This window comes from Poecilia reticulata, chromosome 16 (genome assembly GCF_904066995.2).
Source record: "Poecilia reticulata chromosome 16, P_reticulata-male-v2, whole genome shotgun sequence".
Classification (NCBI taxonomy): domain Eukaryota; kingdom Metazoa; phylum Chordata; class Actinopteri; order Cyprinodontiformes; family Poeciliidae; genus Poecilia; species Poecilia reticulata.
This window is the reverse complement of record NC_088845.1, coordinates 23242244-23314332: the sequence shown is the minus strand read 5'-3', so window position 1 is coordinate 23314332 and position 72089 is coordinate 23242244. Positions and strand designations below refer to the sequence as shown.

At 37.9% G+C, this 72089-nt stretch overlaps 1 protein-coding gene and 1 long non-coding RNA gene across 2 annotated transcripts; both read right to left on the bottom strand.

The window, feature by feature from the left end:
- Positions 1-45069: 45069 nt before the first annotated feature.
- Positions 45070-45832, bottom strand: LOC145547740 (uncharacterized). Its single transcript, XR_014084043.1, has 2 exons — positions 45506-45832; positions 45070-45432 (listed from the first exon to the last, which is right to left on the bottom strand). It is a non-coding gene; the product is annotated as an uncharacterized LOC145547740 (long non-coding RNA).
- An 11800-nt stretch (positions 45833-57632) lies between these two features.
- Positions 57633-62426, bottom strand: irx1a (iroquois homeobox 1a). The gene is made up of 4 exons (XM_008432175.3): positions 61636-62426; positions 59448-60552; positions 59079-59145; positions 57633-58188 (listed from the first exon to the last, which is right to left on the bottom strand). The coding sequence occupies exons 1-4, from the start codon at positions 61876-61878 to the stop codon at positions 58113-58115; spliced, it is 1491 nt and encodes a 496-aa protein (XP_008430397.1). The 5' UTR covers positions 61879-62426; the 3' UTR covers positions 57633-58112.
- Between the last annotated feature and the right edge of the window lie 9663 nt (positions 62427-72089).

Genomic DNA, 72089 nt, shown 5'->3' with positions numbered 1-72089 from the left:
TAGAGAACAATATGTAAGTCAGCCTTTTTTATATCACACAGACTCTTACTCCCAGTGTGACATTTGATCTACAGCGTATTATATCTCATACTCAGTAGCAAGCTATTTGCATAAGAATTGACTGTCTGCCTACTAAGCAATGTCCTGCTTAAAGACTCAGCTGAAAATGTGTGTGTGTTATGAATATGAACATCTAAATCAAGTCAGAGCCCGACCATCATGTGCTGCAACAATTATTTGACCAAACCACGATAGTCACTTTCAAACAAATCAAATTTCATTCTTATGAAACACATGTTAGTGAGGTGTACACTTTCAGTAATTATTCTGTAAACTCAACCCCATATTTTCATGCAAATGTGTTAGATAGTGACAAGTGAAATATGAAATCCAATTTGTTGGTTATGAAACACGTGTAGGGAAGAAATGTGTACACTAATTATTTCTGGGGCATCCTGCTCCCTGCCTCCCTCCCTCCTTCCCTCCGTCCCTCCGCGAGCTTCATGCACAAACTGAACTGGATATTACATTTGCTTAAAACTCAATCATGAAAAAATGAAGACTCGATTTGAGAAATTTTAATAAAGATAAGTTGCTTCTATCATTGAATCAGGGAATGCTAATCGCTGCTTTCATTCGGGTGGCGGCAGATAATGTCACTCTGGCTCGAGGCTCTTATTTTGCAATAAAGCATTTACATTCTAATGATTTTATTATAGCTTATACAGGCTGTCAGCGACAGACCAGCCGAGCCGCAGCCCCTTCCTCCCAGCTTCTCCCATTCAAATCGCTGGTAAATTGTATCAGCTATCAGCTCACAGTGCTTTTATCAAGCTGGCCCAGTGGCAAGCCAGGGCCCACCACAATGAGATGACTATTGCTTGAAGAGCCTGTATTTAATCATTTCTGCTCGCCGGTATTGTTCTGCTTACAGTGCATAAATAAGTGCTTCAAATAACCCCGGAGTGCCACTGACAATGAAACAAAGTATCTGTCTTATTTATCTGTCTTGCATTCTTTACTGCGCACCTTAAAATATAAATGTATATATATACATATATATATATATACAGTGGCCTCTTTTTTCTGTTTTCTCTTTCCCCTACTTTCTTTACTCGCTGCAGGCAATGTTTTTTTTTTTTATTTATTTAATTTTTTTTCATTCACCGAACTATCATCTTGAAACAGTTTGAAATTACTCGGTGATGACTGGGGAGCTTTTGAGATACAGATAACCAAAAAAGCCCTTTTCAATGGTAAAAAATCTCCAGTCTTTTGCAACTCTATTACAGTTACCAATCTAGGAATGAACTCCGGCCATTTTCACTGGAGCTTAGGTTTTATTTGCTTTGTCTAGGGAAAAAATAAAAAACAACTAAAATGATTGTATTTTAGCTTGGTTATCTGTCAATCAGGCTTTCATAGCTTAAATGGCATAACAGTTGACATAAAAAAAATAAAATCCTGAAGCGTTATTTTGAAAAACTGGATTGTAATGTAATTGAAAAACATATATAATTGCTATAAAGAAATCAAAGATCTATTTGGACTTGCTTTGTCTGTAATCTTCATTGAAGTGTGTTTTGTGGAATATGATGTTTATTTGTCCATGTGTTTGATATTTTGAGGAGCTACTGCAAAATCAATGAGTCATTGTAATCACCCCTAAACAGATAACCTCATAACAACTGGTTTTTGATTTGAACCATAAGGATACTTGCACCAGTTTGCACTGGAACTATGTCAGCTTTACCCTGAATAAGTCCTCTACTGTCTTAATTCATGTCCAGTTTATTGGAGCCTCCTGTTCGATGCTAAGAATAGGGACACTTGTATACTTTGAATAAAACTGCATTGCATTTTATCCCACCCCAGAATGTTAGATGATTTAAATCTATTTTGATTGGTAAAGTATACACAATAGTACGGACTGAATCATTCTGTATGTAACTAGATTCACTCTAAGGCTCTTTTGGAAATCATTGTGAATTAAAAGAAAAATAACATTATGGAATTTTTTTGTTGTTGAGAAGATTAAACATTTTAGGTTTCTTTCCTCCCAAACTAATGCTGGTTAAAAGTGCACCTTGTTTGAGCCCAATTCTGTTATTGTGTTGCCTTTTCAGTGCTAGAACATAAAACATACACCCCAAATATCTTTTGACTTTGAAATACCAAGTTTGGATTTTCTTCCTTGTGGTTTTTGTAGCTGTTCCATGCATAACAAAGCAGTTGTTTGAGGTTAGGCATTAAAACGTACCTGCTTAAGGTTAGGCATTAAAAGTACATGGCACAGGTTAGAAAAACACCACGGCTTGCATTAACTGCATAAATTATAATTTTCCTGTTATCACATGCCAGATCTGACTTCTTGCAAAAACACATGACTTTGGAGCGCAATGCTGTGAAGCACAAAATTCTTAGGATTCTGTGTTTGGACTTCTTTTAGTTTTGTCTAGTACACACATTTTCAGGACCATGCTAGATGATACCAGAGATTAATTTCTCAAATGGTACGTTGTTTAGACTCTAGCATCAGTTTAATTTAATTGCAAACTAAACAGCTAAAACATCACACACTGATAAAGATTTGTTAATCTCTGTCATGTACAAAATGTGTCATGTTGGATATTAACTGTTCAATTTTAGGACAGATTTGGAGCTTTTATTATGTATTTATATTTAATTTTAATACTACAGAGGTGTCTTAAGCTGATGTTGCCGTCGATGCTGGCATATTGAAAACGCATCTCATGAAGATCTAAATGCACGGAAGTTTAAAAAGTGTGTGCTACGCTGTCCAGTGTGTTGTAAAATACTAAGAGCGTGTTATTCTCCCATAGCATCAGCCCGTTTGCACTATTGAAGCAAAACATAGATTTTGATAGTAATATTTGAAAAAAATCCCTCATATTTATAGTTCATCCCATTATCATAATTACTCAACCAACACCATTTACACACTAAAAATATAGATTTTTGCAGTATCTTCATCTAGATTCTAATGCAATTCTCAGTCGCTCTTCGATTGCATCTGCTCACTGCTGCATGTTCTGGTCGTACCTGTTCCCTTAGCACTGCAGTATTGTGTTCTAAGTTTAACGAGAGTGCTTTGAACTCACTTTGGAGTTGTATCAGCTAACCCAGGGGCAGGTTTGTCACCACTGCCTCATGTATCAACACAAGATAGAGAGTGCCTCTGGGGGACTTTGACTAATTGGGGGGGTTAAATCTCGGCTCATGAATCTCTGGCCTGATCCCTTCAAAATATAATGAATCTGGCAGGGTTTCGAAAAGCCAGGAAACACTTCTTGTGACCTAAGTTGCCAGGCGTTATTCCAGGAGACTTGACCGTAAACTCATCCCTCTTCTCCTAGGGCAGTTAAATACCTGCCATTGTGCACCATTGTTCTGTTATTGCTGTTGTCCCTTTTTCTTTCAAGCTCAATTCTTTATTTTGCTGTATATTGTTACTCCAAAGGAGTTCTTTTTATCCCGAAGGCAAACATCAAACTAAGAGACGATATTGGCTCCACAAAGGACCTTTGAACGCACTCACTGTTTTGCTTTTTTTCCACATCTTTTCTTCTTTTGCTCATCTGTCTTGTCTATGTTTTAAAGAGTATCAAAAATTCTGTCTTAAATTAGCAAAAATATTTTATTCAAGATGTTTGTATGTTCGGGTTACAAGATCGCAATGATGTCATTCTTTTTTTGTGATGTTGGTGGAGACACCTTCCATTGCCTGAAGTGCATTGAAGTAACCAAATATGTCTTTTTTTTATGTAATTGTTTTTGTGTACGGGTTTTATTGTGGTTTTGAGCCATGGCAGATTTCAAATTCATAACTCATCTAGTCTTCGAAATGGATAATAAATTCTGCTTAAGCGTTTGTGTGGCAAGCTAACATTTTAGTGAAAGCTGAAAGTTTTTTATTCTTCTAAAAAAAAAAAACAAAAAAAAAAAGAAGTCATGAGGGGAAATTTACATTCGATGCATCAATAGACCAATCCCCTCTCCATTCAGTCATTGCATTATTCACCGTGTTTTCATTTCCTGTTGATCAGATTGACTGTTTGATGTATTCCCCTAACTTGACACATTGATGCTGATAAAACAGTGGCAAATTTACTTATGCTGGTGACAGACGGCAATTTATTGGGAAATGAAGTTGTCTCGACGACAATGCCGTCTTACATACGCGCCTTGGCAAATAGCCTAGTTTGAATAATTACCACAATTCCCTGTTTAAATGATTTTTATACCCATTTTGAAGGAAGCCTTTGATGTGATAATAATAATTCCCTGGAAGTGAGAGGGGAGGTGTTGAGAAAGTGGAAATTATTTTAGTATTAGGATGTCAGTCAATCCTCTACCTCACATAGCCACCTTATTAGCTGGTAACGACAGAGCTACTACATCTGCAACCTTGATTTCATTTCTTTAGTGTACAATATGCTTGATTTTTTTTTTTGTGGTATTTCTTTCACATCTATATAATTTTATTTAAGAATGAAATATATTACTCGAGATGAGACCATTGGTCAAAAAAATTACAATTAAACAATGTTGTGTATTAAAAATAGAATACCAATATTTGTAAAACTACAAGAAAAGCACAACTAAAAAACCCAGTTTTATATATATTTTTCCTCCCAAAACATGATACACATTCTTTCTTGGATGCTTTGACTCACGTAAAAAAGGCTAAGGCTAAATCGCTGTCTGTTTTACATAATACTATGCCCTAATACAGGATCTAAAAATCTTTCACATATCATATGCATTAGATTAATGAAAAAGAATGATGAAACATTCAGAAGTACCATCAGAAGATAAAATAGTGAAAGGAAACAAAGGTTTGAAAACTAAATTTAGTTCTGGGCATAATGAACAGGTCACAAAATGAAAAAGTCTCTGATTTTATTTTTTCATTTAATCAACACAACTTAGTTGCCTTTTATACATTTTACAATTTACGCAATGCCTTTCTCGTTGAATGTGGGGCTGAAAGTTTTTAATGTAGCTTTGAAACAACTGGGGATAAATATACAAATAAAAATGGCAATTGATTCAGTAATACCTCCTGTATTATCCGTTTCTCTGTAATACATCCCATAATTTAAATTTCTAATAGCCATCAACAATACTACATTTATTGATAATCTATCACACTAAAGGAAATTCATAATGTACACAGATAAAAAATTAAACTCCATTGCTAAGTCTTTTTTTTTTTTTCAGAATTGACTTTTAATCAGTATGTTTGACAAAAAATAGATGTTCTTTAACATTCTGATCAAATTTCTCCCAAATTTGAAAAACAAGCAACCTAATAAAAGTCCGTAGCCATTTTTGCAGACCTTAAAATAACAGAGAAAACATGCTAGATAAAGTTAAGAAATTAATATACGGTTTAGTAATCTTGATTTTTAATGTGTCTTGGCATGTATGTTCTCCACCAGTCTTTCTCTGGGTTAAGGTAATTGTATAATATGTTTCTACCTAATAAGAGTCATGTGCACTTGTGTACTTCATTAAGCACTGAAACTAAATGCTCATTCCAGTACAAGCTAATTCCAAAAAAAAAATGAATTGTAGTGGTGTCTTAATTTTTTATTTTTTATTTTCCAGAAATGTATATTTTAATGTTTGAATTACTACAACAATATTATTGCTTGCCTTTCTTCAGGACATGACTTTACTCAGTTGAAACGAGTTCTCATTTGATGTAATCCCTACAAGCATTAGTACTTCATTTAACGTAGTAGTTGTATCCTGATTATTGATCTGCTGTAGCTTCATTAGCTGGGAACTGACATCCCAGATTGATGTCTCCTTAAACTCGGTCCTGGTCAGGGATACCTGGGGAATCACACTATTGACTCTGGACTGTTTGTGTTACCATGCCTCTGGAGACATTTCGTTAGCTTTAATGGGATCTATCAATTCACCTTCCCCATTAATAATTATTGTTTTAGCATTCAAGCCATTTAAGCTTTCTGTCCTTTTGCATTTTCTCTGGATGTGCAATTTAGGACTTATATACAGGTCCATCTCAGTAAAGTAGAATATTATTGAATATTCAAATCACTGAATGTAAAACTATATAGATTAATTCTACAGGCAATTTTAAAGGCTTAATTTATGTTTATTTTAATTATGTTCCACTTAAAGCCAATGAGAACACAATATTAAATTCTTACAAGGTTAGACAATTGTGTCTAAGAAAAAAAGTGTATATATACTGGCAAATATGACATATATAGTATATATTGGATAGGTGAATGAGAGAACACCTTTATAAGTGATAGACAATTGATTCTCTTTCGACTCACGCTGGGATCCTGTACTTAGTGGCCTTAATATTGTCTTTGGTTGTTCTTTAGTTTGTCTCAGAATGACTAGAAGAAGGGTACCAGACATAAAAGCACAACCTTGCAAACCTTCAGTTTCACCTTGTCAGGCGGGGGAGGGGATGTGCACTGCCTCAGATCCTTCTCAAAAGGTATCCAGCAGGATGGAGAGAATGATAGAGTGATAGAACAAGAAGAAAAGCAGGGGGAATTAAGTGATCTTGGTACATGATGAAAAGGAATGCTAATGTTAAATACATTGATCAGGTTCTCTGCCACGGCCAAGCCACCCTTTGCCCCATGTCGTATCAATAAATTGAAAACATCATTTGTATCAGCAGCTGTTCCTTTAATTAAGATCTGGCTCAAATCTGTGCTATTGATCTGTGCCATTACCTTATCGACATTGTCTCGGCAAGCTGACTCAGTGGCTTTTTCTCTATTGGAATGACCTGGCTGTGGGGTACAAAGCACATCACTGTATTATGTCATATAAGCAGAGCTACGTCCTTGTTTGATGTCCGCACAAGTTATTCACAGTGAGTGGTGTAGACCAGTATTGACATCCTTTTTGAGCCACTTAACAAAATTAAAACGTGTGGGAAAATGTCCTGCAAGACTAGGATTCCCATGGGAGTCATGCATGTAGGTCCAGCAGATGTGCGTTTTAATGCTGATTGCTTCACAGTCCAGTTTTCTTTTTCCAACTGTCACACAAGGGACATGCTTGGAGGTACTTCAAATAGCAGCAAGGTGTTTGTACGTCCATTCTTCCATTGTTTTAATATCCATACCCCTTCAGCCTTTTGACATTGTCACTTTTCATCCTTCTGTCACACAAACATATGTGAGAGACCAATCCGAATTTGTGTCTGACTGTGATGTGGAAGAAGATTCTTGGTCTTTAAAATGTTTTACAAATAAAAAATGTGAAAATTTTGATGTGCATTTTTATTCAGCGCCCATGTCTCGCTGAAATGGTTTGGAACCAAGTATGAAGCCTTGCATCAAAGACTAGTTTACTTTTCTCTTCTGAATCATTCCCTTCCACTGTAAAATCTTCCAGAAGTCCACCAGGTATTTTCTTTGAAATAGCCTCCCTTCCTCCATCAAGTGTACAGTATTTACTTCATCATCATTAAGGGTCTATCTCACAGTTATTACAGTGATTGATACTGCCACTGAAACTTTGAAGACATCTTTTCTATATGTAATCTACTTCTACTTAGATGTCTTTGCTGTCTTAATTGAACAATGACATACTTTCTGGGGCTGTGCTATCTTGGTTTGAGAGGGAGAGAGAAAAAAATACCTCACACATTAACCGACTCGCTTTTTTTTTGCTTTTCTTCACCCACCTCCCCCCACTCCCTTTCTTTTTTTTTCTTCTGCCTTCCTCCAAGGCATCTTCAGAGCTGCCTGTTGTCTCCTCCCCAATCCAACCCTGCACATGGCATGCCTGGTACAGGAGACATTCCTGAATCCACAATACCTCGCTGTGCCTCAGGTAAGGTTTCTGAAGAGCCTTCCGCCACAGCATCTGCCTCGCAGGCAGCCATCAAGCAGCCCTGCTTTTTGCTGAATACCATCAGTCAATCCCACTTGTCTCACTGCGTGAAGCGGTCCAGCATCCACCCACCTGATAAAATACTAAACTGCCCCCTCCCTCTTCAAGCCCCTGAAGTGTTAAATTTGTTCTCTCTCCCCCCACCCAGCCCCCCCAACTCAGCCCCCACCTACCCCTGCAGGAGCACCCGACACAACACTCCTGAAAAGCCCCCGAGAGGAGTATTTATTTATTTTTTGTGGGTGAAAGGATCGGTGGAGGCTTTGCATCTCCATGGGCATTTTGAACAACGCCTGCTTCACTCCGATTGCAACCACCACAAACAAATCCAATAGCCACCGCTAATCTGATCATCTCATCCCCGGCACTTTTCATGCTGGGTTCCTCCCTCAGAACCCCTTGTACTAGTTCCAGTCTGGGAGTGTGTGATAAGACACTGGAAATTTAGTCATCATCTTCTGCGCAAAGGAGCTCAGAGGAGGGATTATGATATTCCTATAACCTTACATTGGATATGGACAGGGGCAGCTCCAAGTCTGGATACAATCCTGCACAGAGCTGTCCGTCCAGCTCCTTTTCTACCAGCCCCATCCTCCGACGGTTCCCTTTTAAAGGGTGACTTTACAAGATTAGTGCACGCTGCCGTCATCATGTTAGCAGATAGCAAGGAGAAAACATTGTGTTTGCCGTTGTTGAATACATTTCGCCACTCTGATAAGAAGGTTGATAAAACGTATTTTAATTCCACTTATTTTATTTTATTTTTTTGATGATTTGGTATGTAATACTAAGAAAATGGGCGTGAAAGTGTGTATGTTTACATTACTACTTAAGATGGCCATGCTAAGATGGAGAGGTAAATAAAACAATCTACGTTTTGTCCTTCCTTTCTTGCAGTTGATTCTCGCTGCTTACGACACACAAAACGATGGGTAAGGTAAAAGTCATTCTTGTTTCTTGGAGACCTGTTTTTGCTGGGGTCGGCAAATTTCTATCACACAGATAAGTGCTGAGATGGCTCTGTGGCATTTGAGAATGCCAAACAAATCAAAACACCATGTTCACATTTGCAAGCATGTGGGCTCATTTAGCTCTGGCAGATGCTTCTGCATACTTTGTAATTATTGTGGATATTATTCAGCATAGTTTTTGGCTGGCCGATAGCATCAAGTTTCATCAGTGTACCACTTTTTCTTTTTTTCCCCCACATTTCTCAATAAATTAAAATGTCTTTGTACACTTTGGTTGAACTCTCAGGAACAGCAGAATTACTATGAACTCTGTATAGCAACTTAAGCTATTGGCAGATTTGTTTAGGTACAGTGGAATCACAGATCTAAACAATGCAACATGTCAATCCAAAACAAGGAGAAGTTGTAAAATCAAATTTTTCAGTCAAGTTTAAATATGCAGGCCCATGGCTTGGATGTTTATTTGTAAACTGTTCCAAGATTTTCTATATTGTAGAGCCATTAAAAAGCATTAATACCGTGAACATTTTTTGTTCTTTTACCCCCAACCAAAAACTCAGATACACTGTATTTTAATTTTATGTGATACACTGATAGGTATTTGGAAATAGTTTTGGAGTGGAAGAACAAAAATGCATGGATATCATGTTTTGAACAAATTAAAATACAAAATGTGTGCAATTCTTGACATGGCTCTAAGTAAAACCACTTCTGATGGATCCACGTGTGTGTGTTACGTAATTTCAAAACAGAGTTGTAGAAAACTTTGAAGCTCTGAACAATCCATCGTCTGAAAAACAGCATTAAGTTTATCAGTATAAACGCCGGTGATAACTCTGGAGAAGCGGTAAACATCTGCAGCTCGGATGGAAGAGACTGTTGACAGAGTAACCATTATTCGTCTTCTTCACAAATCTAGCCTTTAAGAGCTGGAGCTTCTTAAAGAGACAGCAACAAATTTTAAGACGTCAAATTGTGAAATCAAATTTCTTTAATGTTCACATGTACATCATTTTTATAACATCTGAAGGTAACATAGATTTTTGATTGTGGTATGACATGGCATTTTATCCCTGGACAAAGTGCCATCACCCAGAAGGCACCATCCCCACTATAAACATGGTGGGAGGAAACTTTTTTCAGCTTTTTTTACAGAAAAAGATGGTTCTACAAAGAATAGACATGGCTTGACCAAATACATATTCACATTATATTTTAAAATATCTTACTTGCAGAATATTAGGGAACCACATATTATTTTCTGTCTGCATTACAGTTATTTGCCATCTGTTGTAAATTTCTAGGTGTGACACGACTAGATGTGGAAGAGTTCGAGGGGTGAGAAGACTTTTTGCCAGACTGATGTACTATCATAACTTTACTTAATAAAACAGCTGGAAATTTTGAAAAAAAGAAAATACGATGGTTTGTGTATTGACTCACGCCGGACACACAAGGATTTCAGATCCAAGTCTTGCGCTAAGATGGACATAGTAAACTGTGTCAGAAGCAGATAATTATGTAGCACCTGCTCCGTGAAGCAGCTCCGCGCTGTCACCCTGTTCACACTTTCTTCCTTTGCTTAAGAAAATGCTAAGCTGCATCTAATCATGAGAAGAATCCACAGATGTACCAGAGTCCATTATCAGTTCTTCTTGCAGCATAACATCAGTCAAACATTATAATAGCCACAGCACTGTTGTCTCCTTTGTTTTGTCACATTTCAAATGTATGCATTAGGCTGCTTTGACAGGCAATGTCAAATAGTCATTATAATCTGTTTGAAATGTTTTGGCTGCACATTTTAACACTGTCATTTTCTGTCCTCTTCTATTTCACTCCTCTTTCACTCTTTATTCCTCTATACTATTGCTATTCTCAGCAAGGTACGTTTTTACATTTTTCTTTCCCTTCAAATTCCTGTGATACAGACTATTCAAAGTCAGATTAAATTAGGGCAGGTCTGTCTCGCTGACATCCAGAGTGACAGAGATGTCCCAAGCTACAGGAAGCAGCAGTTACAGTTCCAACACCAGCAACCCCCAGCCAATCCAGCCCCCGCACTTCCCACATCTCCCATCAATATTTCATTAGGTAACCTTAGAAGCAAAGTGTAAGTCAACACGCACGTGTACGAGTGCCCATGTACACATACACAGGCTGTAATCCTCTTTCCTCCTTTTTTCTCCCCTATTCTTTTTCTCTCTCTCTTTTTTCTTCTTCTTCTTTTTCTCCTGTGGTGCAACTATATAGGTTTGCTGAGTTTCCCTTACCTTTCTGCAAAACCATCTCCCACCTCCCTCTTGTGGAAGATTTAGCTTTTATTCATTTATCCTCATTCAGGATTACGAAAATCAATCATTTCATTCTCTCTGGATGGCTACCCATTAAGAATGGGGACAGCAGCTGAAATGAAATACACATTTCCCTTAGCTGATCCCTTTTATGATAGATTTGTGTGGCTACAAATGGGCGGAGGTATGATTTCTGAAGTCAAAATGGAAGTGTTTGTACCATATGTCTTCTAATAACCCCCACAGCACAGACACCACAGTGCTGATAATGTTCTTATCTCAGGTAAAGCCATGGTGAGTTGTTGACTGTGGTGAGCCAACCATGTCGTATAAAAAGAGGCTATGACTCTTTTTTTGTTTTGTTTTTTTAACGGCATTTAACACCTTGTCAAAGGTTTATCGAGTCTTAGGGGAGCAGCATATGGGCCTGGTAAAATATGATATATTTGTAGGGATATCTGACTTTATTAGACATCCAGGAAATATGGAATTAACCTCCGGAAGTATAAGTTACAGCTGTTGGGGAGACCACGTGAATTTGAGCCTCTGAATTAGTTTGCAGGAAAATAAATTCAGACTACAAGCAGAACTTCCCTTCGGCTCTTCATTCAATCTGCATCCAAAAGTTATTATCAGCTATAAAAGTCAAAAATATATATTAATCTCTACATTAGTTTCTGATAAATGTAATTATATCTAAATTCAAATAATAATAAATGGGGAAAACATCTTGTCACTGAACAACAGTGATTAAAAAAACTATAATTAGTGATTTAGGATGCCCCAGATAATATTTCCTGCTTAAAGGTTTTAATTTTTCATCATCATAGTAAGTCAATGCATCCACATCAATAAAAAAAATGATTTCATGAGAGTTTCCAAATAGTTCAGTTAGAGTCCAGAACTAAATATGACAGACATTTTGTGAAGTCACCTGAAGAGGGATGTGAATAAGAGATGTCCTTAAAATTCTATAGATTTGGAGATACTTTGCAAGATAGCGATATCAAATATTGGTAAGTCAAGATGTGGGACGCTGATAAACTCCGACCAAAGAAAAGTAGATGCTGAAATGAAATCAAAACATTGATTCAACAATATTTCGGATCAGAGGTGTAATCACATGCCACCAGGTTTTTGACCGTTTTAATTTTTTTAACAAAATATCAATATCAGTCTGACTGATATGTAAAAATCTGTCACATTCAAAGTTTTGACAGCATTTATGAAGGATTCATTTTTATTCCACCACATAAATCACAACACATTCTAAAGGGTGAAAACGTTTTAGTCTTCTTGCATATTTTCTTTTTTTATGGATGGTCACTCATTGCATACGCCTCACCCAACACATCAATATTCAATGAAGGTGACATTTTAATTTGAATAAAAACGAGGCCTCTCCATTTGAGAAAGCTTTGGCAAAAAAACAACAACATGCAGCATTGTTTATGGATTGAAAGTATGATAGGTTTGGGATGTATCACCGCAAATAATATATAAATGCATTATAGTTGTCAGTGAGCTACATGAACGATTTTTCAGGTACCGTATGCTTTGTCATATTATTTCTCCATCTTTACGTATTCATGGATTCTTGATCTTCTGAACCACTGATGCATGAATTGTCAAAAACATGGATTAGACGGAAAAGCGCTGCTGTCGAAATACTTGTATTGTGCAGCATCTTTGTATTGAAAATATTATTTTATGTCACGTATATGCATGTCATTTATTTGAAATTGTAAAAACGTCAGTAATCCTGTGCTCAAATTACTGTTCCTGTGCATTGTGCACTCCTTGTTTTAAAAACAATTGCTAAATCCTGTGGAATGTAATGTAACCTGTGCAGTGAGACTAAATGACAACAAAAGCTAGAACAAAATTGGCCCAGGCTCACACCTGCTTGGAATGATTAAGCTGTAGTTCCTCTTTTTTTCCTCTTCCAACAAATGAGTGCGGTAGCTGACAAAAGGTGTTGATTCGGAGGGCAAATTAAGCCTTGAACAGGCGAGATAATGTGCCTGTGATCAATTAACACAGACACAAGGTGTACCGGTTTCGCTTTGAAATTTTCAGGGCCAGCCAATGAGCCTCTTTGTGCCTTTCACTCGAACAGCGCTAATCATTTCCGTGGCTTGCTTCTAAAGGCGGCTCTCCACTTGCTCTATGGATTTTGCCTGGGGACCCTCCTCAGGCAATGAATAGCACAGTAAAACATGCTCACTTTTACTCCAGGACACTTACCAAGACAGACATTAACCAGCTGTTGTTTAATTCTTTTCTTTACAAGGTTAGAAGAAAAGTCTACATTTAACAACTCCAAAGCAGAAGTACTCATACCGCTTTAACATTTCCACTTTTTTTTTTCTGCCACTTTACAATGGTAAATTATTGTGATTTTTTTTTTTTTTGTCATGTACAAGTAAAATAAAATTCTAAAGTGGGAGAAAATGATGCATGATTTTCAAAATTATTTTTCTGGTGAAAAGTCTGAAAAGTATGACATGCAACTTCTCACAAATGTCTGTGCAAAATAGCTCAAACTCCTTCAGGTTGTATGGATAATATGATGAACATCAACCTTCCCAGTCTGAAGTTGTTGAAGTCATCTCTCATCATCTTCTGTCTCCCTATTTAAGAAAAGCATCATCTCAGCTTCCTCTTGCCTATGCCAGGTTTCATCCTCGACTTAATGTGTACAGTGGGAGTTAAAGTCACATTTTGCTTTTTTTTCCCTCCAAAAACACTTCACAATTAAGCATATCTCTTGTTGATACATTATTTAAAACCCCAATAAAAATACATCAACATGTGTTGTATCAAAATGTAAATGCAGGAATATGAATATATCACAAAGTCCTGCACAATGTTGACTTAATCACATTTTGGAAACCAATATTCCACTTAGGAGCTGAATACAGGCTGAGGTGCATCATAGCATGATCTCCACGGGCTCATACGTTTAACAAGATATTGGACTGAGTTTAAGTGTTACATACATAAGGCACTGTCAGCTTACTGTCACTGTGTTTCCTCACACACCCAGAGCGTACGTATTAATCTTGTTTGAGACAGAATTTGTTGGCATAACAGCCGGGCTTCAGTGTGAGGCAGATGATGATATATCTGTGAAAGTGTGAAGCTGAAGTAATATGATGTACCTCATAAAAGCAAGCTCCACAGTAAAAGGAGTGCCCTAATCCACCCCTCTAAAACCAGTGCTCTCCATCTCTGTGAGGAGCAGATTTTGCTTTGCTTTGAATCCCCCACCATCACCAACACCCACCTACCCTCGCTTCTGTCTCTCCTTCGGTTTGTCTCGAAGAGGAGGAGATATCTGCCGCTACTATTTTCTTTAAGATTACTTGACTGATGGGCCTCTTCAAAGCAAATCATCCTCACCATATGGATCACGGCAGAAACAAATCACATGGAGGCGTCGGGGCAGAAGATAGTACTCATAAAACATCGTTGTCTGACAATGTGTCAGCGTGGAGTCATTTGTGTTAAAAAGAACCTTATAAACTGTGGATTTGTATTCCCCCCCCACACACACACACGCGCACACGCATTTTATTTTGGAAATGCTTGATTTAAAAGTGGAAAAAGAAACATGCTACGTTCTGTGAGGGGGGAAAGAGAAGAAAATCAATCCTCTCTGTAACCATAGCACTAAGATCAACATAAGCATTTCAGTGCATGACATGTGTTCTCACAATGCTGAATGTGGTATTAGGCTTGGCTATAACAGCCTTTCCTGGAGAGGAGAGCAAGCAAACATTTGCTTCTTCCACACATTTTTCTGCTAATTGAAAGCTAATGGTATTACATGGAACCTATGGCCTTGGCTAAGTGCATTGGATATCTGTGATATAAAGTGACAACCACAAACCATATTAACTTGAATCACCAAGTTTGAACCTGAAGGACCACTGCAGGCTCACCTAATAGGGTTTTACCATTTCATGCATTATAATCCCTTACTCTCCAGTGTTAAGATCCTCTACACTGTCCTTCCCATGTTGAACAACCATGAGATTATTGAGAAATATACCACAGATGCTATCTTTAAGACAAATGTTTCATTTCTGATGTCCAGAGGAAAGGAATCTGAGCACAGCCTGAAAGATGGTAATCGGGAAACTGGGATGGAAATGGTCAGCTGTCAAAACACAGACAACACCTGATGACTTCTTGGATTCTCTCACCTTATTACTCAGGCAATTGCAAAACTTTGAATAGTTTGCGGACCCAAAAACAACTCGAGTTACTCCAGATGAAGATGAAACAGAAAGAGACAGAAAACATGCACACATAAAAATAACCTTCATTTTATCCTATGTTAGTCGACAACACCAACTGTTCTGTTATTGTGATTTTTTTGTTGAAACAGCAACAAATAAGGAGAATTTAACTGTTTGAATGCTATAAAACAATTAAATAGATATTATGCTTTTAAAACACTGGATCTCCATGAGCATCATTTTTAAGGTTTCACATGTTGGCCAGTCATTACAAAGTCCTAATAAAATATAGACTACAATGGAATTTAGGCTATTTTATTTTATTCCCCTCTTTTATTAGACTGTAGTCAATGACAAATAAATATGTTCTCATGAAATGCATGCAATACGGTTTGCCTAAAACAGGACTGCTGTGGGCCAGGAGATTGAATCTTGAACTGTTTGTCCTTTGGCCTAACCACATGAACATTTTACAACTCTCTCTCTCAATCTTTTAATGTTCCTCAGCAATTATCATTTAATCTTTTAGCAATTCACTCAGTATTTACAAACCTATTAAATTCTTCTTTTTGTTAGTTTTGAAAATAAGAGTGTTGTAACATTCCGCACAGATGTCAAATCTTGAGTCGGCAGCTTACATCCTGCTTTGTGTTCACTCCGGAGTGTATGAGGCGAAGGCTGTTAAAAAGACTTGAGTATCAGGTCAGGAGTCTAAGTCATAAGCCCGTAGAGCACACATCTTAGTCAAGTATGAAGTCTTTGTTTTTGCAACTGAACTGGGAATAGAATCCAAGACTCAAACTAAAGTCACCATCCTTGGTACGACTGATATCAAAAGGAATATCTGGGATGAAGGATGGGTTAGCCTGAGCTACACAGGACCTTATGTGATTCTTTTTAGTTTTGTACTTTTTATTTTTTTTTAACAACCAAATGCAAACTTCCCATCAGTTAGGATTCAACAGTTCAACTGGATGTTTTCTTATTGAACTGACAAAGTTCATTTAAGGTAATAAGTCATTTGTTCAAGAGCAGATGTTGTAAAACAAAAAAATATCCAACAATAAAAACCTCGTCAGAAATATTTTTTTTTCCTTACTTTTGCCTGTGTTTAATGTTTGCACGGATGAGTATGCATACATACAGCCTGGGCCTGTATCCGTGTTGCAGGAGCGCATGTGTGTTTGTGTGTCCGTCTTCTGTACCCAGAAGAGGTCAATCCCTCTGGGCTGTTTAACAGACATCAGTTGCCCTTTCTTCTGCAGGAAATGGATGCAGCTGATTACTATCAGAGGATTCATAAATTCTTTATGGGGAAGCTGAAGTTATAGGGGCTGATGAATTCAGTCTGTGGGATGGCTCATGCCAAACAGCCCCTCCACTTTCACCCTGCCATCACCCACAACAGCTGAGATAAAGAGATGAAGGGGGAGTCTCCTTCCTTTCCTTTACTTGTTGTATCTTCCTTCTTTTTACTTTTACTGGTCTGCCCTATTACCTTTTCCATACATACACTGTTTTTTATCTCTCCCTTTTTTAAATAAAGACCAAAACCATATCACAATACCCTCAAGAATGTGTTGCCTGTGCTTTTATCCAATCTTAGAGATAGATTTTTTTTTAGATAGAAAGTACTGTATATTCATAGTAAAATTGGTCTTTTTTTTTTGTCTCCCACTAGATCATATTTTAAAACTGATGCTGCAAACAGCAGCCTGTCTGTCCCTGGAGGCTGCCATCATTTTTTGGGCAAATTCACTTTGCATTAACATTACAGCTTATCTCCAAATTTGTGAACTTTTACCAAATGCAGTCTGTCCAACAGCTGACGTTGAACATCCTTTTCCACATCAATCACTGTTTTAGTTTCTCCTTTCAAAGCTCTTGGAGGCCTTGATGTTTTTTTTTTTCTTTTGCAAATAGATATCCAGAGGCAGCTTGGTTTCCTATCCTCTCTTTCTCCCCCTCATTTTCTAAGCACTTTTTTTTTGGGATGTCTTGTGTGGGGAGCTTACTAACTAAACCGGTCTGGCTACGCCCATGCATGCAGAGGAGTTATCCACTGGCCGGGGCTGTTTGTGTAAATGAGGACAGTGTGACACCCTGGGGTGTTTCACAGTGGGTACTATTCCTTCAAAAAAAAGGAAAGGCTGAATCTTTCTGTCGCTTGTTCCTCAAAGTCGCCTGCCTTGTAAATAGATTTTGGTTGGTAATGCTTTTCTCCAAGCCCTCACACTTCAAGTACAAATAAATCCACAACATGAAACCCACTTCCCACTTCAGTGCACGGCACATTGAAGTAGGAAGACGGACCTGGTTCTAGGTCAAATATTGACAGGCCAGGGTTATGAATTTGACCCAGAAGACTGAGTTAAGTTTGTGACTCCAGGAAATTGGTTGAAGTTCAAAATGAGTAACAATTAGGCAACCAAAGAGTTTGCATAAGAAAATAACCTAGAATGTGAATTTAATATGACCTCTTCAATCCATTCATTCATTCTCTATACCTAACTTGCTTTTGCACGTTCTCAACAGAGGGCCGTTGTCAGTCTCCCTTGGTCAATGGTCACACATTGACCACTGAATGCGGCAGAGTGAAGAAATCCACAGCATCCCTTACAGTTTCTCCTATAAACACAACACACTGACTTGCATTTTTTGTCTGTACTGGCTTTCTGTAGCCGCTTTCTCCTCGATGGAGGACTGATACCTATCTCCAAAAATCAATGAGCAACAAATCCTTTCGTCCAAATTAAATGTTTTCCATAGCTATCACTGACTTGAACTGACAAGTTAACATGCAAGAAGCTACATGTAAGAAGCTAATATTGAACCAAGTCATTCTCTAGAGTGAACTAAGTCCATTAACACAACCCACTGACAGTAACATTATTATACAGCATAATTATTATGCTCAGATGGTGGGTTGTGGTCTGCATCCCGACCCAAATGTGAACCCGAGCATTTAATTGCACACTGTTTTTACTGGATTTAAGGTAAAAAAAATAAATAAATGCAATGTGCTTGACTTTTATAGATTTTGTGGCACTCACAGTAACACAGCAGAATCTACTAGATTCGTGACAATGCAGAGGAATAAGTCAAGGGAGAAGTAGGAATCAGTAAACCTAAGAAAAATTATACCAGAGAAAGGAAAACCTCTCCCAACAGAGAGAAAAACTTAAACTGGACAGAAAGTTTTTCTTTATTATTATTATTATTATTATTATTATTATTATTATTATTATTATTATTATTATTATTATTATTATTATTATTATTATTTCCGGCACGATGGAGTCTGTGTTCTTTCTTCCTATGGAGAGTTTTAAACCTATTTATGCCCAGTTTGACAAACAACCAGTATACAGGCACAATCACTGACCGATTGTCAATGACTTTGAGTCAATGCGAAAATTTTACTTTTCCACTGGTGTTAAAGAAGGCATGACATTTTTCTTGCATTAGTTGTGATTATTAAAAAAAGAATAAAATAACACATTTTATTTTTATTTTCTTTTTTTTAAAGCACACATCTTTTCAAAAGGCTCATGTTTCACTTTTAATTTAAGATTATTTCAAAAATCTACTAAGATGTTTGAACATTTAAATGCAGCTTATTCCAAAAGCACGTTTAAGAAACTGTTTTTTCATACCAACTAAAATACACATGTTCATATTTGTCAGTCCCAACTCAGAACGTGGTGCAAGCTGCTTTCCGAAGTCACAAAGAAACTCCAGCTAGATCGTTTGTGTTGAATAAGAAATGCTCATTTTTATCACAGTTTTTAAAGGGCGACGAAGTGGAAAAACAGCATTTCTTTTAAAGGAAAACAGTGTTGAAATAACACCATTTACAGAGAGCCTCTTTGCACCCTCAGCCCAAATGCCAAACAAGGGAGAAGAACAAGCCACCTTAATCTGGCCATGTGTGATGACTGCTTGGAGGTCAGACAGGTTAAATGGTATTTGATTAAAATCAGTAGATGGTCAACTCTCTCCCTCCGCTCTTTCACACTTCTTCATATAGTGATACACACATGCACTACCGAACCCCTTTGGTCTGCCCTGTTGGGAATAATAAGAAGAAATCAGCTTTTATTTAGCTCTCCTTGTTGTGCTTACGAAGTGAATTTAAAAAAAAAAAAAAAAAGGAGAGGGGTGCGGGGAGGCTGAAGTGGGGTGGTGAAGTCGACCTGCGTGTTTGGCTGGCAAAAAAAGGCTTGCCACTGTTTATCAAGCCACGGCAAATCCAATTAGCCTGTGGCCTGCCTTCCAACCCTATTAACCTGCTCAGCTGTGAGAGCACTCAACAGCTCCTGCCAATATCTCATTTCTCTCAGCCGTTGATAAGATCGGCTCAAGATATTCAGTGGGGTTCACTCCAGCTCCATCTCTGATGCTCCAGCTGCCACAGAGGCTTTAAAACCACGGCATCTGTCCTGATCTCTCCCTCCCTGCGTCTCTCCCTTTTTTCCTGCTCGCTTACAATCTCTTTCTTTCATTTTCTTCTTTTCCTTTCTGTCTTTCACCCAGCTCCTCGACCATCTGGCTGTTATCCTTTTCCCTGTTTTTTTTTTTCCTGACTTTCTTTAAACAAAAGCGACTCCGCTCACACCGTCCTACTCGGCTCCCCGTTCTCTCTCCTTCTCAATCCTCCGTCATGTAGCTACACCAAGACAACAAAACAAGTAGGACAGTAACTTCCAGACCCATGGCTTGTTTCCTCCCAGACAGCGATCAGGGCGCATGCCCCACTGTCTGACAGGAGGGGAAACTGATTTTCCTTATCACGGCCTGCCCACAAAGGGCCAGGCCAGGCCCGCGTGATTAGCATTCCTTGGTGGAGATGTGTCAGCCCTATTTCTATCACAGAGACAGATTGAGGCTTTCACTCAGACTGGCGACTGAGTGACACATGGCCCTGACCGGGGGGACAACATTGTTATTTGAGTTAAGAAATCAATTTGTATCAAATGTACACTGTAATTTATTTGTTGCCTTTGAAGGGAACCTGGCTAAGATAAATGGGAATGGACTTTTTTTTTTACCCCTTTCCTCCTTCCCCCTTCTCCCTTACCTTGAGCCGGAGCAGATAAAGTTCTTGTGAAGCCCATGATAGTTCTCTGCGTCAGAGTAAAAAGTGACAAACATGTTTAAAGTTGGGCAATGATCTTTAAATCTCAAAAAGAACACCTTGTCGGACATGATAGAACATTTTTACCTCTTCCCTCCCGTCTGTCAGCTGCTCGGCTGACATGCCGCTTTAGTATTTTTGCTGACATTTCGCTTTATCACATACATCTCACAGGGGGAATGGAAAAACGATATTTGTCCTTTTTTTTTTTAAAGCTTGTTTTTCTTTTTTTTTTTCACTTGATTCACAGTGAGCGTCCAAGCTCTGAGATCAAGATGGTCTTTCAGGTTTAAGAAGATTAATCTTTTATTTTCTGCCATGTTTTGAAGATCGAGAAACAATATTAATACTCAGGAAAAAACGAGTGCAGTTACACAGTGTTTACACTCTTTGAACACCTAAGATTTCCCAATATTGTTTATCAGAAAAGCAATATTTTGATCATATTTTTATTATCTTCTTTTTATCCCTTCAAATTGGAAACCTGAATCACAATACAGCTATTAAGCTCGTGTGATATCAGTACTCAGAGCATCCAGTAGATTGCAGTGGAAAGCATTTTTCTTTTTTTTTTTATCATCAGGTATTTCCTAACTAAAGCAAATAAGATTGGAAATCTGGTTACATTTAGCCTGCTGCTTCCCCGCTGGCTCAGTTCAGGGAACAAATGTCTTCTGCATCATTGTGTCTTGAGGACTTAACACTCAATCCACTGGGGACCTCTTGGAATGGAAAGCCTCTCAGCACTTGGAAAATTATTTTACAGATCAGCGCACATTAGCTCTTGCAGGTAATTTCAGCCATGCTGGGTCTGTGAACACAAACCAAGGAGAAACATGAGTCGAGATTTATCTGGGATTTTTATTTTCCAATATAGATTTTGTTTCGTTGGGTGTAATAGAGAATTACACATGAAAATAATGCATGCATTACATACAAGACTGAAAAAAAAAAAGAAAAACTATGTTTTCACTAATGTTTTCATAACTGCATCTTATAACTGCAATTTAATTTATGGATGGATACTACAACTTGCTTTGTAATGCTAGTTTCTGAGCATGGAAGATGATGTGGTTTATAATGAAGAGTAAATTGACCTCTTAAATACAATACCTGGTTCTGTGTTTCTGTGATAACATACATTTACGGAGCCTTCGGGCTGACCTTGTATTGCTCCTAATTTTATTTATTTATTTATTTTTTTCAGTTGCGTGCAATGCGAAGCCTGTGCCCATGAGTTTTATTTTTTCAAAAAAGGGAAGAAAACAGATATGCAAATATAGTCAAAGGATGCCCAATTGAAAAAGGATGCCATACTGCCTCAAAGCTACGTACTCTAAAGCTAAACAAGATTAGCAAAATTGAATCATTTCGAAAGCTGTGGGCAGAATGTAAAGGGGTTGGCATTCTAATCCTCAGGGCCAGGTGACTTGCTCTGCATATGTACAAACACTCTGTACGGAGAACAAACAGCAGGAGAACTTGCTCGTGTAGATCAGCCCGTTGGATTGAAATGTTACCACCGTGGATTCCTACCTGACACATTAGTACATGTTCTAGTTTTACCTCAGAAGTTCTTACGGGGCTTCTGGCCACAGATGCTATTCATTGTTAATTTTACGTTCCTTATTCTTTACATTTAGTTCTGAACCAGTTAGAAATCATATCTGGAAGAAAGCGTTTTTGTTTTTAAATCTGTTTGATAAAATTAATATTCAGCATTCATTGAGATGATTTAAGTTTCTGATGTGAGATTCTATTAATTATCTTATTATTTGTCTACTGCAGCTAAGCTTGCCTGCAGTAGACAACTGTCTTGGCATCTTAATTTATTATAAATCCAGATTTGCTCTAAGCTTTAGATCAGGTCCACAAGGAGTCAATACCAAAGCAGACTTTCAACAGGTCTAATGATACATACCCCTAGTCAATATAATTGCATTTTTTTCCTATTGAATTAAAATGCTTGCTTCCACTATTAAATGAGTGAGTTATCTTTCAAAAGGCAAAGAAAGCTACATAAAAGGAGGAAAATAAAACTCTGTTTATTCACATTTGACTGAAGATGAACATTTCAAAAATGATTAACTGTCTCTTCTCTGCAAGTAACTGAAAAAAAAATCTTATTTGCATTTAAGCAATAAGATATTGCTTAAATGCAATATCCATCATATCGATGCCAACTTGAATTTTGCATTTTTTTCCACTGGTATTCTGGCCATTTCACCCTTTTTTTTTGCTCCCTCTATATATTCTCTTAGATTCTGACTTGAAACCTAAATCACTCAGTCCACTTCCATTCAGAAGAAACAAGTTTGTACAATTAAAAGATGACTTTTACACATACATTTAGTGTTTTGTTTTTGTTTTTTTTTAATATTGACACCGTGTAAACAATGTACCATGACTAAAACACTGTGAGCTGTTAAGATCATTTAAGAATGAGTGGAACTTTGACTCTTGAAAACCGATAAGCAGACAACTCAGATTTCAGCCGCTTATTTCCTCAGAGGGCACCGTCCTCCTCAAAAGGAGAGATCAGAATTAACTTAACAGTAGAATCAACAGCTTTGATAGAACGCTCCTATCCATACCACAGCTTTAAAGCTCTTAACGTATACTGTATAGTCTTATCGGCTGTATTCTGGCTGACCTTTACGCCGCGTTCTCAGGGCTCAGCTCTATATTTGTCATATCAACAGCATAGTGATAGTCTTTCCAGGCTGCTCTCAAATGACATCGTGGGAAAAATATCTTGGGTCAACACTGAAGGAAAGGTATATTTTGGACACAGATTTGCAGATTGATGCGCGCTTGAGAGAAGAGAAAAAAAGGGCTTAAATGACATTACTGCCCAGAAGGAGAAAGTCAGCAATGTTGATACTCTGCATTCATCGAGGGCAAAGATTTATTTCCTCTTGATTCCGTTAAAATTATATTCTGTTTCAGGAAGATTTACAGTGACATGGCCATGCTGGCTTTGGTTACCAAGCAGCATACGCTGACCAAATCTAACAGGTGTCTTCTCACCCTCTCAATATATATCTTGTTGGTACACTTGTTTTAGTCTTCTACTTGCACACATTGATAAATGTGTAAAGAGCAAGAGGGCACCTCAAGTAATTTCATTTTTAAATACTATCAAAATTTCAAAAGTGAAATTTTGTGCCAAATCCTTGACAATGTTTTCATTGGTTTTGAAGACATTTAGCATGCTGGTCAAATTTAGAATAAACAAGTGGTTCCCCATGGAACCACTTGTTTATTACTAACACTCCCACCAGTCATATAATGTACATTGTTTGTTACTAACACTTACACCAGTCATATAACGTACATCTAAAAAATATTTGTGACCATTCAGTAAAAAAATAAAATAAAACACTTTCTAATTGTGTAAGCTATTGACTAGTTCAATGTACTAGAGTCACAAAGCTCATAAAAAGAGGATTTAAATATTGGAGACCTAAATGTTCCGTTGTCTTGTTGCCTAATAAGAAATGAACATCATGCAAGTGTTTAAAACTTTCTTTGCATTTTAACCTGCTTTGTCTCAAAGTCTCAAGGCTATTTTACATTTGCTGTCACTGGCTTCTTGAAGGAGTGATGACAACAGACCAGAAATACCAGGCAATTGGTAAGTAATTAATAATTCTACATCTCTTCATCCAAATCTAATTTACACAGTTGAGTTATCCATACCAGACCAGTGTATTTAGATATTCCTCTATTCTACAATAGTTGTGTATTTTAAAATTCTCATTTACCTTGTAAATTGTTAACTTGCCTCTGGAAAATGTATCTATCAAACACTCAAATGTTGTTCAGGTTTTAGCACATAACCATAAGGAAACAACAGCTGTTGTTCTTCCATATGTTGCAAGTGACTGCATTGGCCACGTGTCTCTTGAAAAGCTTTACAGCTTCCTAACTGTTTCCCTTTTTTTTTTTTTTTTTTTTTGTGGAAACTTTTCAAGCCAATGACAGAGACAGGACATTCAGAATTAAATATTTTATTTTTCCTGACTTTATCTTAAGCCAATGCCTCATACCACTGAGTTTGCATGTACGAGAGGTTTTTCACAGTTTAAGGATCATATGTTCACAATCTGTTTCTAAGCCATACGTCTCCAGCCTGTTTCATAACTACTGGCTCAGCAATATTTCTAAACAACTGAAACCAGATTTGTCATAGAGAGTATAAAAATACACATGATCATTTTTTCCCCTCACCGTCTGATATTAAAATAGATAGATAGGATTAGTATTTACACTTGCTAAATTTCAGAACGATGATGTTTAATCATAGCTTTTAATAATTATTATAATTTACTTTCTTCAGAATTTGAAATGTATGTTTTCTCAGTATTTGGTAGAGTTGCACTGTGTAACTTGGTTCAAACATGTGGGTTCTCAAAATTGCATCGAATTTTAGTCTATTTTTCCTGAGATGGTTTTGTACGTCTTTTAGGCTGTCTTGCTCACACATTCCTTTTCAGCTCTGACTACAAAATTCTGGGACTGAAATAGGGACTTTGTGGCAATACTTTAAAAGAATGATTTTATTATCCTTAGGCCACTTTAACAATTTAACAATATGATTAGGGTCATTGTTCAATTGGAAGACCCTTTTTTCCCCAGGCCTTAACTTCATGCCTTCACTTGCCTGTCAAGTTTTCCACAAAACGTTCTGTCTTCATGTAAAGAGACCCTGACCCCTCTGCTTAGAAACCTCTTGAGAACGTGTCGCTGAATCTTTTGTTCTTCAGAGTTGCAATGGTGCTGCCAGATTTGCAACCTTTCCCCTTATTCTTTTCAAATGTAAAGATTGTTTTCGTGGCCAAACACTTGAACTGTAGCTGTATCAGACGACAGGACGTGTCCGAAAGTAGAGACTTTGTCACAGAATACATGAGTGAAGTGTAATCTGGTTTTTCGCTTTGATTTTAAAGTGGTGGTCATTGTGCGGTCACATGACTTGTAGTAGTACACCACCGTCAGTGTCTCATTAGGACAGCTGCTGTCACCAGGCTAGGTTTGGGAAATGCTGCCACAGGTAGGCGTTTTGTAAGCCCTCTATTAAATGCCTGCCTTGCCGTATCTGACTGATATTACTCTCAACTTTTAGACGTCTAGCAAGCTGGTTCTGTGGGCTCTGTTAGATCAATGATAATGCTAATCAATAATAATGCTAACAAACTGTTCAATATGCTTATAGAAAAAATAATTCCCTGCATGTCATTGATTTTATTGCTATAAGCATCTACGTTTTTACTAATACATTTGAAGCATTTAACTTGAAGGTACCTTATGTTTTTATGATGATTTTTGATATTGATAAAAACCCAGCATTATTTATTTTTATATCTGTTTTAAGCCAGATGCCAGGATTATAAGTAAAAACAACATAAATAGACTCCATCATATGTAATGAGCGGAATCTGTCAAGATAAATAGTACAATTTATTTTGCTTGAAATGTGTTGCATTCATATTGTATTTACCAGCAATGTTTTTATATTAGCATCCAAAATGCATTTTGAACGGCTGTAATAATGATCATTATTATATCATTCAGTTAACACACAGGACAAGCTTTAGTCTCAGCTGCAAGACATTTGGTGAACTTTTTTTTTGGTAAATTTTGGAAATATTTTTGAAACAAGCACATCTTACTTGTATCTTCACACAATCAGTCCCTGACAGACTGAAGTGAAATTTGGTTCACAGCTTGTATATTCACTGAGGAGCAATGAACGCGTATGATAAATCTTGCTCTACCCGATGCTAAGTGTCACATTGTGTTTATGGTGTACAGATTGCATACTGCATGTTTTCCCACAAGGCTCCGGCCAAAATTGGCTGCTTTGGCTGGAGGATAGACTTGCAGGCTGAAGAAATCCAAACACACGCTCGACCTTCACCATGTTGGGTTAAAAGATTGTCGTCTTTGACAACCTGACCATCTAGCTAGCTGAATGCGACTCGAGCAGTGGATTAAGTCACGGCCTTACAGCCTGATCAGTTGTTTTACTGCTGGTTGGCTTGTTGCCGCGGTGCCTGACTGGTTGACGGATTGGTTTGCCGGCTGGCTGTCTGAGTGAAGTCGTGTGATATATGATGTGGTTCAGAGTGGTTACGATTAACGGATTGGCAGAACAGTTGCTTTCATTAATAACTCCACCCAACGGGGCTGGAGGAGAGACACTGTTTGCAGACTGTATTTGTGACCACGTCACTGTTTTGGGAAAGATTAATAAAGTCTGCTTTATGATTTGTAGACTGTCATTTAGAAATGTGTTTACGCATCTATTTGAGACGTAAATATCAGCTGAGTACTATTTGTGTTTAAAAAAAAAAGAAATCACAGAGGTGTCATCATCTTAGCGCCTGCCTGTCAAAGCGCTTCCCTGTACTCCATATAGATCTCTTTTGAATCTCACCCACTCACTGCTGCAGGGTTTGAAGAATTTAAGTTAATAAACTGGCTCATAAGGCAAGATTAAAGATGCCGTGTAATTTGATTAGCTGAACGGGAATGAGAGAGGCCACAGATGGGAGAATAAGCTTTTCCAGGGCCTCATTAAAGGGAACAATCCTGTAAAACCTTCTGGGTAAAATTCTACTCAGAATAAACCTCTTTGAGTAAATAAAAAAAAATCTATTTAATTTTATTTCTTACTTAGATCCAGCATACAGTTTGAAAGTTGCTGGAGAAAAAAGATGGAAATACATTCTTTCAATAAAAAAAATAAATAAATCTAAACTGCTGTGGCCATTCTGGAGTGAAATATTATGTTCTAGGGGTGAAACAGGATCAAGTGGAACGAGAGCTTGGCGATATTTCTTGACAGAGTGGAAACTGGGATGAAGCACTATGCACTGTACTGTCTCAGCCTGGTATTGTCTGGTGAAGTGAGTGCAATTTGATTTATCAGCTAGTGTTTTTAGCTTGACACAATGTTGCATGTTTGCTTCAGAATCTTATTTTGAAGCATGAAAGGAAGTAGTTCTTCAGCTGTTCCCTTGTTGCAGTGATGGAGTGGCTTACAAGTCTCATGTGAAGAAGCCGTCCCTGGTTTTACAATTGTAAAGCTGCAGTACAAGCGTAGCTTTTACAAAAATTTTATTTTTTGTTTTTTTACTTATTTGATTACTGTCACTATGCTGTGACTTTATATAATATAATATGAGACAGATAATCTATGAAAAGATCAAGCTCCTCCCATAGCTCCCATTGCCGACTGAAGAACAACCAATCAAAGCCAGGAGGAAGGTCTTAGTGCTGTCAATCAACCTCATGTTTAGACTGTTAAATATGCTAATGGCGGAGAAAGGCCTTACCTTTCCAGGAAAACTGCTTCTATGTTGTCATCTGGCCATGCTAACAAGCCTAAACATTCATCGCAGGCTCCATTGTGGTAAACAAGCTTCAGTAGAGCCGAAATCAAATGGGAGGGTTGTGAGTACATGAGGGTGATTGATATCCTGGCTCTGATTGGTTGTTTCTGAACAAGTGGTATATTTTTTTTTACAGATTACAGAAAGACCACAGGGAGGCAGAATAATTTGATTGTTGTTTTTATTTTGTTTGTTTTTTCCCTACAGATTATCTGTCTCATATTATACATAGTGACAGTGTTAACAAATATGTTTAAAACTATTTTTTATTTTATTTTATTGAGGTTACACTGCAGTTTTAAGATACCAGTAGATGCTAAAGTTGTTGTACACTTTGGAGCGTTACATTGAAGGAAGCCAAAGGGCTAATGCAGAGTTTTCTTTGTGGAATTTGTGGAAATACATTTTTCTTCCTTCCTTCCGTTTCTTGTCATTTCATGAGTTAGAAGTGGCACCATATCTCCAAATCTGTTATGATTTGAATAACGCAGTTGTTTTAAGATCAAATTTTTTTGTCATCATCATCATCTTGGTCATACAAAAGCAAATCATATATGCATTGCATTTCCAAATGTGTGACTAGCTCTCTGATGACTGGCAATATTATGCTCTATTTCCCATTGTGTAGAAGGTCAAAACTGCTTAGCTGTTGCTAATAGGGTGACAATAAGAAATACAATGGAATCAATGTCTTAGGTTTCACATACTGCTCTTTGAGAAAACCAATTTTTAAAAAAGGTAATTGTGGACCATCTTAGCTGTATACTGTCTACATATTTTTATAAGTTTCTTAATGTCCGTCTGAGAACTTTCGAATGAAAAAGAAAACATGTGCCAAGTTCATTCTAATTCTTTCTCAATATGGGCACATTTTCTGTGCTGCCTGACTTCATTCCCTCATCCGCATGTGCAGGCAGATCAAGATTAGGTGTCTGCAGAATGAAAACCCAGGAAGCTCACCTGCTCGCCCTTGATATTACGCTGGAAATATAAAATCCATTCCCAGATTTAGACATCTCTCACCACTAAAAAAAAAAAAAAATGCTCTTTTCTGTCTGGAGCTACAGACTGCCTGTCTGTGGTATCGTTCCTTATTGGCTCAAACTAGATGTCTTAGTTATTGGGATGAAGAAATCCCTGTCAGTGGACATTCATGGCTGAATCCCCCACTTTTCTCACTCTCAGCGAGGTGAGGTTAATTTATATTTCTCAGAGCTGTTCCTTTCTCCTTAGAAATGGATTCAGTTGAAGTGTTGGCGCCGGATCGTTATCGCCGTGCTATCATTCCGCTGGGACAGCCTAGCCGTCATCACAAATGGCCGTTTTTCACCGGTATAAAACATATGAATTAAACTTCATAAGCTTATCTGGTCTTTGATATGTAGAAAGCCCAAGGTTTATTTCCACATTAATCCCCACACCCGTCTATTGCTTTGGCTCTTTGATGCATGAAGGTGGGTTTAGAAACTGGAATATGCCAGGTATATATAACGGCATGTTTTACCCATCGCTAGAGCTTCAGACCCGTTTTTTTTCCTCCTCTCCCTCTCTATTTCTCTCTCACTGACACACACACTGATTTTCCCTAAGAATTTCATTACAAAAGGTAGCCATATGCATTGAAATACTGCCGGCAAGCAGGGGTCATGTAGCCCGATACTGAATTTCCCTTGCCTTTGTGCAATCTTAATTGTCTGTCATTTCTGTCTGCAGTCCTGTCTATGCGTGCTCCAAATAAAACCTATGGAAACATGAAAGGCGGAGCAGTGCCCTCACTTTCATCAAGAGATCGCTTACCTGGCCTTGCTGTGGCTACCCCTGGCTTGTGTTACGTACCTCATAAAAGTAGCTCTTGTTTCATCAGTGCACTGCCCCATCTGAGCGCCGGGCTAATCTGTCAAGCCGAGCTCCCAGGCAAATTCTTCTGCAGCGTAACAGACACTCTTACGAACTCCGCTGCCTTTTTCCTCCCTTCATTTTGCCCCCTTGTTTTTTTGCAGCGGGATCCCCCCTGATGCTCTCTGATGTTGCTGACAGTTGAGGCTGTGGATGCCATTGCGAATTTATACTGCGCTACTGCATCTGTCATTGTTTTCACCGAGGTGTTGACCTCCACGTGTCCTCATCAGAACGTCGCCCCAGTTCTGCAGCTCCAAGCAAAACAGATACCTACGACTAGGGTGCCGGCATAAAGGGTATTCCCGCTGTAGAAATCTTCTCCCGTTCTTTGATGCCTGGTGCAAAAACTTTGACAGGCAGTTGGAAACCTCAGGGGAACTGGGTCACAGAGGGATGGGGGAGAGACAGAAGGCCCTGGAGAGTTGGGCAGTTTCACTGTACACTGCCAGCACAGCACATTTTCATAGGACTGAGATACTCTGTCAAACTGTAACCTATCTAGTGTCCTTCATGCTTCACCTCTGGCATCCTTTTGATCCTCTCAACTTTGATCTTGTTGTCGGTTTTAAGCTCTTGTTCCCATTTTTCTGAAAATTTCTCCTTTGTATAAATATGTATGGAAAGTTTTCATGAAGGACATTATCGCTTTGGAAAGCTGCAATGACTGTATGGCTCAAAAACACTCATTCAGCTGCTCTTTTCTTATTTTATTTTTTTATAGCAGCAGATATGAAACGTATTCTTCCTTTCTCAGTGTTGATGGCATCAAGGCAGATATATGTGGGCCATGGTGTGACAGAAACATTGACAACCTTTCTGCGTTTTGGTGGCTTGTGCCAGTTACTGGGCCACGAACAAAGCAAGACAGCCACAGCATTGAGTTGATTACCCTTAAACCAGGCTCGGATGATCGTACCCTCCATAGGCGAAATACAAGACAGTCATGGTATTTTAAGCAGATTTCCTCTTAAAGAGGAGGATAGGCGGGCTTTTCTCCTTTAAAGTGGTCTTATCACCGTGGCTGTCGACTCACTGGAAAGCCTGTCAGCTACAGCCTGCTGGGACACCGAGTGTCCGTGCTGTGTCTTCTGCTCCTAGCGATAGACAGGCAGGACAGCCATGCTTTGTGGCTATTCTTTCTCTCATAACATAGAAGAGGGAGGGGGATTCTTTGCTGTTTTATTTATAGAAATAATTCTTTTATATATATATATATATATATATATATATATATATATATATATATATATATATATATATATATATATATATATATATATATGCGTTTGTATAAATTTAAAAAAAAAAAATTTCAAGGTAATTTACCCAAGCCTCATTTTTATCACTGCACTGCTGTATCTAGTTTCAAAAAATTTATTTAAGCAAATAAGTAGAAGTATATATTCAGGGTTTTTTTAAGCTTCATGTTCAAATCTGTTTTCTAGACAAGCAATCGGTAAAGAGAACGTTTTTTTTTTATTTTTTATTAGCCCTACAACACTAAAGCCTAAAGAGGATTTTAAATGTATGAGAAATTCTAAACTTGCACGTCATCAGCTGGTTTCCTTTGTATGCCTCAACAAGCTGTCCCTTTCTTTACACATAAACCCAATAAACTGAACCTTACGTGCAGCAAAATACAGTAGCATCAAAATAATAGAGGTCATTTTTTTCCCTAACAAGACCATCTAAATACAAGACAATCAACTGTGGAAAAAGTGGCACCATTTGTCTTTAATGAGCATCCCAAATCCAGGGTACTATATTTGTTTTTTTTTTGTTTTTGCATTGTCCTAAATAATATTAATTTGTTTAAAACACTAACCAAAATGCGAAAATAATTTACACTACATTTCACCGATATTACAGACTCAGTAGATGGCATCTCAGTATGATTAGGAGCTTTGCTAAGTGAAATGCCTGCTGAGTTGCTAAGCTGTAGCATTAGCTTTCTGCTTCTTTGTTTTCAAATGACCTGAGAACTTGATTGGCTGTACAAATGTAATGAAAAGATCTGTTTGCCAGCTTTAACCATTTTGCTTTAGACGTCATAATTAGTAAGTCGTGTGCAGCGCTGAATCTCAGCTGACCAGGTTACATCAAAGACAAACAGGGAGAGAAAACAAACGCATGTGAACAACAGTGTAGAAGGTACACTGGCACTTAGATTATTGAAAAATTCAAAGTTGAATTAGATCAAATCAACTAATTATCAAATTCTACAATTTAAAATATTTTTAAAGTAAATCATTTCAGCAAGGACTGACGTGTTCTGTGTTGTGGGTCCAAATCTGTATTAGGACTCTGATCATTTGCAGGTATTCACCATATATAATAAGCTAAATACGTTTAATTTAATATATGTTCATATTTTCTCCACACCAACACTGGTACTTTGAAAGTGAGAAATCCTGCTTCTAAGTACTAATTCTAATATGTCCAAATTAATAATTTGTGTACTACTAATATCTCATGTCTTCTTCTAGACTTAATGTTCAGTCATAGACCACAGCCGTGTAAAGTAAGCATGCCCCTGACACTGTATACAGGGAGGCCTGTAATATTCATTATGCCTAACATCACAGAGCTGAGAATTGAGCTCTACTCGCATTCCAGCTAAGTTATTAGTCAGCGTTGCAGTTTATTTGTCCAGTGGTAAAATAAACCTGAGTCTTCTGCACTGGACCTGCAACACTGACTGATTTGTTTGAACAAAAGGGAATTGTTTTCTTATGACAAATAGCCCAATAACATAACACAGTTCATATAAAGCTTGCAAACAGATAATACCTTTGTCAAGCTGTGAAAGATACTTGAGGTGCCTAATATTTTGTTTTTCTAGGTGTGTTTAATATTGCTTGCTCATATCTAGTTGATCAGTCATTTTTGCCAGGGATAAACTACACAAAAAATAACCTCAGAAATAATCTCTAAACATCTGCTATATTTTTTGTCATTTTTTTTTTCCAAAGTCGAAAAATACATATGAATCTGAAAATTGTGGCATAAGTGTGAAACTCCCATGACTCAAACTGTTGTAGGACTACTACTTGTGGCAACAAAATCATCATGTTTTTGGGGGTATCAACCAGCAAAATCTGGAACGTTTTCCCTTTTCTTCTTAACAAAAATGTTCAGACTAAAAGTTTTAAATGAGCGCGGGTTGGGGTCACCCTGGAGAGGACACCAGTCTATCAAATGCACACCACAATTTTCAGGAGTTATGTGTTAAAATCAACAGTAATCACATTTTTAAAACGAGCATCAGCTGGTTCCCAATTCACCATTTGTATGAAATTAGAGAAGCCAACAAACAGAATAGTTTGGTTTGCTTTCAGAAATAGCTAAAATATAGTATTTGGGAAAAAAAGGGGAAAATATTAGATTAAAAATTGTTTTTATGAATTTTTTCTTTAACCTGTAATGTAAGAATTTTTTTTTTGCATGCAGTTGTTAAAAAATGGTTTAAAAATCAACATTATATGGTGGAGTGACTTGTATAGAGTTGTCTGCAAGTTTAAGGAACTTTTAAACAAACCAAAGATGATGGCAGTAAATAAAAAAAGCAAAATGTTAGGAGTGACACACACACACAAACAACCACATGCTTTGTCAAACAACCCAAACCACCCATGAATCCACCCATTTGCTGTCGAGTGTCTAAATGTTTTTAATTAGCTCAGAGTTGTGGTGTTCCCTTTGTGACTGCTCACTGCTGGCATATCCCACTCACTTCCTGATGTGTCCTGGAGATGAACTTAAAAAAGAAGAAGAAGAAAAAAAAAATGTCGTAATCAAAACCAGCCTAAACTGAGGTGGAGTATGGGTTGCCTACTGCGGCACTAACCATTCCCATTGCAGTCATGTTCAATTGTTCTGTAATTGTCCTTTTCTCTCTCTCCAGAAAAAAAAAAAAAAAGTTGCTGACATGAGAAATTAGGCAATCAGGACGGCATTAGTGCATGAGCAGACGACTGGGACATGGTTACAATATAACGTATGGCCCCACTGGGGGTGCAAATAAGCAGGAAAATGCTCACATCTCTCTTTGAAGTGATTGTTGCTCCCAAATTAAACTCTTAGTCACACTGCTATCAAAAGGATATGGCTGTTAGCTGTGGCCTGCTCTGATCTGAGCTCACTTCAGTCTCTTAAAATATTGACTTCCGATTGGTGCCGTTTTACAGATCATTTGGTGCGCACATGTACAGTAAAACGAGTCATAGAAATTTAGTTAATGTTTTCCACACTGGACAACACATAGGTTTATTTTTAATCGGAGAAAATTCATATTTGTGAATGTTTTTCTCCCTTTTTTTGCTGGCAATTTTTATGAAAGTTTCTGTTTGGTTTTTGCTTTTGCTAAGCAGGCAGAAACTTGCTTCAAAGAGTGAGATTGTAGTATTTAAGGGATCTTTGTAAAACTGACTGAAATGTAATTTTTATTCCTAAAGGTGTGTGGTCATCTCATAAGAGTTTTTAAAGTAACAGCTTAAAGAAAAAATGGGAATATAAAGAGTATTTATTGTATGTTAAAGGGATAAACATTTTATAGTGAGGTTCTTTGAAAAGATTATAAACCAATCAGTTTTTATGAACCTTCAAAATCCCTTGTCATGTTTACAGCAAGCAGCTGTTTTCAAAAGAAGCCAATCACAAGTGGATGTAGTAATATCAGACAGTTACACTGATCAGAAAGGCTCATATCTTCTGTTCTCAAAACATGTTTCACTCTGGGAGGTTATTGCTGGGAAACTATCACATCCTTATGTAAATAATCATTAGTTTCTGTCTAAATGTGTCTAGCTGCTAGCTTCAGCCTCCTAAAATGAAATGATCTGATTTATAACGTGCAAAAACGGCAAGAGAGTTATCATTTTTATATATGAAATAAAATGTGTACAACTCTTTATTACGAAAGGAGAAAAGTCAGAACTTCTACGAAAATAAAAAAATTAAAGAAATGTACTTTAAGTGAACTGGGTCACATATAGCCCTGTGTGGAAGGTTTTAAAAAAGAAGGCAAGAAATAAAGAAGAAAACTTTCTCCAAACCTCCTGAGGGATTCAATGAGATTACATCCCCCCTCCCCAAAACTACTGAATTAGTTTAGCCCAACAGAAGGAAGAAATGCTAGAAACTAATGGCAAATAACAAGCTTGTGACAATTCATCAGGCAACTTCACAGAGGGGAGGGCTCCAGTGGAATGCCTGAGACGGGACCTTTCCCCCGTTCTGTGTTATTCTAACAAACAATGTCAATGAGATGGCATCCTACCTCTCACCAATTTGCATGGTTGTCAGAGGAGTGAAAGCCAGTTTAAAGGTACATCCTTTATGTGCTGGAGAAAAGGATTAGGGCCAGCCACACAAAGACGCTTTGATTTTCTTGCAAATATGTATAAGAAGTTTGGCTGAGAAGAGTGAGTTTTCAAAGCCGCAACTTTTCCAAAGCGCATAATTTTCTCTTCCTTGCATGCTGGTGTGCCTTCAAAGAGGATGAAAAAAGTTCACTTTCAGAAATATGTATGTTCTATGACACTTAAATGTCAGATAAAAAAACATTTAAATTTAGGACTTCTGGGTAATATTAAATTAAAAATAAGTGTAATATGTAATTTATTACAGAAAAAACCTCATTATATTAGAAATACATTTAAATGCTTGTATCTCAGGTGTGCTGTGAGAAATGTTGAATGTTTTCTTCTTAACTTTACTTCATTGTGTTTTTTCTTCAGTGTGTTTTAAGGTTTCTGAACGTGGCTGAAAAAAGTCCATGTCTCTTAGTTCAGCGACTGACATGCTGATCCCACCAGGACCGAGCCTGTGCCCCCCATACGCACTTAGCCACGAGGTTAGAGATCAGCCCTCATTAGCATGTTTAAACTCCCAGTGTCAAGAGGTCGCCTTTGACCCTAACACAAAAAATATTGAGAAAAACAAGGCCAACACAAAGTGTGTAAATGTGGGGAGGAGGGGGAGCTGCACTGTTGTTGAGTTTCTGTACGTAAAAGTGCTCTGGATGCTTTCATTACCCAGTTATCGATTTTAAATAATGTACCTAAAAGCATTCACTTGTGCTTTTATTTTAGTTATTATTTGTAGCGGCATCCAGATTGAGATTTCTTTTCTGCCTGCTGCAAATTTGAATGATTTTAGAATAAGGGACATTATTCTTTATAACATGCTTAAAATAGAAGATGGAATGTATCCATTCCTACCCAATTTAACAATGCACCATTTACTTTTTATAGTTTGAAAACGATGTTTAAATTTCCTACGTAAAAATAGCAAAAGGAAAAAAAGAACTTTGTTTTGCCACTGACATCATCTCACTGAGCATTACACTTACAATATATATCAGTTGGGTTTCATCAACAGTTTCTAATAAACTAAGTTTTTAAAAAAGCTTACATTGGATCCAAATTCACTTTATTTTAGTTGCATTTTAATATTATTGTTAAAATTATTACCTGACACAAAAATATTAAGAATTCCCCATAAACACAATGGAATGCAAAAGTTCATTTCCATAAGCTCGAAAGTTTTATATATTTTTTGATTATTAAAAATTTCAAACATGTTCTTCCTTGAACACTATAGTGCAGTTCTTGGCTACAAGAAGCATCAGTTCTAGGTATTGTCTCACAACTTTTAGTCAGCAAATTGATAAATGTTTACAGTGGCACAATATTGACTTTTTTTTAGGTTGATATGATATGGTTCAAACACACCAACACACACATGCACACACACACACACACACACACACACACACACACACACACACACACACACACACACACACACACACACACGCACACACACACACACACATACAAAAAAAATGTCTTCATGCTTAAAAAAGATCACCACATAGCCGATGTCCCTTCGGTCGCAGTCCAGCACAATGTGTTCCAGTTCACTTTCATCATGTTGTACCAGCTGAACATGGTGTAGCTTTCAGCCCTGCCCTGTGGGAAACCAGCCTGTCTTTTCTCTCCGTCTGCGTGCGTGTGCGTGTGTGTATGTGTGTGTGTTTGTAGAAGAAAGGGAGATGCTGAAGAGCTATGTTGTCTCAAGCTTTCAGTGGCACAAACTTCCTGTCCTAGGGCCCCCCAGCGCAGATTGGCCACAGAGGCTCTGTGTAGCGTGCTCGGATGAATACGACTCTGATTCTCTCCCAGAATGCCACCGCTGCAAGCCCCCCTAAAGCATGTCTGTTGGACAGAGCGGGGCTGCCAAGAGAGGGGAACTTTCTGCTTCTTCTGCTGCCTCTCTTCATTTTCTTACCCTTTTGCTTTAAAGGCAGACAAAGGATGTGTCTATCTCACAAGTCCTTCTCCCTCCATGCAGACCACTTGCAAACAAGCAAACTTAAATGCAACACAAATTACAAATTTGTCCCAGATAGTTTGCACTCGCACTCCCACCAGCTCCTGGGAATATTTCTCCTTTTTTTGTACCTTCTGAAATGCCCTTTTGTGTATATTTATGGTTGAAACATGTAACTTTATCATATCTGCTTCTAAAGGTAATTGTTGTGACAGCCTGCCAGCCATAGACCTCAGCTCACTGGGTGTAGCAGTAGCCAGCCAGTAAATTGGTCCCATGTAATTGTTTGATTACAGTATACTGCCACTGACATTGTATAATGTAATCATACTTCAGTCAGGCTTTTACACATTAATTTCTTTTTTCTACCACATTATTTCTTTCTCCTATTCTTTCCCTTGAGCTCATGTCGAAACAGCTGTCTGGCATTTAATACGGTCCTCAATGAATTGTGTCAACAGGTTTACGAAAATAACAATGTTCTCATTGTTTAGACAGGCTGCTCTTCCAGACGGTCTCAATCTTGAGCTGCTGACATTCTTGAATACTTTATGATATTAATTCTCTCCCCTAAGGTTACTTAGCATGACCTAATAACAAGTTCCTTTATTTTTTGTAAACATACGTGACAAATTCTGCCGTTAAACCCGATCTCGCTCTCCGTGAACGCGTTGCTTAGCAAAATAAATCAGGGCTCTAAATAATATAAATGGGAACAAGAATAATACACGAGAAATTCTGTTCAGCGTCACACCTAAAGGGTGTAATCTAATTAGATGCTTCTTTAATTTGAGTGTTGGCTCTCGTCTGCAGAGGAGGATTTTAATCACAATGAGATTCAGGAGGTCACTGGGCAGGGCAACTTTTTAATTCCCGATACTTAAAGGGATAGTTTGGATTTTTTTTTTTGTTTTAGTAGAGTAATGAGACATTATTACCAATAGTAGTTTCTTTACCTGCAGACAGATCGCAATGAGTTTGTAGAAAAGTGAATGAATCCTCAGTGCGGTAGAAGGCTGAAATCTTATCCCCGTTTTACTTTGCTTTACAAAAGTTTTTCACATTTCGTCGTGGTACATTGACATGCTTCCATGTACTGTATTATGTTATGGATGAACACAAAGTAGTGCACAATTGTACCTCGCATAAAACGAGGTGTTAAAAATGTTCTTAAAAATTATCATCTGAAAAGTGTGGCAAACATATATGATTTCATCCCGCTTTGCTTCCATACCCATAAACAAAATCCAATGCAATCAGTGGATCAGAAATCACCCTAATTCATGAACGGTTTCCAACTGTGTGACATTCATATTACAGGTATGAGAACTATTATTAACTTCACTGCATCATTTGAAAAATGCCATAGCATTATTAGGGGAAATATTTTTTTTTTAGCTTTACATCATGTTATGTCATTCCCGGATCAAAAGGATAATCTCTGGTGGGAGTAATTTGTTCTCACAAAGCGCTGTCTTTTTCACAAAGCTCTCCGCACAGAGCGTGTCTCCCCCACTCAGCTCCTCCAGACTAGCAGCAGCAGAAATTAACAAACATCTGGTGGAACCGTGCCTCTGTTGAGCTTATCGCTCAAGCTACTTCTCTGTCCAACGCTGTTAAGAACAGTTGTAAATGGCTTAATGGAGAAGCACTGTGATGATATGCTGATGACAGAAAAATACATAATGCTGCCTCTTTAAAAAACGCCACGATTTATGTTAGTCAAAATCTTAAAAATGATGAAGCTGTGGAGTCCATTATTTTTTATATTTATTGTTGAGGCATCGTTACATTTCTTTAGACCTTAAGCAGCTGTGGACATTCTGCTGGTTCACCAATTAATACTTGAAGGCCAAATGTTCCCCATCTCTGGGGACTCGAAACTAAACAAACGCCAGGTTTCCATTTTCAAGCAACCTTGGAAAAGTGGACGTGAGACTTTGAATCAAGTATCTCAGATGTCTGGTTTGTTTACATTTTGCTTCCTTTTGTATTCCTTTGGGGAGGCTTGGAAATGGTAATAATGTCAAGACGTGCTATGTCTTTAATGGCTCAGGCGAGGTGGAGCTCGCCTCCAAATGTCCGTGTAAAACTAACACCGCGTGGTGGGTATGTGCAGAAAAACCCTAATCAATTCTGAAGCTGATATGTAGGTAAAATAAATGAGACTTCAAACAAGGAAAAGTAGTCCTGGAGGGACGCAAACAAGCCTCGGAGGGAGGTGCACTTTGTGTGACATACGCAATGTTTCACCTGTGAGGCATGCCAGAGACATGTGGCCTGTTTAATGTAAACTCAAAGAGGTTGGATTTGTTTGGTGTCACATCCAGTAAATAATTAGCTGATTCAGAGCAATGTGGAGTTCTTCAGACTTAACCTCAAACTCAAAACTGCATATGAGATATAAACATCTATGCCAGTGGGAAGAGTATATACTAAATCTTTGCTTTAAGAGACAAACATAGCATTTCAAGATGGACAAGGGCACAATGTGTCCTTAGTTTTTTGACGTATATTATTTACACAAACTTAAAATATTCGCTTGGGAAAATATGAGGCAAGACATAACCTAAACATAGAAAGTACTTTCCAAAGGGACTGCTATTGATCTATCTACCACTTTTTTTTATTGCTGACGTGCACCCGTCTGATCTGACCTCATAACATTTTCAAGCTACATAGATTTCTGTCATGATAATTTTGATACTTTGTTGGATCTTATCATTTGTTTTCACTGAGAAATAAAAATTGACTACATTTTAGTAAGGCTAAAAGCACCAAATCCTGACCAAATTTGCCACATTTTATGTTTTAATTGTTACAAGTGGATTCAGTCCCCTAAGATGTGTCTACCAGAGCCAGTCAAGGTTATACAGCGCCCTAAGAACAACATGATTAGGGACGCATTTTCAGTTTAGACCAACATTTTCAATCTACACAACTCTTTCACATAATTTGTGTGCATAAAAAGCAACACTGTCTTGAGAAACTGTAAAACCGAATCCATTTGCAAAATCCATATGGGACATTTTTAACCTAACTACTAGAGGTCAAATATCATCACATTTGGAGCCCAAAACTGCACTGTCAGCAATCGCTCACCGTAATCACAGAATGAACTGTTTTCTTGAAAACCTTCTTAACATAAATTTGTCAGAGCGAAATTGACAAATGTGAGGGAAAACCATAAAGTGAGCACTTTTGCTACAAAAACCATTGATGTAGGAAACACTGGTGAGCTCTGTGAAAATAAACAGAGGCAGGAAGAACAGATGTTCACTTACCCAACAAAAACTCTCTCACCATTGGAGAGACATTTTACCCTCAGATTATTAAACAATTTGAATATTGGAGTTCAGTACAAGGACCAACCAAAGGCTGAGCTATAAGGGCACAACACATTTCACGCAGCGGCTAGTTTGTAAGCATGAACTTATCAGCTATTCAAGGTCCTTTTTTATTGATCATTTTCCAAAACACTTGTTTTTCCTTTATGTTTGAGTCAAATAAAATGAAGAGATGATGACTTAGGACGGCGGTTCAGTATTTTGACTGTTTCATCCGCCTCATTCATTAGCTTGAAGTGACTTCAAAGGCTAAACAACATATTTCTGTGAGCATATTAAGTATTTGGGTGAAACTGTTTGGAGAAATGACAAGGCTTATTTCTTTGAGCATTACAGTAAACACGTTAGGTAGAGGAAGAAGAATTTCACCATCCAACTGAATACTGCTGTAATTTTAATAGTTCAATTTACAGATAATACGTTTGGTTTCAAGTACCGATAATGACAATAATTGTCTTTGCGCATCAGTGGTCTGCGAAGGTTGACCATGACATGCACAAAATAAGCTATTTTGTAAAGATGCTAAGATAAGGGACACATGAGGAAAGGAAAAATACCAATAAAATGCAAAAAGCTAATGTGACTTTCAAAGTTCAGTCCACTTTTTAGAGGAACATTTTTGAATTGTTTGAATCACTGCAAGCCTCATCTCCAGCATAGCCTCAACCTAGAACAGTTTTAAGAATCAACAATGCAAAAACTGAATGAAATACTCAAAAACAAAAACAAAATTTTAATAGTTTTAGCCTTAACCAATTTACTGTTGCCCAAACATAAAGCACCTTCAGTCATTCTCAAGAACAAAGGATGTATCTTTTTTTTTTGTATTTAATTTTATTTTATTTTTGCTATGGAGAAAAACAATAAAAAGGTTATTGCAATGGAAGGAAAAAGAGGAGCCTTTTCAGTGTTTGCTGGTTGAATAAACAAAAGGAGAAAATGGCTTAGCGCTTGGCTAGCACCGTGCCACGTGTGTGGGTCAGAGGTTCCCCTTCTCTCAGCTCTGGGGGCCACTCTACAGCCTGGGGCAAGTGTGATCAGATGGGTCAGCTGATCACGCTTTGGGCTCGGCTTTGGGCAAACGCCGACTTGGATAGGCAGGCGTCCTTGTCTCTCAGAACAATGGCAGTAGAAGAGTCTCTTTTAGGGAATTTATAGCTATTTAGAATCTTTCTGAAGAATTGTAAATAAAACAGGGTCTTATTCGATCGAAATACAGTCACCAATATTGTAGCCTGAATGTTTGCTTTGGATCTACGGTTACTATTAAGATGCAGTATCTCACTTCTCCGCCAGCGAAGAAGCACCTGTTTGTGTCTCACCACTGCAGTCCCATAAAGATACCAACTTTGTTCAAGGATAGAGTTTTTGTTAAAACATAGTCTTCATACCAGTCTCTTTATTCCCTCTTATAGCTCTGTTCTTCATGGTTGAGTTCCAACACCACTCTTTGGCATTGTTTAACTATTTTGTAATGCTGCCTTCTGCAAACTTTTGCTTTTCTTTGTCGTTTATACTTTTGGTATAATTATTCATTTCAAACATTGCAAAACCAGATATATCTATTGCAAGCCAAAAGAGTGAACAAAGTTGAAAAGGAAAAGCTGCAGAAATTATAACCCTAATAAAAGTGATTTTCTGGCCCCCCTATGGATAATGAGTGCACTAAGCATGTGCATGTTCCTTTACGCTATGGGCCGAATCTGGTTTTTATGAGCCAAACGTTATCTGCAGTGGATTGTGCAGCGCCACTACTTATGGAGTGTGATCCAGTGTGCTAAAGTGGCCCAGGAAAACCCTCCCTCTTCTTAAAAACTAATGTTTACAATCGTTTAGGGGCGTCTGTGGAAAGCATACAGGAGACACTGGCGTATGTTTGTCTCCTTTCTGAGGATTGTGGTTAAGCTGAAGCTCATCTGGCAACCTTATGGGCTGTTCATCTGCTCCAAAGCTCCACTCTTCCTCTCCTTGCTCCTTTCTGTTTTCCTTCAATTTTCTTCTTATCTCATCATATAACAATTTCTGCTCTGTACATTTTAACATATTTTTTTTTACTCTTTATGTTTTTAACTTTCTAATTTCTAATTCAACGCTGACAATAAGTTTCATGTGTTTCGGTGGAGCCGCTCCTCAAGTTGTCTCTAGTCATATGCTTCATCCATGTGCGCTGATGGCTGAATTTTAGTGGATCTTTCATGTGTGCATCATGTGTTGCAATGGCTGGAGTGGGATGTAGCGCAAGTAAATCAATTTGTCATATGCGTAAAATCTGCTGAGTGCATAAGGTCATGAGTTGGTCTCTGCGGCTCATCTTCCGTTTTTACCCCAGCACGCCCTGAGTTTGTGCCAAACGGCACCAGAGATGCATTCTTTTGGCATTTTCTTTTAATTTACAACAAATATAATGGAATTTTGAATGTTTGTGACTTAAAAATTGCGTTGTCCTACTTATTTTTGGGCAACGCATCAGCTCCTCTGATGTTTGAAGTAAACCAATGCCACCCTGATGTTGGGGTGTAAAATATTACACCTGCCTGTCATAATGTCTATGAACAACTATTGTTTTTGAAGGGAAGTCATATTAAGTCTTCCAATCCAAATGTAAAAGTTTTCCCTAAAGGGGAATGGCAACATATTCGCAAATCACTGTACTGCAGGCAATAGAGCTAGATAGTTATTTCAAATATGTTTTCAAAAACAAACCCAACTTACTGATTTTTTTTTTTTATACACAAAACTATTGTCTTTGAAGGTGGTAAGATAAAACGTACTTTACTTCTATAACCACTAAAAACATAATATTGATCCCGTTAAAAGTGAAGAAAGCATGAGTAGAAGAGACTTTGACAGTGAAAGAGTGTGCTGAAACATAAAGTTGCAGAGGTTGTAGCTGTTGGAAGCCATTCAACATCTGTTTTCAACTTCAAGAACTTAGATTCAGGCTTGAAGAAAGACACTTTTTTCCCACAAGTCATAACTTTTTCAAATCATTTTTCCCCTAATTTAGCCATAACAAAAAAAACTGCTCTAGGAGTAACCACCATTTATTTTTACTGAAACTATAAACTTAAACTTTACTTTAGCTGTGTCCTTCTTGAAATCCTACTCCTGTCATGAATTAACAGACGGTATACAATAACAATTATTTAAATACAAATTGTGAGAGATTTTTATTTAAGGATACTGTAAAATTTTAAACCTCTTTGTTTTTTGTTTCTTTTCATTGCAATGCATAAGGGCATCTTAATTGTTTTTGTGGTCTTAAGTTGCTTTTTTTTTCAGAAAAGCACAAACAAGCATAACACATAAGTCTCATGTCATTTTCACATTTTTTATACTTTGGAAACAAGATATTTAATAAGATTCATTATCCATGTTGTATTGATTCCTAATTTTAACTGGAGAATGAGTTCTGTTCCTGAAAAATGGGAAAGAAACTCATGAGCCATATTACGTTCACTCCATCCTGCTCCCACAACTAGCTCATTTGCTGCATGATAAGATGAACTCCTGTAGGTAATGAACTTGAACTTCCAATAAATTGTTTTAATAACTCTCCAAAAATGTGTTTTGGTACTTTTAACCACTTTACCAACATGTATAGCTGTAAGACTTGCTAGTAAACAAATACTAGCAAGAGGGCTTATTTGTGACTCTTGATTATAGTTTTTCCTGAAATTGAATGCTTCTGGAGGTCTTTAAATCTTGCTTGAATTTCTTTAAATAAAATTGTAATTACCAGGAAAAGTTTGCAAATCTTATATACAAGTAAAGAGCCACTTCATACCCAATACACAAAATCAAAACCAAATCAAAACTAGAAAAATAGCTGTTCCTAGCGAAACAGCCGTGAGAATGCATATTTGCAGAATGACTGCTGCAGAAATGCAAGAAAAATGGAGAAAAGCTTAAGTAGAAGATATCAGAAGAAATAGAAAATAGTTCGATCAGTTGAACAGTGAAACAAATCAAAAAGGAAAAATTTAGCAGAAGCGGAAGTCAGTACAAAACGAGAAATAGTTGAAACCGTTGGAAGAGTGAAACATAGCAACATAGGAAATAGAATAAAATAGAAGAAGTAGAAGACATAAAGAGTAGACAAGCTAAAAGATAGTAAAATCAACAGAAATAAGGCATGCAGAAAAGCAGACTAGTTAAAAAATAATGAAGTTATGATAGATAGAGATAGAGATAGATGTGTGTGCAATTAGTCAGTGATGTGCGTTTAGGTGCATAGCTGGTGAGGCTATGAACCTTTTGTGCTGTGCTGAAAGTTTCACTTTCCACAAAGTGTGAAACCGTTAAAGTACAACTGAAAACCACGTCTGTCTCGTTCTCTGCATCAGCGCAGCTACTGTATGGCTAGCTCGCTGTTACCGTCTCTTTCTCTGCAGTTGTGGAGTCACAATGAGCGCCCACAGCCATAAGGCACGAGAACTGCCTGCCTCACCTCGAATCTGTTCTCTGAGTTTCTGATCACTCCTCAGCACACGAATCACATTACACACACAGTTGGTGACAATAAAAACACAGTATATTAAATACATAGAACAAGCATCCTGTTTGATAACAGGGAGCTAGCATGTTAGCGAGTTGCTAACATGTAAACAAATGGCAGTTCTGATTTGCGGCAGAGGTTGTGCCCATAAATTATACAAAGCTTCATTTACACCATATCAATGAACTCGAGCGAGGGAAAACTATGAACTGGAGGCTGGGCAGAAACGTCGGAGCTGCGGGGGCAGGAGCCAGAATGATGTCAGTCCGGGGAGCTGAGGGAGAGAGAGACCGACTCGATGGTGCTCGTCGGGGAAACCCGGATTCAGCTGACCGGCTTGGTTGGTCCTGGACTCGATCCGGCTCTCAGACTTGATGGAACCTGGGGTGAGGAGATGGAGGCGTTAGAACACGCAGGATTAACAATATAAGGCTTTCTTACTGATCTCTGTTACCGCGAAGGTCAACACTCTGGCGAGGAAGTGTTGTTAGGCGGCTCCTCTTAAGCTCCTGGTGATGATCGGATGACCTGCAGGTGCGTGGTGACACACCCGCGGGGTGGGGCGTCAGAAGGGAGCTGGGGAAACCCCCTCTGGTGGTAGCTGGCGGTGGCGCAGGGACGGAGGACAACACTATCTATCTATCTATCTATCTATCTATCTATCTATCTATCTATCTATCTATCTATCTATCTATCTATCTATCTATCTATCTATCTATCTATCTATCTATCTATCTATCTATCTATCTATCTATCTATCTATCTCTATCTATATCTATCCATATCTATCTCTATCTATCTATCTATATCTATATATATCTCTATCTATATATATCTATATATATCTCTATCTATCTATCTATCTATATCTATATCTATCTATCTATCTATCTATCTATCTATCTATGTATATCTCTATCTATCTATCTATCTCTATCTATCTCTATCTATATATATATATCTATATATATATCTCTATATCTATCTATCTATCTATCTATCTATCTATCTATCTATCTATCTATCTATCTATCTATCTATCTATCTATCTATCTATCTATCTATCTATCTCTCTATCTATCTATCTATCTATATTAGTGAAACTTAGCAAAGGTATACCAGAATTCAGCTAAAGAAGCAGAAGTTTGTGTGCAACACGATTTATTTGAAAAAGACAAAAAGTGAAACAGAACTTGAGAAAGAGCACAATTAGCACAAAAGTCAATTAGTGCAATCCCAGAAATAGTTGAAACAATTGAATAGTGAATATACTATATTAATATATTTAATAGTGAATTATACTGTATAAATTATATAAATTATATAATATATAAATTATAGCAGAATTCAGCAGAAGCAGGAGTTTGTGTGCAACCTGAATTATTTGAAAAAGTCAAAAAGTGAAACAGAGTTTAAGAAAGAGCATAATTGAAACAACAGGAAATTAGTGCAATCCCAGGAATAGTTGAAACAATTCAATAGTGAAAGTAATAAGTATAAAAAATTAGTGGAAACAGTGAACCAGAAATATTTGAAGAAGTAAAGAAGAGCAAAAGCAAAAAGGGTCAGAAGAAGTAGAAATGTTTGATATATGAATTTATAAAATTGATTAAAGATTGTAGAAGATCTTAAAAGATAGTAAAACCAGAAGGCAAAGAGAAAAGTAGACAAGCAGAATGCATAGACACAGATAAAAACAGAGCACAAGAAGAAAATACATTGAAAGAATAGGAGAAAGTGTGACAAGGTTGTACTCCAGAGGAGTTTAACAGAAAACAGTAAAACCTGTTGAAATGATGGTAATAATTCCATAAAGTAGACACTAGTGGCTATATTTTAATGCATAAAATATTTCTCTACAGTGAAATATGTATGAACAGCATAATTTTGTTTGTCAAAGAGCAGAAAAAGTTCAAAAACGGCAGTTACTAGAGCAGGAGTGTCAAACTCCAGTCCTCGAGGACTTTTAGAAGTGCCTCTGCTGCAGCACACCTGAATACAATAATTAGGTCATTAGCAAGAGTGTTTGCCGAATTCCACCATTCATTTCTATGGGGAAAATATTTGCACAAAAGTGCAATTATTTCAAAAAGTGCAATAGTGAAGTTTACCAAAAGTCATAGCACCATTCTCCTGAAGGAGCTGAACGTTTTGATATATAAATTAGTACAATTAGTGAAACGTAGTGAAAGTAGTTAAGCGACAAAAAACGTACGGAAGACAGAATAATAATAAAGATAAAGAAAAACAGAAACACTATAAGTGAGAATGCATGGAATGCATTCTCACTGATAAAGAAAAACAGAAACACTATAAGTGAGAATGCATGGAATGCATTCTCACTGATTAGCCAATTAAGTAAGCTCCATTTAAATTTGACTCAGTTAGGAAGCCATTGGATTGTATCGTCTAAAATGTTCAAACTTTAGGATTAGAAAAGAGAATGCTTTTCTCTGATCTAACAAATACAAGCTGTAACTGTTGTTTTCCAGTAAGAAATAATAAAAAATAGAAAAAAATAAAAAATGCTTTTACACCTGGGTTACTCTACTCAAGTCCTTTTAGTGTTTGATTTTTGTTAATGTTTGCAAAAAGTGTTTTGGATACATACATTAAATCTGTTGTTAAATTAAGTGCTGAGCAAGATTTTGCAAACATCAAATCTTACATTGAGATTTCAGAGCAGAGAACTATATTTTATTCATTTTACATTTTTACACTGATAGAAAAAAGAGATACAATTCTTTGAAGTTTGCCTCTTCTTAAATCTTGAAAGTTAATCACAGGGACAAAAGCAGTATTTGACCACCACTTGATGTTTAGCAACTCACTCTAGGAGTTGCTAAACATCACTAAGACCCACACCAGGTAATCCTACAATGCTACCTCGCACTTACGCACAAGAGAAAACACAGCTGAAGAGGAAATGGCGTACTGGGGTATTTAGCTAAGCTTATGTGCTTCCCCCCCACCCCCCTCGCTCTCTTGCTCTCCTGTAGTGCATCTGTTGGGAACAGATGAACAGGAGGCAGAGGTGGGTTGTTGTAGATTATCTCATGTGTCTGTGTAACTATTTGAAGTCGAAAATATGCTAACACACCTTGTTTTGTTTTTTTTGTTTTGTTTTTTTTTGTTTGTTTTTTTTAAGAAAGAAAAAACCAACTCAGATATGTGAATAGATACATTCTTGGAAATAAAATGAATTTGGTTTGCCTTCAATATAAGTATACACAGTCATGTGCCTATGTACTGTACTGGTAATAGTCAAAGTAGAAGGACCAGAGAGTGAGATAGGGGTCTGAGTGCTGGATAAACGTTTGCTTTTCCCTGCTGCGTCTGCTTGGGCCAGGATTAAGAAGGGCACATATACGGCACTTCAGAGGCTGCCAATTAACAGCCTCAGCGGCGGCCGCCACACAGGAGGGCCCTTCATAAAGACCTACCCTATGGCGTAAAGTCCTGCCTCTTCCCAAGGCTTTATCCCATAGAGAGCCTGTACACACAACCGTTAAAGTGGAACGACTTTTGGAGCAGTCTCTTCTACTGCATCAGGCCCATCAGGTCATGAAGACTTTCTCAGCAAGCACAGCCCCATGGACAGAGAGGGGAAGATCGGGGAAAGGAGAAAGAAGGCTGCAATGGTGACCAAGGCAGTAGGGTAATCAAAGGACAGACCTTACTTGGAGAGAAAGAAACACAACACTTCCTGCCTGCATCCTGCTATCTTTCCCCTATCTATCCATCTATCTCTCCATTCCTAGCTGCATTCCCCACCTCCCCTTTCTCTTTTTATTCCATGTGCAGAACTACTGATTGCAAGGCTGGGCAAGCCAACAACAAGCAGGGGGTGGCTTGCTGAGGACTTGTGAGTTGGAAGAGCTCCAATCGTCCAACCTACTGCCACCCCTGCCTGCCTGCCACATACCCACTGCTGGCATTTGAACAGCTTTGATACATATTTTAAAAGGCTGCACTGCATCAGAACTGCACTAATCTTAGTTAAAAGGCAAGGGAACATATAGGCCAACTACTTTTTTTTTCTCCTGCAAAGAAGCCCAATGGCTCAAACTGCAATTTGCTTGAACCGAAGGACCAACAAGCTGTGTTTTAAGTGAACTGAATGTGAAGTACAAGCAGACAAACAACACTCTAATGGATATCTTGACTACAAATGTATATTTGACAAAACTAAATCCTCTGTAAAACATCCTTTCTTTTTTTTTTTTTCATTTGGATGGAAATAATTAGAAATGCTGTTCATTGGACGGTCCAATTTTACGTTCACAGTAGAATGCATTAATGCGCATCTCTGTATATGTATTCTGTGTTTGTACCTTGTTCGTAGCCTAGAGGCCACTGGCATTGCTCTCACAGACCGGAGCAGAGATAAAGCAGTTAAAAGTAAGCTGACCAAATGCTGAACTGTATTTGCCACAGATGTGCCCAGACAGATCACAGGGAAAATGTGATGGCATTTCCTCAAGATGTGCATGTGTATTTTTAAACTTTGATGTGAACATGATTTACCATGAAAAAAAAAAAGAATGAACCCCCACCCACCCCAAACCCTCCCAAAAAAAAAGCTTCACATGGTCTCAATAACAAGACTCATGCATATTGTATGCCTATCCAGAACTTTTTCCCTTTCTGTTTTTTTTTTTTTTTTTTTTTTGTCTCAGTATAGGTTGATTTTAGGACATTTTCTAGCATGTGGAATAAGCTTTCCGGGAAAGAGAAAAAGTCCTAGTAGTTGGTTGCTGATGGTGTTTATCAGCGACATAGAAGCAATGTATAATGTGTTTCGGTGCAAATCTTAGATGTATTGAGTATATTAATTAAAAAGCTAAAGAGACCTATGTTAAGGCATAAATAAAATTTTCAGGTCTAAAGGCTGCCACACACACGTGCACCCACACAAAGCAGCTGGAACATTTGTTTAACTTAAAGGATGGGTTTTGGCTGGTGGAACAAAAGTTGAATTGCTTTAACAAAGTTTTAACTGAAGTTTGGGTTGTAAATTGACTCAGTCGGTTTGGAAAGATACTAGATTAGAGATCATTATTTTTTATCAGAGTACCAACCTGATCACACTTCTTTATTCTACAGGATAAAATTAGAAATTATAACATTAGGCTAAACAACAATGGTAATGTCGAAGGGTTGGGATGATAACTCTTTTTCTCATTAACTTAGGAAATTATTTATGCTCATCTCTTAGAAGTTTTGGTGTATTATTCAGTCAGACCTCAGATTTAAAAAAAAAGAAACAAAACAAACTCAATGGAAATTAATCAGAAACACCAACAAGAGTTAAGTATGCTGTTTTGGTGAATAACTTTCACGTTAATATTCCACTGAGTTGGGTTACGGTGAAACTCTCATAACTCTCCTTCTCTGGTTTTACAACACGATACACCACAGTGGAGAACTCCAGGTGTTAAAAAAAAACAGCTTTCAGTTCAAGCAGAGGGGAAATGTATCACTGCAAGGTAGTCTGGCTGTTTAGTTCAGCTTTGCATGGATGTGAAGTGATAGTTCCAACACATTGTGTTCTTGTTCGGCTCTTCTTCTGTTTCAGCTTTGGCAGCTGAGCTGACATTGAATGCACTGGCCACTGTATTCCAGGTGACAGCCTTTGACATTGTAATTGTCTGCCTTCACCAAGGGGATGGAGGATGTACTACATCTTATGTTTCCTTTACGCTAGAAATTATTGATAACTGGTGAGACGTGCTGATGGTGCAGCTAATCCGGACTGAGCTTATTCCGCATTTACAAAATGAAAATGAAATATTGTTCATTTCTCTGAACTATTTTATAGAGAAGTTGAAATCGTACATAATGTTAAAGCCCTGAAAATACTTTTGCAACAGCACAGAGAATCAAGCAAAGGAGGTCCGGAGAAGACAATGGCTGCAGGACAATAAAAGTGAAGATTTCCCGTTTAAAATGGAAGAAAATTCTGTGTTGCATTTGATATTGCTTTCTGCGTCGCACATGTGTTGGGAGTGTTCCGAGAGCACGAGAGAGGGAGAGAGGGAGAGAAACAAGCATCCTCTACTAAAGGGAAATTCCTATGCTCCAGCCACATCTGCAGCATGACACTTCAGATGGTTGTGCTTCCCTTTGTACAGCCCCCTGGAATTAGCCCAAGACACAATGGCATCACATCAGAAAAGAAAACGGGGAAATCAGACTTTATTATCTGTAGCTGAGGAAATATTTGTACAAAGAGAAAAAGAAGTGTGCACAAGGCCTGTAGCTTTCTTGTTATGTCTGCCTCAATTGTGCCATTGGAAATAGAAAAAAAAATACAAAACTGGCACTAAGAAGTTGAAAACCGTAAGACCTATTTCGAGGCTGGGATTGGTAGGGCATTTACAGAACTTTTAAAAAAAGTATATACTGCTTAAACTTTTATAAGGCCATTAATCTCAGATACATGATCAATTACTAGTGCATTAAGCCATCTTTAAAAGTCATCTCTTTAGTATAGAGTAAACAGAAATTTTGTGTAGAGGTAAAAAATTAAATACAAAAGTAAAATACAAATAAAATACAAAATAATAAGGATGTTACAAAAGACTTGAAACAGGAAAGGAGGCTCATCTTCCAGTATGAAAACATAGATAAATGCAATTGAATATTTTAGATAAAAATATATTCAATATTTTACACTGGTCCAAATTCCATAATTAAGTCTAATACAGGTCTGATCCTGTATTTTAAAGAGAATGAGCAAAAAACTTTGCTCCATTGATCTACCACGCTGGTAGAGATCTACGCTAAAAGGTAGTTCTGCAAAGTATAGAAGCAAGAGAAGGAATTGACTAAAATGTACACCCCACTTTTCACATTTTGTTAAAACATTTGGAAGCAACGTGTCTGTTCCTTTCCAGTTCTACATGCACCAACTTGAGTTTTTATAACACATAAAATCTCAATAAAATATATCATGTGGTGGAATAACGTTTCGAGGAACAGTAACCTCGGTTGCTCTCGTTAGCCGGTCTGTCATTTTAGGAGGTCAGCCGTGTCTTGATCGCCTTGCAGTTGTGCCATACTCTTTCTATTATCGAATGGTGGACTCAACAGTCCTTTGTGTGATGTTTTAAAGCTTCAGATATTGATTCTAACTTAGCCCTGCTTTAAACATTTCCACAACTTTATCCCTGACCTGTCTGGTGCCTTCCTTTCTCTTCATGATGCTGCTGTATTAAACCTCGAAGGGCTGCACAAAACGCCAACATTTATACTGAGATTTCAATATGCAATACTGGACTCTATTTGTGGAGATTTCTGAGGACAATATGTTGCAATGGATGGTATTTAGTGGTACTAGAATAAAACAGACTGAAAAGAAATGTTGTCAAACTTTTTTTATTTTAATTTAGATAAAGTTGCTCATTTACTTCTGACTTTAGAAGTTGTAACAAAATCTGAAAAAGTTCAGTTTGGAAAAAAAGAAAACCTTTTGCAAGGCACTCTAAATGTACTGTATTGTCATGATGATCATCTTTTTAAATACAAAAAAAGATGATACAAAGGATACTTTTGTTTAAAGTGTAGTTTTAAAAAAGTCACATGGTTCTAGGTTGGTGCCGCATCACCATTTTCTACCAAACTGATCCTGAGGGAACACTGCTCAACTTCAGCAGGGAAAGCAGACTCTGTGCTAACGAAGTCACGCAGTGTTGCCGAGAATAAAACTTTTCCATCAAATTGTGTTTGGAGAGGGGATTTACTTCAAAGGGATTTTAACAACAGTGCTGTCTGTTTAATTTACGTTTTCGAGCACACGCCAAATGTAAGAAAACCCCAATTTTGAAGAGTGTATAATTACAGAGTGAGAATGAATGACTATAAATAACCCCATCATTACTAGTCCCTCCTGCAGAACATGATCCATACTGAAGGATAATTAAGGCAAAATATTTCTGATCCTCCAGCAGCTTGAACGAGGAATGCGCGCACGCGTTCTCGGGCGTCTGTGTGTTTGAGATACAGAGGGAGAGAGAGTGTGGGTGTGTTAAAGAGGGAGGGAAAGATCGTACAGCATTCTTCCCTAAATATAGTGCTGTTGTGGTAGAGCAGCAATGTACAAGTGCTTCAGGAGAGTCAAGACAGACCAGCTTTAATTGGTTTATGGAATCATTAATGGAACAGAAGTACAGCTAGAGAACTTCTCTGTGTATATTGGACTCTGTCAATACACTTTAAGCAACAACAGACATGGAAATAACTTTGATCAACAAACATGTAGCAAACAAGAAGATAATAATGAACCTCGATGTTCAACTGAGGTCTCCTAAAATAGAACATTTCATCCAAGATATATCGGATTTGAGGATAAAATTCCTAGATTAGGCCAGACTAATTAGTGCCTGACTATTTGGCATGGGGGGCTTTGAGTTCCATCCAAATAAGCATATTGTCCTCCTTACAGAGGCGTGAAAGGAGATTTTTTTATTTTTTTTATTTTTTTTTCCCTGTGTTCCTCACTCAGAGTCGGAGAGAAACAGAAAAACTTTACAAGGCAGATTTTCTCTTTGTTACTGCGTCCTCTCTTTCTTGCCCGATCAAAATCCAAGAATGTCTCTTTGAATGGCCAAATGAAAGAGAACCAGGCAAACATGAGCGAAAGTCCATGTTTACTTCTCGTATGTCTAGAAGCCCGTCCAAGTTTTTCTTTGCGTCAGCAGGGGTCTGCATGGGTTGTTGAGTTGTTGTGAGTAGTTGCTCAACCCGCAATGTGTCAGTCAGCCAGCCAGGCAGTCGTCAGGCAACTACCAGTTTCATGCTGCTATTTGTGTTAGAGAGCAGCCTCCCTCCCTTCGCCCTCAATTTCCCAACCAAATCTTGCACCCTCTTCCTGTGGCAAGAACCCCATCTTAAAGCAGCCTATTGCTCTGGCTATGAAAGGCCCATGACCAAGGCATCTGTCCCTTTCACTGCCCATTGTGCGACTGAAACAAGGAACAGGACACAACTAGTCAGCTAAACATGGTGTGGCATGGTTTGAAGGTGGCTCCTGTTGTGGTCTCTGCTGTTCTGGACTCCACTGAGTTGCCGATGCTTGTTGTTGTGTGTTTCACTCCAATCTTAGACATTGGGGTTGGTGTCAGGGGGAGGGATTTGGTCCACCCTAGATGGCTATTGTGTCATTGCTTGACCAGTGCTTCGCTTGTGAAGCTAGATAAATGGATTATAGGGGAATGGTTATGGGTGGGCATCTCTGTGAAAAGACAGCAGAGATGTTGAAGGGAAACACGAAACACTTGAATAAGAGGGTGATGGGACAGGAAAAAGGCAAAGACACTCATGTATTTGGACAACTAAGGGGTTCAGTCTGTTGGAAGAATGGCCAGCCTCTACCAAGAAAAGACAAGACAGTGATAAACTTTCCTCCCCACATGGTCACCTCACCCCCTCGCCACTCAAACACTCTTCCTGTTACACATGCACACACACAAAGTGTCACAATGCACAGTTCACTCCTAAACTGAATGGATTGCCCCAGCATGACATGTCTCAGTTGCAAAGGGGGAGATGGTTGTTGTCTGCCGACAAAAGAGTGCAGCATTATAGGGAGCAAAGGGGGTGACAGAATGCTAAATTGTTTTAAGGTCAACAACTTATTGTTTTTGCATGAGTTTACATTTGCATGACGGTTGAGTGGGTTTGGTTCAAACATCAAGCTAGCAGTGGGCGATTATGAAACTAAAAATCCATCATCAGATTTGGTGGTTTTTCATTGATGTAACTATATATTTGCTGTGTTTTTTGTTTTTTTTTACATAAAACACTACACAAAAACACAAATATCTAAAATTCAAGCTTACCCGGCTACTTCATCATATTCTTTTTTTAGTTAAGTCAATTGTATTTTTAAACTTTTGTTTTGCTTCTAACTAACCTTTTCATTTAAGCATTCATTGATATTTTGAAACCAGCTGTGTAGAAATACTTTTAACAGTTAAATAATATCAATCATATTGTTTGTTACAAAAATTCCAGTTAAGATAAACAATATGATTTTCTCCAAACCCTATTCAAAAGCTTTGAACAATTAAATGTATCAATTTTTAACTTGATTTTATTTAATTTTGCGACATAGCCAACATTTCCACGTACTGTTAAAAATTGTTTTTCTTATGCTTTTTATGAATTAATAAAAGGTACTTAATCTGAATAAAGCCTTAAGTTTAAAAAAGTCTACTTAGAAATTTAGTTATATAGTTGATATTGTATTGGCCTTATTAAAAATAGACAAACACAGATAAAAGTATCTCTGAGTGAAGATATCTAAAACAGGAGAATTTTATTTTCACCGTAAGAGTAGCTACGTATAAAGTGTATCGTTTCAACATCAGACTCTGTTGTGTCTATGTATAATCCCGATTCTCTCCGTTCTTCATTTATATATTTACTTTTAATGAATTCATTTGCACTCCCCCCGCATACTTATTTTCATAACACTCCCCCACCCTGCGTCGAGGCCCAGAGCATCCGGGGATAGAAATGGCTGGAAGTGACAGCCTAATTATCAGACTCAACTGCGCTCATTAGCCATTAGACAATCCGCGGTATATCCACTTACTAAATGAATAATTTTGTTTTTATTACGGAAACACACTATGATGGCCTGCAGCTACCGCCTTTGCCCCCCAACCTCACGCTGTTTCGGTACAAAAGGAATAAATGGGACACGGAGAGGTTATTTAATTTTAGCCACCCTCCAACCCCCCCGACCCCCTCAAAAGCCAAGCAGTGAGAGGGGGGGGGGGGGTCATGTGTGAATGAGCGGGTGGGGGTCGGAGCTGGGGAATATCATACACCTGCTTTCGCCGTCATACTGTGGTGATCATCATTTTGTAGGATGAACTTTACATGGTTTTACATTAATGTTTGCTGGCCATTTTTTAAATTTTGACACGTTGATTTAAAGCATAAGCCTGAAGGGGGGCGCGGGGGGGGGGGGGGGAATATCATCCTACAATCCTCATTAACAAGGACTTAAAAGAAGTAAAGCGCAATAATATCGGTTGTGAAGTTGTGACTATAGTTGTGCTGAAGCAGGCCGTGCCTATTCAACAGAACAAACAAGTTTAATGACCTTTTTGTTAATGTTTCATCATGGACCTCCGCTGCTAAGAACGATCATTTAAGTAACAGATTTATGCACATGAACGTCTTTCTCTGTCACTCTGACGCACTCTGATAAACATTTACCAAATATATATATTTTTAAATCACTTTAATTAATGCAAATTACTGCCATAACTTCATTTGAGTAAATACAGAGTATATTCTAACAACATTCCATGTAATAAACTTTAAATGATTCATTGCCCTCAAGAGAAAATAACCATCTTTTTTTTTTCTTCTTCTTCTTTTGGTCTGACGAAACCAGTGTTATGATTTAACTGCACATACTTGCTCTTTTTCGGTACGTAATTTATGTGTAACTCTGTCTCGTACGAGACTAATATTTGTGTTCATTGTGTTTAATTCTTTAAATGTGTACTTTACGGTTGAATCCGACTTCAGTTCCGATCTGTCACTCGCTCGCCTATAGAGGTCGCTGTGATATTGCAAAACGGATCCGCATAAGCTCTACAGGTTCAGACTCCTCCACACATAAATTCTCTGGAACAAACGACTTTACAGCGTATTATTTACAAAACTGTTCAGATTTATTTAATTAATACTCTTGCAGGTAAAATTATTTTTAAATTAGCGGTATATGTTAGTTCTCAGCGCAATTGAAGAAAAAGTAATAACGTTTAAGACGGTCTGAATATAATATCCAAGTTTAAAAAAAAAAAAAAAACAGAAACTACTGATTTAATTTTTGAATTATACTTTTATTTTTAACGTGCGCAATTAAAACTAGAACGGATTGTTTCGCAAACAAACGAAAAAAAGAAAAAAGAAAAAAAAAAGCCCTGCTGGACGCATTTTCCAATTAGAGCCAACCATTGCGCTTTCATCTGCGCCAAATCAATATGTGCTTTTAGTTACACACAGAAGGGGGAAAAAAAAAACACCCTGCTTTTATAAGCTAATGATTATTATCAGCCTCGGAACAGACAGGGGCCCACAAAACAGCAAGGCCCCTGCTATATGTCAGCCGTCTCCTCCTCCCTCCCTGCGTGTCTCCCCCCTCCCGAAAAAGAGAAAATATTAATAATTTATCTTCGAATCGACTTCTCCCTCTGACAGATTAGATTTTAACCATTTGATTTTGTTTGGACTGGGCGTTCCCATATTATTACTTAATGACGTTCCCAGCTGCTCCTGTCCATTTTCTGTCACCAGCAACCATCTGGACACTTATTAGCACCTCAATGCATCCACGCTGCTTTCCTTCCAAACTTGAATAAAATTAAGCTTGGTTGCCTGCGGTCTGCCAATGGCATTTTTTTTTCTTTCGTTCACACCGTGTTTTAGATTTTTTTTGTTTTGTTTTGTTTTGTTTTAAATACGCATTTTTTTCTTCTACTATAAAATATAAAATATAATATTGAGAATAATGATAATAATAATTATAAAGAAAAAGTAAGATAAAAAATCTTGGATTTTCTCTAAAATTTCAATTAGTTTATTAAGCAAAATATACGATCTGGACAAATTCCTTCAATGTTTCCTATTTACAAATTTAAATCACTTGGTATTTACATTAAACAAAAGACACCAAAAACACAGGATAGAGACAAATAATTATAATAATAATATAATAATAATAATAATTAATAATAATAATGAAGTAAAAAGCCTACCAAAATGTCCCAGCAGGTCTGGGTAAAGTGGAAGAGAGTAACATTATAGGCGCGAGTATAGGCTACACAACAATAGAGGAAGTAATCCATCCATCCACAGGATATTACCAAATTACGCCATTTGTTCTGTACCGACTCAAATGCTACACTGCATTTTTTTTATTTCTTGTTGTCCTTTTGCTGAGCTTAAAGTCTCTTTTCCATGTTTTTTTCTTTCTTTTCTTTTTTTTTTTTTTTTTTTTTTTCCCAAGCACGGAAAAGAAAAATCAAATGTCTTGATCAAGCCGACGAGAGAGCAGTGAGGACCCGTTGCGTGGCGTCTTGGGGACTCCTGGCGCTGGAAGGCAGAGAGGATCTGGATAAAGAATAATACAGAGAGGCAGATAAATACCCCCGCCGTGTTTGGACAGCGGGTTTCAATATGCGTCTCAAGTGTCTGCCTGAAAGGTTTTGATTAGGAAACAGGGATCCAGCCTGCATATTCTAATTCCTCGCTGTTTTTGTTTTGTTTTGTTTGTCTTTTTTTTTCTACGGAAAAGCAATTATTAAAAAGAAACTAAAATCTACGTTTTAATATATAATTTAGAGGAATAAAGCACATTTTTTAAAATATAATTATTTACAATTCATTGCACTGTGAAGACTTGAAACAGTGGTAAACTACTTTTCTTTTTTTTTTCCTTTTTCTTCCTCCCCTGGGCTCGGGGCCTCCCAGGGGTCTTTAGGGAAAGCACACAGCCCAGACAGAGCCCGTTTTACTCGGTGGCTTGATAAGTAGCCACACTCTCCCCAGAGGGGAGGAATTAAAGGGGGTGTGGGATGAAAGTCAAGACCCCTGTCACCCTAAAAGCAAACTGCTTTTTTTATTTTATCTGTGCTTTCTCTCGCTGTACATCTCGCCTTTACTTTGAAGGGAGAGAGAAAAGAAAACTGTAATTAAGAAAATATGTATTCTTTTTTTTTAAAAAAGGGAGGGAAATAAAAACTAATTTAAAACACATACTGGACACCTTTTCTAATATAAACACTTTAATACGATATGTATTAATTGCACGTTTAATGAATTATTCCAATTTGTTTCATATTAAAATGCAAATTATTTTTTACAATAAGTCCTGTCAACATCTAATGCAATACTCTCCTCTAAAGAAAATGCCACTTTCTTGCTGATGCAATAATTGTATAATTTGGAAGTCGAATATGAAATACTCCATAGTGACAACAAAGAAGCAAAGTTTGTCTCACCTGTCTTGAATAGGACGAAATGACGACTTGAGCGTCTGTGTTGGAGGTGAATCGGATCTTTCGTGCTCTACAAGGGTTAAAAAAAATAAAAACACAAGTCGTTAAAATAAATTGTGGACTTTTTTTTCATTTTTTTTTCTCAACTATTTAGAGTTCGTTTAACTTTATACACTTAAGGAAAGGCTTGAGTAAAATAAGTGTGTCTGTGCAAACTGATGTTTGCATCAGAGCTTGCGCTAAGCTTTGATATTACAATCGTGGGCCTCTTGGAAAAAAAACAAAAAACAAACATCTGCGTGTATTAAGATAAAGACACGAGTAAGCATGCTTAACTCTGAACTCTTAATGCTTAGTTCTCTGCCGTCCTACCTATGTGTTTGGGACTGTGGGTGTCTGCTGGGGCCTTGCTGTCATTGCTGAGCGCTGCTGAGGCTGCAACCGGCGACACAACCACCGATGTCGGCTGCTGTTGCTGCTGGGCCGAGAGAGGATGGCTGCTGCTGCTGTGGTGGTGGTGGTGATGGTGCTGGTTTACTCCCAGAAAAGATCTGACATTCAGCAGGGAGTTCTGGCCCAGGAAGGCCCCGTTCGTCCAGTTGTGGAACTTTCCAATCTGGCAAGTGTACAGTCCATGACTGGGGAGGAAGGCCGGGTGGGTTTGAATCTGGTGGGGCGCTGATGGATGATTACTGTTGGCCCCTGGCGCACAAGGGGAGGAAGGTTTCTGAGACGAGCTGTCGGGGCTGGTAGCGGTCTCCGCCAGAGACCAGATTTTGGGTTTATTGTTAGAGGGAAGAGGGAAACTCCCAGGTCTGTCAGGGGACAGAACTCGTGTAGTGTTGTTGTTGCCGTCTGAGTTCTCCTTGCCCCCTGCGTGAACCGACATCACGCTCTTGGATTTCTCAAAGGCTTCGTGGGCCTGTAGGGCGAAGGCCCGTCTTTTCTCCAAGCTGTCCAAGTCTCCGGGCGCGCCCAGGCTGCCCCTGTGCTCCCTGCCTCCCTCCGTGGACTTATCGTCATCGTCCTCGTTGCTCTGATCCCCATCGTTCTCGTCGATTTTGTCTATATCTATGCTCTCCAAATCGATCTCCTCCTCGTCTTCGTTCTTCTCTGTCTCGTCTCCGCTGCCGAACAAGTTCCCGTCTTCGCCGTCCTCCTTGCTCCTGTTCCCCCAGGTCACCTTGTTCTCCTTCTTGAGCCTCCTCCTGGCATTGGCGAACCAGGTGGAGACCTGCGTCAGTGTCATCTTGGTGATGATGGCCAGCATGATCTTCTCGCCTTTCGTTGGGTACGGGTTCTTCCTGTGCTCATTGAGCCAAGCTTTCAGGGTGCTGGTACTCTCCCTGGTGGCGTTCTTGGGCCTCGCCGGGTCGCCATACTGGAACTGGCCGTATGGGTAAAAGGCTGGAGACGTATGGGCCGCGAAAGTAGCGGGGTGAACGCCAGGACTGTCCTTGAGCTCATACTGAGACCCCTTAAAAAGAGAGGGGAAAAAAAGAGAATAAAAATCAGAGATGAATTGTCGGCTTCATCGTCATTTTGGATAACTTTAGAGCGCATTTAGATTCGATTGACCCCTCCCCCTCCTGCATGTATTCGAATGAAAATGGCCTCTGAAAAAAACCGAAAAAAAAAAAATCAAAGAGTTCCAATTGCACCTGACGCAGAGCTTTCCACAAATAACCTTCTCAACTTGCAGCCTGCCACATGCTATAGGCCTCGTGTCTGCACAACTGGTCTTTCAAAGACTTTTTTCTTTTACTAAAAAATGTCTTTCATGCATCTTCTAAGATGGGGTATCAGATGTTTCCAAGGGAAAAAAGTTTACCAAGGTAGTTGACAGCTTTTATGCAAGAGAGCACAAGACCTCTTTCTTAAAACGAAATAAGTTCTGAGTTCTGAGTTAAGTTTTCTCATCGCGTCACAGTTAAACTTTTGAACGTCTAAATTTACCTGGTGTGAGTTTTTTTTCTTCTTTCTCTGAAACTTTTCAATGGATTCATGCAATTGTTGTCATTGTACTTTTTGACAAGTGGCGATTCTTTTAGCTGCAGCACTCTGTGCGTTTGGGCCTATAATGCATTCATTAACCAGCACATTAACGCTCTGCAAATGACCTATTATCGCTTGCTGCCTTATGAGACGTAACAAACTGACAGCTCTGAGAGAAGTTAAAATCTAAGTGGAATTCTGGGATTACTTGGACAAAACATTTAGCATATTTATTCTTCTAGATTTTGAATTTCGGAACACACATTTCTAACTTTGGTCAACAGTAATCTGACCAAAACAGAAGAGTTGGAAACTTTTTAAAACTTTTTTTTTCTTTTACAAGATACATCCAAACTGTTATCTGGATTTTTTTTTTCACTTTCCTAGTTTCATTCACTTGCTTTTCATCATTGATTGCACCCTGACTGTCTTTCCGCACTGTTTTACATTTTTCAATTTCCTTTGCAGCGTCTAAAAACTCAAGTAACGACGGTACAGAGGACATAATTTTGCTTTAATTTGGAAACATTTGCGCTCGATGCAAAAGCAAACAATTGATTCTTACCATTTGTGAGAAGAGAGCCAGATCCGCGCTGGTGTAAGGTAAAAACGCGCTGTAGTTGTGTGCGTACGGGTTTGCATACATGCCCAGCACCGACGTGACGGCCGCCGCCGTGGCGGACGGACTTCCACCGATTTCCGTGGTCCCTCCTCGGGATGAAGGTGTAAGCACTCCCGGTCTTTCGCTCCCGTATACAGCCTGGGAGGCACTTAGATACTGCGGATAGCCTAACTGCGGGAAAGACATCTCCAACCGCCAGATGTATATATATATTTGTTGCACAGCTCCCCCGACCAAAACAAAAAGTAAAAAAAAAAAAAAAAAAAAAAAAAAAAACCCAAAAAATCTGTGCGCAACAAAGTGTACAAGATCGAGGGATACGCCACCAAAAACCAAAGAGCCAGTAGAAGTAAAGTGTAAAGTGTTTTAAGCCAAAAACTCGACTACTACAAACACGCAGAGGTGAGTAGTCAGAGCAAGCCTCTCTTAAATCTCTGCTTCCTCGCTTTCTTTTTTTTTTTTTCTCTCTCTCTCGTTGCAGAGTCCGCTGGATGTGATCTGATCAACAATTGCGCTCCGACTGACGCGCCTGGCCCTGAGGTCTTCCAGGCTGATCTCTCAGATACAATTTGAAGTTGATGCTTTGATTGGCATCCCCTACTTGAGCCCGCAAGCTCCTCCTCGTTTGGAGCAATGTGGATAATGTGAATATAGAGTGGAGCACATTGGCTGGGGCCTCCCTCCTTCTCTCTCTCTCTCTCTCTCTCTCTCTCTCTCTCTCTCTCTCTCTCTCTCTCTCTCTCTCTCTCTCTCTCTCTCTCTCTCTCTCGCTCACTGTCTCTCTCTCTCTCTCTGTGTGTCTCTCTCTCTCACACACACTCTCTCTTCGTGTTTGGACTTATTGTATGTTAAATGTTCAAGCATTAGAGTCCATTCACCGAAGGCTTTGATTGTTGTATGACAACCTGTCTACACGATTTTACAGCTGTCCGACACAGGGGGAAGTAAACCCGTCAGAAGAAGGAACTTACTTTGAATAGATTTAAATTGTAATTAAAGAGGGGAAAGCTGCTCCACAGAGGAATTAGTGCTCGGTAATGCGGACTCACGATGCCTTTATCTAATTCTTCTGACAAATTTTCTCAAAAAAAAAAAAAAATCATTTTTGGGTTTAAAGTCGTCTCAATTTTTCCCATTTCATTCTTTTGCGCTTGTTGCGAGTTTTTCCCCCCTAAATGCTGAATTCAAAATACATAAAAATAAGCAAATAAATGAGCAAAAATATAAAGTTTTGACAAATAACCCAAACCAGAACCAACCATGCTAATTTCTCAATTAATTGTAAATGCTTTTATTGACTCCTATTTTGTCCTTTGATTTGCTCATAAAGCTTTAATCATCCAAATCCTCTGCACCCCCCCCCCTCCACCCCCACTGAACTTTTTTTTTTTCTTTTTCTCTCTCTCTCTCTCTCCTTCCCTGTGTGTGGACTCAGACCAGATTGTTGTTGTCCTTTGTAACAACAGAGCCACTTCACGTTTTCCAGCTTTGTGTGAAAAGGAATGTGGACAAGCCAGAGACAAGGCAAACAGCGATGGAATGATTTCCCCCTTGTTTTTCTTTTTTGTTTTGTTTTTTTTTCTTTTGCGAGGCTTCTAGTGAGCACAATAACATTGTTTGTGTCTGATTTAATTTAAAATCAGACACAAAGACGATGTATTTACAACAGCTTGTCATGCTTGTATATATTTTTTTCTATTACTAGTTTTTAAAAAAAATACTCTGAGCTGACAAAAAGAAAATAAAATCCGATCTTCAGCTTTGGTCACCTCTTTTTGAACTGCTTATCCAATTTCCACCTCTTAAAAACGGAAACCTCTGCTTTTGCTGTCCACTCCTTTCACAACCAGAGCCGTGTGGCGCACTCACGCACACATGCACAGGGGTGGGAAGAGTGTTCACACTGTTATAACTGTTCTACTTTTTATATATATATATATATTTGATTCGATTCTCCTATCACCCACCTCCCGAGTCAAAGGCGCTGTTCTGTACATCTAGATTTAATGCCTTTAACGACTGAAGCCCGAGAAGTCAGTCAGATTCTGATCAGCACCAGATGGCTCCAAGTGGATATTGCCGAGCGCCGAGGATCTGTTAAAAAATATCTGAGGGGCACTGATGGTAATCTGGGTAGCACATCAAGAAAGGAAGGGGAGGAATGGCAATAGTGATAACCCGCTGGAAATATGTGCGGGAGGGGCGGCGGGGGGGCTGAATATGATGGCTGTGGTGGAAGAAAGTGAGGAGACTAGAATTATCTCTAAACGGAAATTGAACAGAAATGATAAAAAAAAGAAAAGAAATAGATGATTACAATAATACTGCTAATATTAATATTATTATCATTGTTAATAATACAAATTTGTAAACGCAAATCATTTTATGGAAAATGAATACATAGGTTTGTGTAAATATTGACACGAGCCATACAAAAATACTTGCGATGTCTCCAACTTTTATTCAAACCCAGTTCTCCACTGTCAACCCAGAAAGAAAGAAACGGTTCAGAAACTTTGTCTAATTTCCACTCAGTCCAAATAAAATAAAATAAAATAAAAAATACTGTTAAAAAGAAGAATAAAAATCAAATCCATCCACATCGCGTAGAGAGCCTTGGGACAGATGGACCCTCACCGTCTGCATCCCCACTGTCTCTGCTTCCAGCGTGCGCGTACATGTGCTCACCCGTGCACGCCGTTTCAACGATTATTGAATCCTCTCCTCCTCTTGTTTAAAAAAGAGAAAGGAAATCAGGATACAAAAGGAAAAGAAATACATTCCCCGAGGTTTTCTTATCAGATAGTTTTATCATGTTAATCTACAGGAGGCTCTTCATAAGCCGCTATGCCCTAATAGCCACATTGTAATAACACCCAGGTAGTGGATAAGTGTTTTTATATATATAATTTAAAAAACGTGTGTGTTCCGCATTAAAATTCTGCTCTCACATTTTTTATGACATTTTATTTTTCTTTATCCGAGTTGCCTTGGTTGAAAATGCACAATAAACAATCATACCGTAGCAGTGGGTAGAAGATTGCATGGGGCCTTAAGCAGAATTTTATTTAAGAGTTCCAGCTTAAACCACCAATCAACCACCAGTCACTACAGCATCACTGACCTCTGTTTAATATTGTCAGTCTTTGATTTGCTATGCAGTGTGCATTTAACACAACCTGTTTGTTAACAATGTACAAATTCTAACAATTACTGCATTTTTATTCAGTCAAACCTAATAAGATAACAAATAGTTGGAAGGCAAGGGGTTTGAATAAATTGGCAGGATTGGGTTAATTTTCTGTTGTACTCCTTTGAGCTGGCAGTTGTGTCCAAAGTACAGTTTTTCAGAACAGACTTGGTAGAGACAGCACCTTTATTCAGTGGCTTGTAATTGCTGAGTTTGGCTTGCAATTATTAGTAACCTGTGACAATATTCATAAAGTCTGACAACATATTAAGAAGTACTACTACTTATTAGTTCTTGCTAGTCATCTACTTTTTTTAGACGATAATCAATAGCAGTACGTTTAGTTTTAACACAAAATAACTTTTCATATAAAAATGAAGCCACTTAGAATCCAGAGTTATCGGAGCACATTTAAAAGTAGGCCCATACTTTATAAATAATGTTAGTGTTCATAAAAGTCGAGTGCTGGGGGCCCCCTATTGGTTTTGGGGGAAATAGGCATCTGATTAGTAAGCTTGTACATCAGGCTTCCTCTATGATGTCAAGTGAAAGGCACACACATAAGAATTGCTGGCTTTCCTTCTTTAGCATGTTTCTTTAAAAACTTAGCATTTTATAAAATCCTGCTGTTGAAATCCATTTTCAAACAGTATTTTCCAACAACATCCGTTTTTGAAAAGACAAAAAAAAAAACAACAAAAAAAAACAATGGATAGCATCTTTAAAAGTGTAGTGAAATTCATCAAGCATCATAAATATGTGAAGATAATAATTGGTTTACAGCCAAGACATAATAGGTTAATTATAACAACAACGGTAGCAATTTGCTCAAGGTTCCTTGTAATATTTCATGGTCTTTTAACATACATGGTCTCTGTTCTATAGAATTTTTTATTTTTTTTTAAACAACGGCGGTAGGGGTCATGACAGTGTACCTTGGTGTAGTTTAATTAAAATCTGCAGGATACATACAAACTCAGGTATGCAGGATCCTGGCCAACAGGTAGACCAGCAGAAGTCAAAGAGAGTGAACCTGCATTACAATAACATGGGTTATGTTGACAGTTGGCTACCACTGCAGAGGTCAGGGGTGTCTCTGTGAACTAATAACTGTGGTGAAAGATACTCCTTTCCTGCCTCTGGGAGTGCCAAAGTTGAAGAAAGGTTAAGAATCTGCAGAATGTTCCTTTTGTACCTATTTTCGCAGATTATCAAAATTAAGTGTTGAGACCAAAACTCTTCTTTTTTTTCCCCCTCTGTAGGGGAAGAGATTAGATGAATATCAATAATATTCATGGATCATCTCAACCTCTTTCTATGTTATCTCTCTCGAGAACATACTGGCTTTCACACATTGGTCCTCTTGTACTCGCTGAACTGCATTAGAGCAACTGAGCTATTCTGCTGTGAATTAAAGGACCACTGGTGTTACTGTGAGATATTTGATACATAGACAACTCCACCACACCTATAGGTAAGGAAATTAGGAATTTCCTGGATAATAAAAGAGCCCTACTCTATGTCCAAAAAAGGGCAAGATGTTTTGCACTTAATAGCTAAGTAGTTGGGTGGTGTTCATCAGTTCTGCAACAGAATCTTTTTCTGGGGTCCTATACTTGCCATAAGATTTCCAGAAGTTGAGTTTCTGCTACACAGTTCTTCAGATACAAGCCTATGAATTGATTTAAAATGTTAAATATGAATGATTTTGGATCTGTAATGAGTTTGTCCAAAATAGTACATCACTATAATTGCTGAGCAAGTTTAAATAAATATGTTTAAGTAAGAACATGCAGTCATAAGATTTTTTTTTGTTTTTTTTTAAGAAACAAAATGGTTTTGCCAAATAAATAGTTTATTTGTTGTAATGTCAGCGAAAGAAATCTTGTATATATGTAATGTAATGGATAAAGTGCATCAAAAATTGTTGCAAAAATTTAGCATTTATTAGTTTCTGAAGTTATTCACAATAAATGCATTCGAAAGCTCAACAACTGACTCTTGGATGTTGACAGTTCCTGTAATAAAATAGACCTGCAGTGGGCATGTTTGCTCTCACTTTTTAGCTCATTCTTTTAGACCAAAAGCCAAAGTGCTGGCAGAATGAGGTGCATATTAGAATACATGATGTATTTCCTCCACTTCTGGTTTACCCCTCATTTTATGAAGTTCTGCAAATGGAAATGTAGTTAGACCCTAAACATGTACCTTATTTGATTCATCAACTCTGTCGTCAACTCTTCAACAAAAATCAGGTTTATGCTCCTGAAACTGGCTTGTTGAATATTCAGGCAGTTCAAATAAAAATTTTTCAGATTCCATAAGTAGTCTCACTGAAAGTAACAGGCATACAGAGAATGTACTTTGACAATTTTTAATAAAACATACATGAAATACTATTAAAAAAACAAAAGCATTTAAACCATTACATTTTGTAATGAGCTCACATTTAGGACAGAAACTGCAGCATCAGCAAGGTTTTGAAGTTCAGTTCAACGTTTGTTCTGCTGAATAAATACAAATACATAAAGTCACTTTTAACATTTTTGGAAACTAATAATATTAGGGTGTTTGGTTAATGATTGAAATTCAAAGTTTAAGAAGCGGGACTTTGACATTATTGGTGTTAGATTCAGTTTGGGACTTTTTATATCCTGACATGGGACCTGACTCAAAACTCAAGATTAATGTATGCCTTTCAAAATAACTGTTTCATTATTGCTGTCTTTTCAGTATGAAAATGTGCAGATTTGTCACATGATTTACGTAATTAACTCCTCCCATCCACTACACAAACACACACACTCACACACACCCTTTTTACTTGGTTCAAAGCGATTCTTTTAATTACTGATTTGTTGTTAACAGCAGGCAAAAACGAGTAATACTTCAAACTGTCGAGATGCGTCGCTTAGAAGAAAGTGAAAACCGTTACCATCACACTGCTGCAATGTTGTGGACTGAATTACTGTTGTTGACAAGTTTGTTTCAACTGCTTCTGGTTTCAAACTGCATACCATACAAAAGACAACAGCCGAGGATCCGACTTCCCTCCTCCCAGGGGTTTTCTCCAGGGTGGGTAATGAACGGGTGGGCCCGGATTCTGATGTGGTTAAGGGCCGAGGGGAAAGAAATGTGAGAAGGGGTGTTAATTGTTTTGGCTCTTTGCTGGGGAAACATATCAACATTAGATCTAATGGAGGTTAAAGACTCTCATTGCCATAGGGGCTGGAGCTAATGAATAGCTATAGCTAGCCAAGAAGACAGAAACACTGAGGGATGCAGCGAGAGGGAGAGGAGGAGGAGGAGGATATAGCTTTTAGTTGCCTTTAAATGGTTTTAACTGCTTTAAGCTAAGTGTTTTACTGCTCTGCTCATCTAAGAGGATTAGCATTTGTATAATCACGAAAGTATGTTTATAGGACAAATGGAATTAGAAGCACAGCTGTACGTAGCTACCGTTAGACACCTCAAGGACGACTTCATTCGCTTTCAAGACGGATAAATTCGAACCTTCTTTTATTACAGAGGTTCGTATTTTCGCATTTATTTCACCTATCGTAGCACGCTTCCGTCTTAAAACCAGTTGCATCTGGATTTGCACGGAATGCACAAGTCAGCAGACATTTGATCACCACAGCAAAAAACTGCATATAAGCAAATTAACCAATTTGGCAATTCACAAACTAATTCCATTACTGGGTATTTAACTTCTCCATGAATAATAAATCAAATTCTAGTCAGCCAGCAGGCAGCATAAGCCACAGACTCCAAGTGTACTCGCCGTGCATATCTGCACTTTTCAGTATGCTAAGCACAATACATGTGTGAGAAGTACAAAAAAAAAAAAAAAAAAAAGGACTTTGGACAAAGACAGCAGTGATAACTCGTTTTGTCCCACCTATAATTTTATGCTAAATCTGAACGCGTAAGACTCAAGAGATTGGTTTGAAAGCTCCAAAAATATTCATAAGAGTTTCTCTCCCATTTCAGATGTTGATTTGCTGCTTCAGAAATGGCAAAGAAGTAAATGGGAGCATGCAAATCTGCTTTCAGATGATACAATTCCCACATTTATTTATGAAGAGAGTTAATTGAATTTTAAGGAACGGCCCTATGGAGAGAGGAAAAAAAAAACTTTTTACACTGAAGTATTCTTTTGAAATTACACCCTTTGATAATGGTGTGAAGTAAAGACTTGGAGATAAAATGATCAACAGACAGCATGACAAATGGAATTTTAATGAGAGTGTTCTTTTCATGTGCTATCGTGTTGTGCTGCTTTTCGATTTGGTGTGTCTTTGTTCTAACTATTGTGCCAGCAACATAAAAACCTGCTGTTTTTATGTTGCTGGACACGCTCCCCAGGACGCCTCGGCCTCCAACTCTCACCAGCACTTCCGTCACCTTGATCAATGATCAGACTGACTCTGGTTAAGTTGCGGTGGGGTTTAACTTCCTGGAGAGTCTAATTGGTTGTAAACACCACTCCGAAATACTAGAAAGGAATTGGAAAAAAATCTGCTCATGTATGTGCTGTAGTTGCTGAGTGGAGACATAAATATTTTATCCGCAGTTTGTTGTAGGAAACATGTCTTGTTTATGGGGTGTGGAGAAAATGTTTCACAATTATGACTTGTGACAAAACCCTGGATTTTGTTGGACTGAATTTTAATCTAGGATGTCACACACTATTTTTTTTGATTTTATTTTACTAGTGAAAATTCCATCTATTAGTTTGGATCACAAAAAAACATGTATATACAATGAATTTGCAGTTTTAACTTAGCTACAAAATAAACACATAACAGGATTTGATACTTTTGAAATGTACTGTTTTCAAGGTTATATTGATCACACTTTACAGTATCAGAATCAGAAATGACTGTTGCCAGGAGCAGTGAAGAGCACTTCCAGTTCTAGGGATTTGTCTTGCAAACGCAGCAAAGGTTAAAACACAAAGCACAAGCAAAGTAATCTTACACACAATTTCAAAAGTATAAATTAACATTACGTTTAAAAAAGTATGATCGGGCAGGAATATGTAAAATTGAAGGTATGTGTGCATGTGGTGGGGAGGGCGATTCACCGGGTAGGAGCTGGGTTCGTGTTCGCCCGACCTGACTGCTGTGTGGTAGTGTGACATGCTGGTCCTGATGGACCGGAACCTTCTGCTGGAGGGGGGAGACAGAAAGAGGTTGTGTCCAGGCTGAGAGGAGGCTGCTGCAGATCCTGGAGATATTCAGCTACTGGAAAGATGGAAGATTGCAGTCATGTACCTCCTCAGCAGAATCACAAATCAAGTTAGTTGTAGTAAAATTGATGTAAATTCCTATCATATTTGTAGAGTGCATAAGAGTAAACTTTCTTTCTTCTATGATACATAAGAGAACACTTCATTGGTTGCACTGGATTTTATTTTCTGGTGTAAGAGTAACAGGAGCTGAATATATGCTCAGGTAACACATTTCAGATCTTAATTTGGAGAAGATTTCCAGACGGACGTTGTTTGGATAGTACAATCCAAAATAATTTTTTATTTTTTTTTGGTGCTGGTTTTAGTTTTTGAAAAGAGCAAGCACTTTGCACACACCCTTTGACCTACTGTGTCGTTGGATCGCAGATGAAGGCAGGAATCTGTCACACTCTTTTTGATTGTAATGTGTTATATAGGCACAGTGATGTGGTGAGAGGAAGGTGCTGATGGGCTAAATTGCAGAGAATCTTATTTTTCTTTGTTTTGACAACCATTCCAAACATTAATATAAGCCTCAGAAGGAAATAGAAAGCTCCCAAGCTAAAGCTAACATATTTGCAGGTCGTAAGAGGCTCACTTAAATCAACAAGTAAACCAAGGTCAACTGTACTGGTGTAACATTGTTTTTTTTGTTAGTTAGTTTGTTTGTTTTTTACCACATAACACTGCATGGTAAAAGAACAAGTGTACTTGTTGAACTTCTTACGAAAAGTTTTTATAATAAGATTTTTTTTTCACAGTTGCATGGGAGCAAATAAAAAAAAGATAAACCATTTAACTATTTAACATTGATTTATATCAAATAACCTAACTGTAACAAAACATTGGTAAGCCAATAGTTAAGAGCTAGTTAATAATGAAAATAGTAATTATAGTACAGATCAATATTTTAGTACTGGGTCAATATGGTACCTTAAAAAACTATCAAAACATTTTAAACATTTTAATTGGGTGATTTTATGTGATAAACTTACACAAAGCACAAAGTAGTTAATATTTCTTAAGTGCAAGAAAAATCACAAAACTTTCAAAATAAAAAGAACATTTTTGTGAAAGGTCTCCCACAAAGTATTTTAGACCCCATCAAATTAAAAGCATTTGTGAACATCGATTTTCCAGCCTTGGTACAGATTCTCATCTAGATTTAGGTTTGGAATTTCATTGTCCCAAATAAAACAGCTTGTTGAATATGCTCCTTGTGTGATGGTACTGTGATGAAAAATTGTAGTGCAGGTATTAGTGTTATTTATACCAAAATTATTACAATTGGCATTTCATGGATAGAACATTGATTATTAGGAAGTTACTAATATTCCACTGTCTTCCCCGATTCATTTAGGAGTTCTTTCTCCTTGTTGCCCTTTAGAAGTTGGAAGCAGGAAGTGAAACTACTCCGCTTGGCAGGACACTTTAGAGTCAAAGTGTTCCGGACTCTGGTCTAAAAATATCCATCTCAAGCTGTGCGCAAGATCATCTGGTGGTGTTTGGGCTGCCTTTAGTGATACAGATGAAGACAGGCGTTTTGTTTTGAAAATATTTGGAAGGTGTTTGGAAGGTTAAACAAATGAATGAGCCAGCAGACAAAATGATTCCTTATTTTAGCACACTGCTTTTAGAACAAAAACTTATCAAGAAAAGATTAAATGCCGACAAACTTACCATAGAAATTGAGCTGACAACAACAACAACAAACAAGGCTCAAATTCTGATGGTTTCTTGTACCTTGCCTAAGTTAGATATCTGGGAATAAGATGAAACCCAACTCCATTGAGCTCCATTTTGAAAATGACTTGTGCAACCAGTTAATTATTATTGTGAATGCAAACTATAAACCATGTATTTCTATGCATTTTGGCTTTCCTGACACTGTAGCAGCATATTCACTAAAAGAGGCCATGAGATATTTGATGAGATAGAATTTATTTATTTATTAATTTTTTTACATCATTT

Excerpts from the sequence above, each read along its gene's own strand:
- irx1a (XM_008432175.3), bottom strand. The coding sequence starts at position 61,878 with ATGTCTTTCCCGCAGTTAGGCTATCCGCAGTATCTAAGTGCCTCCCAG. Across the intron at positions 60,553-61,635 it reads TGGCTCTCTTCTCACAAATG|GGGTCTCAGTATGAGCTCAA; the intron begins GTAAGAATCAAT and ends TCTCTTTTTAAG. Across the intron at positions 59,146-59,447 it reads CCACAGTCCCAAACACATAG|AGCACGAAAGATCCGATTCA; the intron begins GTAGGACGGCAG and ends TAACCCTTGTAG.